The sequence below is a fragment of the Lactuca sativa genome, chromosome 4, assembly GCF_002870075.4.
Source record: "Lactuca sativa cultivar Salinas chromosome 4, Lsat_Salinas_v11, whole genome shotgun sequence".
Taxonomy (NCBI): domain Eukaryota; kingdom Viridiplantae; phylum Streptophyta; class Magnoliopsida; order Asterales; family Asteraceae; genus Lactuca; species Lactuca sativa.
Genome location: NC_056626.2, coordinates 264,695,898 through 264,767,986, shown reverse-complemented (window position 1 = coordinate 264,767,986; position 72,089 = coordinate 264,695,898). Strand labels below are relative to the sequence as shown.

At 39.3% G+C, this 72,089-nt stretch overlaps 4 protein-coding genes across 4 annotated transcripts; all 4 read left to right on the top strand.

Moving 5' to 3' along the window:
* Positions 1 to 40,884: 40,884 nt before the first annotated feature.
* Positions 40,885 to 46,293, top strand: LOC111893135 (calcium-transporting ATPase 1). Its single transcript, XM_023889202.3, has 7 exons — positions 40,885 to 41,362; positions 42,232 to 42,286; positions 42,368 to 44,298; positions 44,953 to 45,111; positions 45,186 to 45,357; positions 45,437 to 45,747; positions 45,826 to 46,293. The coding sequence occupies exons 1-7, from the start codon at positions 41,189 to 41,191 to the stop codon at positions 46,072 to 46,074; spliced, it is 3,051 nt and encodes a 1,016-aa protein (XP_023744970.1). The 5' UTR covers positions 40,885 to 41,188; the 3' UTR covers positions 46,075 to 46,293.
* Positions 46,294 to 64,868: 18,575 nt separating this feature from the next.
* Positions 64,869 to 65,375, top strand: LOC111893139 (uncharacterized). The gene has a single exon (XM_023889205.1). It carries the CDS (start codon positions 64,869 to 64,871, stop codon positions 65,373 to 65,375), a length of 507 nt encoding a protein of 168 aa, XP_023744973.1.
* Positions 65,376 to 66,688: 1,313 nt separating this feature from the next.
* On the top strand, positions 66,689 to 67,810 carry LOC128133620 (uncharacterized). The gene has a single exon (XM_052771129.1). It carries the CDS (start codon positions 66,689 to 66,691, stop codon positions 67,808 to 67,810), a length of 1,122 nt encoding a protein of 373 aa, XP_052627089.1.
* Positions 67,811 to 69,151: 1,341 nt separating this feature from the next.
* Positions 69,152 to 69,517, top strand: LOC111893140 (uncharacterized). Its single transcript, XM_023889206.1, has one exon. The coding sequence runs from the start codon at positions 69,152 to 69,154 to the stop codon at positions 69,515 to 69,517; it is 366 nt and encodes a 121-aa protein (XP_023744974.1).
* Positions 69,518 to 72,089: the final 2,572 nt, after the last annotated feature.

The window sequence follows — 72,089 nt, the reverse complement described above, 5'->3', positions numbered from 1 at the left end:
GTATTTCAATGCCATGCAACCCAAATGGACCATGTCGGGTCAGGTCAAGTTCATACCAAATAAAGTTATGGAATTAGACACTATATCCAACAATAAGTTCTAAAAGGGTTTAAACACACACACACACACACACACAGACACACACACACACACACACACATATATATATATATATATATATATATATAGATATATATATATATATATATATATATATGCTATCTAATGAAGGTGTATAAGCTTGAGAAGTCTAGTTAGAGACTTATCGTAGCATCGTATATCAGAAACCTGTACTTTAGTAAGAAACTCAAGAGTATTGATTTCTAGAAGTCTAGTTAATTTCTGGGTAAATGTGACATCCCGATTCCCAAGTATAATACTTATATAATTTTCATGATTTTGAATGAGCAACTCGACGAGTTGGAGGCCCTAACTCGTCGAGTGGAGAGGGTTTTGGCCGCATGTGTTTTACGACCGACTCGACGATTATTGGCATTCTGAGAGGAAACCCTAATTTCCCGGTGTTGTGTCCTATTTAAAGGCCCTTAAGCCCTCATTTCCGCCTCCCATGTCACCTTACTCCCCTATGTGAAACCCTAATCATTTAGATCGATCTAAGAGAGAGAGAGAGAGAGAGAGAGAGAGAGAGAGAATGGCTACTTTGAGCATTCTAGTGCACTTTTGGAAGAGAAGAAAAAAGAATCAAGGCCTTGAACGAGAAGGCACTGTTGGATCCAATGTTTATCCATCCTCAGCTTCTGTTTGAAGGTAAATGTCACCACCCTGCTCATTATTTTGATTAGATCTCGTGTTTAAGAGGTTTTAGGGCTTTTTCATCTTTCATTGAGAACTTTGAGCATTTTGAGCTTGCCAAGAGATTTAGACTTCAGATCTGGAGCTTATGAGGTCCCTTGAGCCCAAAGGTCCAACCTTTATCAAGCTAGAGTAGAGATTTTATGCTTAGGACCCTAAATAGAACTTGTTTTGGCATTTCAAGCCCTAAGTGCCATGCATGGACGTAAAGCTTGCAGCTTTACGTGGTATCTCCGCCTTGGGAGGCTAGATCTAGAGTTTAGGTTTGTAACTCTGCCTTAATATACACTTGCATATGCTATAATATACACTTGTTTTGATTCTTCCAAATGCCTTGGACATTGAGAGGGAAAAAGGACTAGAACTTTGTGCGACTAAAGTTCAGCAACTATCAAGAACATTCTAAGGTTATACCAAAGGAATTGGTTGCTTGTAGACAGTTGGAAATATAGTATTGGTTGGAAGGGCCATAATTGTTGGATTAGTGTCTAAGCCTGTAACCATATTTGGTAAGTACTTGACCCGGTTGTGCATGGTCCTTTTGGGTTGCCTTCACCAAAACAACTTGACTAGAGAAATAATAGAGAAAGAGGTTTTTATGGTTTATTAATATATTATAAGAATAATATATTAAAAGAGAAATCATATTTATTTAGTTAACATTGGTCAAGAATTAATTAAGAATTAATTTTGTGATTAAAAAAAGTTAACTAAACTAAGGGGCTAAACTGTAATTATGTGTTAGTTGCAAAGTAGGGCAAAGGATGCCCTACTGGATAGGGTGGACGAATTCAAGGGGATAATGCCTTAGAATTCATCCATGATAAGGTTCTAGGGTTATCCTTTGGACTGCTTGGTAGGCAAGTAATCAGATAAGGATAAGGACTGGAACCCTAATCCCTACACCTATATAAAGACCCCTTGGCTTAGGAAAATTGGTCACTTGATCCTAGAAGTTCCTAAGGCTGATTTTCTGCCTCTCCCCCCCCCCCCCCCCCCCCCTCTCTCTTGCCTCTCCACTTGCTCTTGGTGTTTGTGACACATTAGAGGTACTACACTTGTGGTACTTGCTTTCAAAGATAAGAAGATTCAAGATATACGTTGTTATTACAACATAACAACAAGAGGTATGTAATCCATTCTCCTTCATGAATTTCGAAATTACTAGGAGCATTCTAGGGTTCTTCATGTGTTCATAATGTTGTGTATCTAATAGTGAAAACACAGATTCGTATCTGGGGTTGCATGCACACATAGGATTGTTTGTTAAAAACCCATTAGTGGTATCAAAGCATTTGGTTTTTGTTTTCAATTAGCATTATACAAATGTATGAATTTGACACTTTAGGCCAATAAACCCTAGGAGGCATGTTTTTCAAAATTAGGGTTCTTGAACCCTGAATTTCGAAATTTGATAAAGGTTTCCCTAACCCTTTCCTTAACCCCCAAGATTTCGAATTCTAGGGTTTGCCAACCCTAAGGTATCGAATTTGGCCTCCTCCCCAAGATAAAATCCCTAAATTCTAGGGATTAGGATAATGCCATATCTTGGGATTATCTCTTTAATAGTTTAATTTGGTAATTAAATATTTTGAATTATTCCATCCCATATTTTTGAATTTTAGGGGATTTAAGGGATTAGGTTAAATTAATTGTTTAATTTAAAAGATAATCCTTCAAGATTTGATAATTAAAATTAATTGTTTAATTTTGGGATCATTATTAAATCAAGAGTTTTAATATTTAAAATTTTAAAATTAAAAGGTTTTAAATTTTGAAAAATTTTAAATTGAATTAAAACCCTAATATTTTGAAATGTTTAAAATACACCCTATACTATTATAATATTACAATATTAGTATATATATATATATATATATATATATATATATATATATATATATATATATATATATATATATATAACTTAAAATGCTAGTCTTACCGTTACTAGACCTCATTCACGAAGCCGATCTATAAGGAGGGTATAAGGCTATGGCCTATAAAATGGCCGTTTAATGGGTGGCCACTCTCACCCACCGCTTCCTTGATTGGTGGAGGGTCGTTAGCCGAACGGGTAGGATAGGGCAAACCCTTCCTCATTAAAAGTATAATGAATTATAAAAGTAACTAAATGTTTTACAACAATTCCCAATATAAGTTACTTTAGGAGAAATGAATTGGTGCAATTCCATGAAATTACACTTTGCACCCTTGCTAAGATGTTAGTGGAGCGTGCGTGGTTAACCGGCACACTAATTAGACTCTAAGCATAGGTGGAAAAGGGTGACTCGTTGTTTTTCATAGTTCAATGGAGCGTGTGTGGCTAACCGGAACATCAAATAGGTGACTGTAACAATGAGGGCACCATGTAAATTTGCATGGTTATTCACACCCGCTTTGTGAACCTCAGCATCCAAGTCACAAACTATAGGGGTACATCGAGATTTAAACATGCCATTGAAAAGTTCAATGAATCTCAAAGGAATCTAGGATATTTCAATACATTTAAAAATTAATCTCTTTTTCGTTTTTCATGGTGGAGAATTAGTGAATCGTCATTCACTTACCTTTAAATTATTTGCCTGTTAGATTACGGCATCCCTCTTCTAATTTGTAAATAATGTTGTTGGATCCTAGCCCTAATTTATCATTTGGGTGTTTAATTGGGGATTCATTTCTAATCAAACTTTTTCCTTTTCTATTTTAGATGTCGAACGTCAACAATGCTTCTGGCTCCAACTCCTCAGGCTCATTCTCACTTAAGAACTTATGTGGGAGAGTGATTTTCGACGGGTCCAATTTCAATGAATGGATCCGTAACATCCGAATGGTCACTCGCTACGAGGACAAAGAATATGTCCTCGATGAGAAGCTGAAGGAGATCAATGTTAACACAGCCTCTCCCGATGAGATCGCCATCTTTGAGGCCCACGAGCGTGATGCCACGAAAGTCCATTTCATCATGCTGGCGACCATGATTGTCGAACTTCAAAATCCCTATGGGGACATGTACCCATATGAAATGCATCAAGACTTGATGGACCGGTACCACCAAAGCGCTAGGCAAGAAAGGTATGAGATCATCACTACGAAGATCACTGCCAAAATGGGTAATGGAGAGTCCCTTACCGCCTATCTGCAAAAGATGCAAAGATATGTTGATCGCCTGATGAAGTTAAATGTTAACTTCGATGAAGAGCAGGCAATCGACATTATCTTCACTCCTTTCCTCCCTGCTACATCAGTTCCGCGTGACCTACCACATGAACAAGGAAGAGGTCACCTTGAGCAAGCTTCAAGGCTTAGTAAGGACTGCTGAGAGCAATCTCAAGGATAAGTCTATTGCACCGACTCCCACTCCCACTGTTGCGCATGTCATGGAAATAGGTCAAGGGAAGGGTAAGAAGAGGAACGCTCCCTCAAAGATCCACCACAAGGGAAAGTCCCAAGATGACACCTCTTCTAGTGGAACCAAAGTTGGTTCTGCTAAGCCCAACTCCAACCCTAAGGAGGCAGAGTGCCACCACTACCACAAGATAGGGCATTGGAAGAGAAGCTACCTAAAATATCTGCAAGCTATCAAGGAAGGCAAGATCAAGCCATATTTTGCAGGTATTTATCCTATTAAATCTAATGATTCATCACATGCTATTTCTTGGGTTCTTGATACAAGATGTGGTTTTCACATATGTTTTGATTTGCAGGGACTAAGAAGAAATAGGGATGTGGAGCAAGGAAGGATAAATCTAATCATGAGAAAGAGAAGATCGTCGCCTGTCACCAACATTGGAGTTTATTCCTTAGTGTTTAGTAATGGATTAGGTTTAGATTTACACAATTGTTGCTATTCGCCAGATATGGAAAGAAACATCATTTCATTTCATGTTTTATATATACAAGGTTTTAGATATTCATTTGATAATGAAAAAGGTTCAATTTATGCTTATCTTAATAATGTTTTATATTTTGAAGCATTGCCTTGTAATGGAATATATGAGACTGTGATGGTTGTAGATAACTTAGGAAATGATGTGTTGTGTGTCGATTCTTTCAATAGTATCGATAAATTATGCTTGTGGCATTGTCGTCTTGGACATGTCAACAAGAAATGCATAGCCCAACTCCAAAAGGATGGAGTGTTGGAGTCATTCGACCTTAGGGACGATGACGTGTGCGAGTCTTGTTTACTTGGAAAGATGACCAAGTCACCCTTCACTGGCACTTGTGAGAGGGGTGAGGGTTTATTGGATCTCATACACATAGATGTGTGTGGGCCCTTTAGATCCACCAAAAGGGATGCGAACCGCTTCTATGTGACTTTGACCAACGATTATAGAAGATATGGGTATATCTACTTAATCAAGCACATGTCATAAACCTTTGAAAAGTTCAAAGAGTTTAAACAAGAAGTGGAAAATCAGTTGGGTAGGAAAATCAAGATGCTTCGATCCGATCGAGGTGGAGATTACCTGAGTCTTGAATTCCACGACTACCTCAAGGAATGCGAAATAGTTTCGCAATTGACGCCACCTAGGACACCGCAGTTGAATGGTATGGCTGAGATGCGTAATCGAACCTTGTTGGACATGGTTCATTCCATGATGAGTCGTGGTTCACTACGTATCTCATTTTAGGGGTATGCCTTAGAGACTGCTGCCCATATCCTTAACTTAGTCCCTACAAAGAAGGTTGCCAAAACACCTCACGAGATGTGGACAGAGAAGGCTCCCTCGTTAGCACATATCAAGGTTTGGGGTTGCGAGGCTTTCGTAAGACGAGAGACTCATGAAAAGCTCGAACCTCATAGTGAGCGATGTATTTTCATCGGCTACCCGCAGAACTCCTTCAGATATCTCTTCTACAGACCGAGTAACAATGTTGTCTTCGTTGCGAGGAGAGGGGTTTTCCGAGAGAGAGAACTCATAAGCCAAGGGGACAGTGGGAGGAAAATCGATCTTGATAAGTTTTAAGAGTCGAGCGATGAAGGAACCTCTAAAGCTAGCGTTCAACCCGAGGAGGAAACTTCGGTTGAACCGATTGACGAATCATTACCTCTTAGACGTTCCAGTAGAGTTAGTGTTCCACCCGTATTGTATGGTTTTCATATAACTACCGAGGGTGATACATATATTAGTGATAGTACGCTAATAAATTTGGATGAACCTAACAGCTACAAGGAAGCCATGGCAGGCCCAGAGTCTGCAGACTGGAAAGAGGTGATGGACAGCGAGATTCAGTCCATTTATGACAACCAAGTTTGGAGCTTGGTTGATCATGTACCAGGTCGTAAGACGGTCGGGTGTAAATGGATCTTCAAGAAGAAGACCGACATGGATGGGAATGTGCACACTTATAAGGCGCGATTGGTTGCGAATGGCTTTACTCAAACTCCCGGAGTTGACTATGATGAGACCTTCTCACCAGTTGCGAAGATAAAGTCTATTAGGGTGATGCTGGCCATTGTTGCATTTCATGATTATGAAATATGGAAAATGGATGTCAAAATCGCTTTCCTTAATGGGAAGTTGGCTGAGGATGTTTATATGGCTCATCCAGAGGGTTTTGTCAATACGAAGCATCCCAATAGAGTGTGTAAGCTTGAGAAGTCCACTTATGGACTTAAGCAAGTGTCTCACAGATGGAATCGTTGTTTCGATGAGAAAGTCAAAGATTTTGGTTTTCTGCGAAGTGAGGATGAATCATGTGTATATGTCAAAGCCAGTGGGAGTATAGTAAGCTTTCTCGTATTGTATGTTGATGGCATACTACTTATAGGAAACGACGTCCCGACGCTGCAGGAAGTAAAATCCTTGCTTGGGAAGTGCTTCACTACGAAGGACCTTGGAGAAGCTGCCTATATTTTAGGAATAAGGATAGTGAGAAATAGGAATAAAATACTAATAGGACTTAGTCAGAATACTTACTTGGACAAGGTACTAAAACGTTTTAGTATGGAGAATTCCAAGAAAGGGGAGTTACCGTTCCAAAGTAATGCCAAGTTGAGCAAGACTCAAAGTCCGAGTACCGAAGTCGAGATAGCAGAGATGATTTGAGTACCTTACGCTTCTGCAGTTGACTTGATCATGTATGCTATGACTTGTACTCGCCCTGATGTGGCCTACACTTTGATCTTGGTCAGTGGATATCAAGGTAACCCTGGCAAAGCACATTGGACCGCAGTCAAGAATATCCTTAAGTATCTTCAGAGGACCAAGGAATGGTTTCTAGTCCTCAGTGGGAGTGATGACTTAAAGGTGAGAGGGTACAGTGATGCCAGTTTTCAGACCGACGGGGACAACTACCGTTCACAATCAGGCTGGGTCTTTACCCTTAATGAAGGAGCAATGACTTTGAAAAGTTCCAAGCAAGAGACCGTAGCTAATTCAACGTGCGAATCAAAATACATTACAGCGAGTGAAGCATCAAAAGAGGCAATATGGCTGAAGAATTTCATTGGAGACCTTGTAGTTGTGCCAGCCATACAGGAGCCCATGAAAATTTTTTGTGATAACGAAGGAGCAGTTGCCTTGACCAAGGAACTGAGGGATCATGGTAGATCTCGACATATCGATAGAAAATATCACTTTACTCGACATCGAGTGGAAGAAGGACTTCTCATAGTAAAGAGGGTATCGTCAGAGGATAACCCAGCAGATCCGCTTACGAAGGGACTGAGTAGGGTTAAGCACTTATAGCACGCTAGGTGCATTGGGCTGAAGGACGATATTATTTTAGATTAGATTGTTTAGAAAAGTGTAATAGATAAATGCAATTAACAATTGATGATTAAATAAATGAGTATTATTTCTGAGTAAAGTTATTGTCTTATGTTGATTGTCTACCTATTATTTCATTTTGCATGTTTTGACTTCCTAAATAATAAGATTATTCAAACGATCCACAGTCATTCATATGTTGGAAGTAGATATGAATGAAGACTGTCATGAATTGGTGTGTAGATTGTCTAAAGTGTATTAGACATAGCAAAGGTTTGCTACAACATTCATGAGTGCTTATGAACAAGTTTTGAGCATTGGAATAAACCCACGCTTGCTGGAATCACTTCATGGAATTTATCACAAGTGATCGCAAGACGATAATATCATATGGTCTTAAAACCTAGATATATGGTTTATTGTTTGTTGATTGGTTGTGCATTGATAATGCGAAAACGCATCAGTAACTTGATGTTATAAAACGCATTTTTGTGTATGATTTAATTAGTGAATATTAAATGCATATAAGTCGAAGTTTATCTGTTCCTTTTATCCTAAGAGGGTAAAAGCGATATCAGGGCCCCTCGATGATTTGGTTTGACTTATGTGTTGGGCCCGGTCATGACTAAATTGATGTGTTCAATTAATTTCTAGGTCAAATGAATATGAGATTGAGAAAAAAATTGTTGGACAATAAGTATGACTAAGCTCCATGTGATTGTCCACACGATATCTAGAACATAGGATCATATGATTCCTTATCTAAAGGACAGGTTACTGATAAGATCAGAGTTCGACAGCGTCTTTGAGAGCTACGACTGCTAATCAGACTGTACTTGCATTTATTGTTTTCAAATCATCGATTCATTACAACTTATTAAAATCATCAGAGTATGCCCAATCCTAACAGTGAAAGAGAGCCGTAGAGTGCACGCCGCTCCATCACTCCTTGCCCTTGCCCTTGGGCTCAGATGTACCTGAAACAAATCAACAACCTGTAAGCGAAATGCTTTGTGAGTTCCCCAGACCTTACCACACATACACATATCATGTTAGCTAATTAAAGCTACACATATATCACATAAGCCATGCCTACATAAAACCTGTAATAGTGTCATGGGCTACCCCACATGGTCTTTACTTAGGACTGCCATGGGCTCCCCCACATGGTCTTACATCCGATGCCATGGGCAACCCCACGTGGTCTTTACCTAGTACTGCCATGGGCTCCCCCACATGGTCTTACATCCAATGACATGGGCTACCCCACATGGTCTTTACCTAGGACTGCCATGGGCTACCCCACATGGTCTTATATCTAATACCATGGGCTCCCCCCAGGCTCTTCATGCCAAACACACAATCACATTGTAACGCCTGTTTCTGGGCTTGTCATTAATAGCAATGTAATAGTCTAAGTTAACCTTTGTAACCCATTTTGAAATAATAAGAATGTATTATTTGAATATTATGTGTTTTATGCTTAATTGCTTAATTATGTGGCTTAAATGAATTAAGAATAAAATAAGTGTCAAAATATAAGTGTGAGATAACCCTGATATCTTTACATAAAGTTGTAGTGGCTGAAGCAAGGATTCTGGAGATATAAAGAACGCCAAAATCCGAGTTATAATGAAGAAGTTATGACCTGTCGAAGATTCGCGACAGAACCGGCACGACGCTGAAAGACATAAAAATATAAATTTAAGATAGAATGATATCTAGCCTTAGTTATCTGAACGAAAGTCGTAGAGTTCGTTAAACCGAGAGCGTGCATAAAAAGAACGCCCAAATCTGACTTCGTATGAGGAAGTTATGATTTTTCCGAAGTTTTGACTTAGCAGTATGCAGCCCGAATCCTCGATTTGAGATTGAGTGATTTTTAGCCGAAACAATCTAAACGAGAATCGAATATCTCTTTAATATTAGTGAAACAATAAAAAGATAGGCGAAAACGGACGTCAGATGAAGAAGTTATGAATTTATAACGGAGTTTTTCTGTCCCGGCCTACTAAAAATAATATAAAATTAATATATTTATAATATATTAAAAATAAATTAAAAATTAGCCAACGGAGTCTAAATGAGAGTTGTAGAGCGTATTCTCACCTACGCGTCGATATAAACAACGACGAAAACGGAGTTCGTATGCGAAAGTTATGAATTTATGAAATTCGGGGCGCGAAACCCCAAAACTGTTAGCCACCACGACGTGGTAAAAGTGCCACGACGTGGCACGTGCTCTGGGGTCTGCCATACCCACTTGCAATGGCACATGCAGTGACGACCCAGCCACCACGACGTGGTAAACCGTACCACGACGTGGCAAAGGCAAATTTTGCCCTATAAATGGATTTGAAGGGCCAGCCGAGTTTGGTTGCTCAAATTCTCTCCTCTCACTCATATTACCTCGATTTACGTGCAAATAAGTACCCCCAAACCCCCGGTATCATCCCGAGACCCGAAGCTCGAAGATCCCAAGAAGTGCAATTCCCGAGCCAAAGCTCTGCCCGCGAGGAACCCGGTTTTTGTGAAGATCTTCCAGATCTACCGAAGAATACTACTTCTGCAAGTCGTAGTGCTGTCTGATCATCTTCTGATCAAGTGAGTGTATAGTCCCTTTCATAAACACGAGTATATTACAAGTATTTTTTTGAATATATTAAGTATATGATTGCGTGAGTGTGTAGTTACTTTCTTCTAACGCATAATTATGAAGTATTTGGTACAAAATACGTGTTATGTGTATATTTTGTTGATTATATGTGTGAATGTATATTTACTTTCTTCTAACTCATAGATTTGATTTATTCTCTATGAAATACGTGTTATTTGTGTGTGCCTCATCTGTTATGTGGAATATGTATTGAATGAACATGCTAAATAGGTTTTAAACTATGTATAGAAATACATATATATTTTTTTATCTACTAATATGTTGGGTAGAACATGGGTAGATAATTGATGTGTGATAAACAGATGAGAGGCCTCGATGTCATTGTGATCCAGTCATCTAGCGGAATTTAGATGACGACCACGGACTCTTTCTAGACAATCCCGTGGAACACTAGCAGACTCATAACCTGTAGGTGTTAATGAACTTGGGTGTTCATTCACTGTATTCCATCCCCCTCATGGTTGCCTTATTTGACTTATATTGCTGAGGAATCCCCGAAGCATGTGTTGTCGCCCCGAGGAAATATTCTTAGACTAGGTCTCTTGTGATAGTTGTTTTAGAGACGTAAAGTGAGAATAACGGGAATGGGTACTTGGGTTATTGTTGGTTGAGGAAATTAAATTAATTATTTATTGTGGGTTGAAAACCCTATATGCTCACCAGGCTCCCAAGCCTGATCCACTCAGTTTATTTGTATTACAGGAAGTGGCGCTAGGGCATAAGATGGATGAATCATCAAGTTGTTTTGTTTACAAGTCTGTATATGTTTGAATGACTTGTAATGTTATCGTTTATGCTTTATGGTTTGTATCGGAACATGACATCCCAAGTTTTGATTATATAATGAAAATACATTTCTTTATGAAATGCTTTGGTAAATATTATTTTATCACGTTTTGTTTTTGGGAACAAATTCCACAACTCTTTTAAATCAAAAGGATTTACTCTGAAATTATTTTAAAAGCATAAATGAAACCAGTCTTTTATGGCCGTGATTTTGGGGATGTCACAGTTGGTATCAGAGCATTAGTTTAAACGAACTAGGAATTTGTAGGATTTCTAGACTTAAACTTAGAAATCTAAGTCAAATTTTGAGATGTGTGTCTGTTATATTTTAGACACGAGCACTAGTTTAATTTAGGAAAATTGCCTAAAATGCTTTTATGTGCTAAATGTTATATGTTTGCCATATATGATATTATTTGTTCGGATCTATGGTCTGTTGTCGACCGGATTTGGAAACCTTATGTGTGTAGGAATCTAAGCGTACGACTACAATATTAGAACTAGCATGTAAACGTTTCGGAGTGATAAGGATGATTTGAATATCTATCGTGAATGAGGATCTAATTTCACCTTATTCGATGTATAGATCAAAAATGGTGAGAAAAAGAAGTGGAGTTGGAAATGCTGATGAAAACAGGAATCAACCACCAGTGATTGAGCAAATACTTGTCGTAGCAGCAGCACCTGAGCCGATAACAATGGCTGGTGTACAAATGATGATTCAAACAATGTTGGATCGTCAAATGGAAGAGACTAGGCGGTTGCTTCAACGGAATCGTGAAGAACTGCCAATTAAAGTGGAAGATCCTGAATTAAATGAAGGGCACTCGGAAGGTGGAAACTTCAGTGGATTTGTTGGTCAAGCCAACCCACCGATAGTTATGCAAAACAACCAAGATGGAAGGAATGATGGAATAGGGTGCAAGTACAAGGACTTTTTGACTTGCAAACCATCGACCTTCATTGGAAAGGAGGATCCGATCAGATTTATGGATTGGATATCGGAAATGGAGCTAGCCTTCATGACGTGTGGTTGTAGAGGCAAGTTGTAGACTACTTTCGCAATACGTCTGTTCAGGGGTAGAGTTGTTTGTTGGTGGAACACTTTGGGGAAGACCTTAATCCCTAATAAGCCACTACAGTTGACCTGGGCAAAGTTCTTGGTGCAGTTCCAACGCAAGTTCTGCTCAGCTCAAAATATGTTCGAGTTAGAGAACAAGTTTCTGACATTGACGAAAGGTAGCATGACAGTCGATGATTACACAAACGCCTTCACCGATAAGATGGATTTTGCCTTGCGCAAACCCTAAACCCTAAACCCTATCATCCCAGACGAGCTGACAAAGGTGGACCAGTATGCGAAGGGACTCCCATGGGAGTAGGATGTGCCAGTGCGTCAGGCACCTACTCTAGAGGCAACTATTTGGGATGCCAAGTCTGTTGAGGACATGATCAAGGGAAGAACCGCCAACAAGGTTGAAGTTGGCGAGAAGAGAAAGTTTGAAGGAACTTTAGGTTCCAATAAGAAAAGCAAATTTTCAAAGTCTGATTCGAAAAAGTTTGGAGGAAAAGGAGGCAAAGCAAAATGGTGCGGGAAGTGCAAGAAAAAGCACTTTGGGAAATGTAGTGAGGATGTAACCTGCTACAAGTGTGGAAAAATTGGGCATTTTGCCAATGAGTGTCCGTCCAACAAAAGGATGTGTTTTGGTTGTAACGAAGAGGGGCACATTTTGAAGGACCATCCGAAAAAAAAAAGAGGCAGCAAAACCCAACATTCCACCAAAGCCGAAGGCGAGAGCCTTCCAGATGACACTTGAGGATGCGAAAGATGAAGCTGATGTCGCTTCAGGTACCTTTCTCGTAAACGAATTACCTGCTCAAATTTTGTTTGATTCTGGAGCCAACTACTCCTTTATTTCGCATGAGTTTGGTAGAAAACTAGCTCTGCCTGTTGCTAGACTAGATAATGCTTTAGTAGTCGAAGTTGCTAGTGGCAAGTTTGTACCTGTTAGTCATCATATGAAAAACATCTTAATCGACTTTAATGGGAATAAGTTTCACGAGGAATTATTGTCTATCGAACTTAACAGTTTCGACATCGTGTTGGGAATGGATTGGCTTAGCGCCAATGATGCCGATATTTTATGCAAGATAAAAATAGTGAAAGTGAACCCGCCAGGGAAAGAGTCATTTATGGTGTATGGGAATAAACGCAGAGTGAATTTTGGAATCATTTCCCTAATGAAAGCCAGAAAGTGTTTGACCAAGGGGTGTACATCATATTTAGCATTCATGATCGATGCTAAGAAGGAAAAGAAGGTGATGCAGAATATTCCAGTGGTGTGTGATTATCCGAAAGTATTTCTAGAAGATCTTCTTGGATTACCACCTGATAGACAAGTGGAGTTCAGAATAGACTTGTTACGAGGAACCACGCCAATAGCAAAAGCACCTTATCGATTAGCACCGAAGGAGATGAAAGAGCTGATGATGCAACTTCAGGAGTTATTGGACAAAGGTTTCATAAGACCTAGTTCATCACCCTGGGGAGCTCCGGTGTTATTCTTGAAGAAGAAAGATGGAAGTATGAGAATGTGCATCGATTACAGAGAGCTGAACAAGGCAACAATAAAGAATAGATATTCATTGTTGAGGATTGATGACCTGTTCGATCAACTACAAGGTTCGAGTTATTTCTCGAAGATCGGTCTTAGGTCAGGATATCATCAGCTAAAAGTAAGAGAGAAGGATATAGAGAAGACTGCATTCAGAACACGATATGGACACTACGAGTTTTTGGTTATGTCATTTGGACTAACCAATGCTCCAGCAGCATTCATGGATTTAATGAACAGGGTTTGTAATCCGTTCCTTGATAAATCTGTGATAGTGTTCATAGATGACATTCTGATTTATTCAAAAAGCCAAGAGGAGCACGGCAGACACTTGCTAGAAGTGCTAGAAGTCTTGAAGAAGGAGAAGTTGTATGCTAAGTTCTCCAAATTTGATTTTTGGATTCGAGAAGTCCAATTCTTGGGTCACGTGGTTAACCAGGAAGGGATAATAGTTGATCCAGCAAAGATTGAAGTTGTGATGAAGTGGGAACAACCGAAAAGTCCCACGGAGATCCGAAGCTTTTTGGGATTAGCCGGATATTAACGAAGGTTTGTCCAAGGCTTTTCTTCGATCGCTACTCCATTGACAGCTTTGACCCACAAAGGAGCTACTTATGCTTGGAGTGATAAGCATCAAGAAGCATTCGAGGAGCTAAAGAAGAAACTATGTGAGGCATCGATACTTTCTCTACCCGATGGAGTTGAAGACTTCGCTGTTTATAGCGATGCGTCTGGGGTTGGATTGGGTTGTGTTTTGACCCAAAGAGATAAGGTGATCGCGTATGCATCTCGACAGCAGAAAGAGCATGAAAAGAACTACCCGACTCATGATTTGGAGTTGGCAGCGGTAGCTTTTGCTCTAAAAATATGGAGGCATTACCTCTATGGCACGATGTAACATCCAAAGTTTGAAGGCCAAGAATGGAAAGAAAACCCTAACTTTTAGGGGAGACTCGGCGGGTCCAAGGAGGAACTCGGCGGGTCCGAGCGGGATCCGGGTCGAGGAGTAAGTGACCGACTCGGCGAGTCGGCCAAGGGGTCTCGATGAGTCTGGTCTGTGCGAGGAAAACCCTAATTTCAGGACTTGGAGACTATTTAAATGTCTCATTCTCTCCCTTAGGGTTCCTTTACTGCCTCTTTCACCCAGAACATCGAACCCTAGCCACCATATTCATTGTTGAGCCAATTATTGCCTTGAAAAGTGCACTAAAGCTTGGAGAAGGAAGAAGGATCTTGAGGGTGCAAGAAAGAGGGTTGTAGCTCTGGGATTGGGAAGATATTTCTATACATTTTAAGGTATTAAGTCATTTCTCTCCCACTAGATCTATTTTGGTTGTGAGTTTTGGGGCTTTTTAGCCATGATTAAGTTGTCCATTTGAGTTAGAAGTCGGATCTGGAGTTGCTACTTCAGATCTAAGCATATTTTGGTCTTGGAAAGCATAAAGTATCAGCCCTTGAGTTGATTATGGAGCCTCTTTGCCTTAAACCCTAGTTCATGGTGTATTTAGCCTAGATCTCCTTCTCTACATGTAAAGTTTGCAACTTTATGTGAGGAATAGGCTTGGGGAGGGTAGATCTACTGTTTGGAGCCCATGCATGACTCAAAAGTCCTCTGCATGTATGTAAATCTGAATGAACTCGATGAGTCCTTTGAGTGGACTCGATGAGTAGCATGAAGATTTGGAGGAACTCGACGAGTGGGATGAACAGCTCGTTGAGTCGGATGAAGTTGGGCAGGAAATCGGCGAGTTGGAAGAACAACTCGGCGGGTCTGTTGAAGATTGCCTTGGAATCGGCAAGTCTGTTTTTGGACTCGACGAGTCAGGTCGCGAAACCCCAAACCCTTCGACTCGAGACTCGAATCAGTGCGTCGAGTGGAGACTCGGTGAGTTGGACAGGCCAGGACTCGGAAATCGGTAGACTCAGCGAGTCATGGACTGACTTGGCGAGTCGAGTCGCAAAGAGAAGGACTCTGAACATATGAACTCGGCGAGTCACTAGGGTGACTCGGCGAGTAGGGTTGACCTGGAAGGTTGACTTTGACCAGGACTTTGACTTTGACCAGAGTTGACTTGGTTGTCTTTCGGGGGTCAGTTAGACTCAGTGTTGCATTGATATTGGTAGCTCGGGGAGCGAGTGGAGCAGGAGTTCAGAGAGTTGCCGGGCAGCAGCTAGTGGGTTCATCAGCCAGTTCAGCCAGTGCAGGTGAGTTTCCCTTTGTATGAATAGGTCTATGGCCACAACGTCGGCCCATGTAGTTATGAGTAGAAGACTCGGGGTTAGCCCTAGGCACAGTATGCTAGTATGATATCCGAGCGGGGCTCGAAGCCAGGCGGGGCCTGGAGTGGCGGCGCCATTGTAGCGAGCGAGGCCCAGGTTTGCGGGCGTGGCCCAATATGTGTAGTATGTGGTTATGCATGGTATGTGGTAGGGTGGGGAACTCACTAAGCTTCGTGCTTACGGTTTTCAGTTTTGGTTTCAGGTACTTCCGGTAGCGGAGGGAAGAGCTCGGGGTGATCGCATGGCACACACCATAGATTAGTCAGCCTGAGAATGTTTTACTCTGATAACGAACATGTGTTTTGGAAACTACTACTCTGATTATGTTTTGATTCAATGATTTTGCTTTAATTGATGTTTATTTAAAAGAAATTTTTAGTCTTGAATTTTGGGATGTTACAAGTTGGTATCAGAGCCTTGGTTTGAGGGATATAGACATGCTCTCGGGCGTGTCTGAACTCAAACTGAGGAATTGGTATGGAAGATTTCAAAATGAAAAGACAGTTTTGTAAAAAGAGAGTTTTGACAAGGAAAACAGTTTTAGAAAAGCGAAAATAATTCAGAAAGAAGAGAACATTGAAAAGAGAAAAGGGGTGTGGTGCATGCAATCAACCGAGCTCAAGTAAGTACCCCAAAATACCCATACAAGTTTATGTTATGATTATCAGTTGATAGAACAGCATGCTAGATTAGGACTAAGGATCTAGGGATGATGCCTTATGTGCCTATTATATGTGTTTTGAGCTGCATGATAGTGTTGATTAGACAGTAGCAGGATAGCCTGTTTAGGTTATGCCTGAGTTTATGAGTTTGTGTGGGTCTATGAGTTTGTGTTGCATGCTAGTTCAGTTTCTTGCTATGTGGATATGATTGCTTGAGTATGTTGTGGTTAGATTTTTCCCTTGTCTGAATGCTGCTTGCTTTGTGCATTGTGGGATTCTGAGTGATGGAAGTTAGCCATTAGGTGGATACAACACGTCACATGTGATCAGGGTTGAATAATCTCAAAGTGCTGGACTTGGTCCTATTGCGCAGCTCTTGTTTGAGTCCAACCGTTGTAGGGACAAGTCTTTTACTTGAAGGATTATCTAAGCCTCGTCACATGTGATGGTATCCAGGTGATGGCTAATTGGCATCACAAGGAGACCTACAGCAGCTGAGCACTGGTTTGAGTTGAGTCAAAGGTTTCCCTAGGGTAAGCCTAGGATGAGATAGTGCTGGGAGCAGTAGTAGTGGATAAGGGACCTGGCGGAGTCAAAGTAATTCCTGAGGAAAGTACGGATAGATGTGGAAGGTAGTATGGGCCCGTACTACTGAAAGCAGAGGATCTGTACTCGATTCGGGAAAGGCCGAGACAAGACCAAGAACCTAGTAGGGAGTGTGTTTGGTCTCGCAGCAGTGATGAGTATTCTGATAGTGGATGTATTATATTTTCAGTATGGTGACATTGCGAGAGAGACCAGCAGGCGGATCAGGCGCAGGAGAGGGATCAGGCTCGGGTTCAGGAGCCGAGCAGCTTGAGGAGTGAATGAGGGAGTTGATATCAACTGAGGTTACGCGCAATATTCTAGATCAGACTCCTGTGATCTTTGGCATGGTCAAGGAGGGTATATTGGAGATTTTGGATGAGAGGCTGGGAGCCTTCCGTACTGAGATGATGGCGTTGATGGGAGCGCGTACCTTGACATTTTGAGTGTTCAGGGCTTGCGGGGCACCAGACTATCATGGGGCTAGGGACCCCATCGCTAGCAGCAGATGGTTGGCTGATGTTGCCAACGCATTCCGTACGAGCCGATGTCCTGAGGGGGACAAGGTCAGACTCGCTTCCTGTCTTCTGAAGGAAAGAGTGAGGGATTGGTGGGAGGAGATTGGTCATGCTTTAGGGGATGATGCCGTGTTGGACGCGATGACTTGGAGCGATTTCTCGGCTAGGTTCAGGGCGGAGTCTTCTCCGATTATCGAGGTGCAGCAGTTGGCACGGGAGTTTCAGGATTTGACACAGACCACTGAGACTGTGGCGGAGATCACCGCCAAGTTCAAGGAGAGGCCTCTTCTTGTACAGCAGTATGTCGCGGATGAGGAGATGAAGAAGGCCCGATACCATGAGATGTTGAGGGATGACATCAGGGAGTTCGTGAGCAGATCCAGCTGTAAGACGTTGGAAGATATGATTGCTCGGGCTAGAGAAAGGGAAATTGATTTGGAGCAGATCCGAAAGAGGAAGTCGGATGAGGTTCAGGTAGCTGCAGGTTCAGGCAAAAGGCCCAAGGGATCGGATTCGAGATCGAGGGATTATCAGGACCGCAGTCGGTGCGGGAAGTGTGGCAGGGCGCACGGGGGCCCGTGCAGGAGTGGTAGCGGTGGTGAGTCTGGCTGTTGCAAGTGTGGTCGGACTGGTCATTTCAGCAGGGATTGTACTGTTACCACTTCACAGGGATCAGACCTGTTATGTTTTCGCTGCAACCAGTGGGGCCACAAGAAGGCCCAGTGCCCCAGTTTGTTTTCAGCAGGATGGGTGATGGCACCTACCCCTACAACTTTGAGGATCACAGACGGCCGTCAGGGCCATGCAGAGGCGCCTGCGGTAGGAGGCAGAGCTCTTCAGATGACTACCTTAGAGGCGCGATCAGCACCGGACGTTGTAGGTATGTGATTTCTGTTTTCAGTTCTTTTATTTGTGCATGATTATATTGTTATGGTTCTGCATCACTATCGGTATGAGTATTTTATTTTTGAGCGGTTGATTGTGATCGAGTTATATGCCATCTGCATACCTTGGATATTCGAATAGTAGTGAGGGGATGTGTCCTATTGAAGAAGGTTACATAGGATGCAGTAACTGTAGCATGCTTAGGAGGGACTTGGTATGTCTCGCTAGATTGGATTTGTATAGTGTTAGAGATGGATTGGTTAGATCCCTAGCTATGGTAAGCTTGGGTTCCTCAACAGATTGATTATGGAATGGTAGCAAGGATTGGGATATCTTTTTGAGTATTGAGCAACAAGGCGTAAGCAAGATCGAAGTGGGGGAGAATCCTCCGGGTGTGCAAAGGTAGGAGCACGCAGACCCAGAATGAGTGCGCGACCTCCGAGAAGGAAAAGAAGTGGTTCAGCGTTTGATGGATTGGGGATTTTAGGGTTGGGAGTTTGAGAAACTCCCCATCAACTAGTGCGTGTGATGGTAATGGTTAGTACGTGGTTGGGAATTCAGGCTGTGGATCGCCCGTAGGACTCGAGTGAGTCGGAATGAGGATCTTGAGAGCTAATGGCACATGGGTGCCTTCGTACTAGCAGTCAGTGGTAGGAAGTGATGTAAGACTACAGGGCAGCCGTAGCATTCACTGGCAGTCAGTGGTAGAAAGTGATGTAAGACTACGGGGCAGTCGTAGCATTCACTAGCAGTCAGTGGTAGAAAGTGATGTAAGACTACGGGGCAGTCGTAGCATTCACTAGAGGTTAGTGGTGGAAGCGTTGTAAGACTACGGGTAAGCCGTAGCATTCCTTAGTAGCTTCGTTAGCGAAGTTGGGGCGAGGCCCTTATCTCCTAGTGATCAGATAGGGATCAGGAATGGGTAGTGGATAAGAATGATAGGGAGTTTACCTATATAGCCCTAGAGAGGTGAGACCTTGGGAGAGGCCGCTCCAGGATATAGTTGGGTGAGACCCATGGGCGAGGCCCATATGAGATTAGCAGTGTAGATGAGACCTGAGAGCAGGGTTGCTCAGTAGTATGGTTGGGTGAGACCCGTGGTCGAGGACCGATCGAGAGTGATTAGACTAGTGGGACTAGAAGGATAGAGGCAGGTGGGACCCGTGGGCGAGGCCCGTGAGTTTTAGCAGCGCAGGTGGGACCCGGTAGGGACCTTAGTGTCAAGTTGGGGGATCGGGGATCCCAGGTTTGTAGTGCCTAAATGGCAGAATAGATTGAGCAGTTATAGGTGGTCGAAGTTTCTTCGGAAGTCGCTGGGAGCGACTAGTGGTGGTGTCGGGACTAGCTACCGGTGGGAGCCGGTAATCCAGACATTGATAGGTTGGTAGGGACCAGGGTGGCCTCAGTTCATCCGGAAGGCAGACGAGGAATAGCAAAATTTCAGTCAGTAGTACTGCGGGTAGGCAGTGTATGGTGGAATTCAGTTAGTTGAATCGAGGGGTGCTCGGCACCAAGTTTTGACAGAGAGGAGTGTCAGTGGTTACTGACGATGATGACCCGTACTGGAAATAGCGGGGGTGATGGAGTTGGTGAAGGAGAGGACCTTCACAGTGACAAGGGAAATAGTTGATTATGGAGCTTTGCCTTGGGAAGGCAAGGAATTTGCGCAAGGAAAGAAGGGGTGAACCCCTATAGGTTTAGTGCAGTACTCGGTGTGTACCAGAAGGACTGTTGGTGAGTAAGTTGTGTTTCCAGGATGTTCAGGGTCAGGGTGACCCGAGTCTATTATCCGCAAGGATTATTGTTAGTAAGAATGACCGAGCGGAAGGCCAGCGAAGGTAGGCAGCTGGTGTTGGAATAATTGGTGGGATATTGGAGGCAGATCGCAGGCGGTGGGCCATAGCAAACTTCGAGGACGAAGTTTAGTTTAAGTGGGGGAGAGTTGTAACACCCAAAGTTTTGAAGGCCAAGAATGGAAAGAAAACCCTAAACTTTAAAGGAGACTTGGCGAGTCCAAGGAGGAACTCGGCGAGTCCGAGCGGGGTCTGGGTCGAGGAGTAAGTGACCGACTCGGCGAGTCAGCCAAGGGGACTCGGCGAGTCTGGTCTGTGCGAGGAAAAAACCCTAATTTCGGGACTTCGAGCCTATTTAAACGTCTCATTCTCTCCCCTAGGGTTCCTTTACTGCCTCTTTCACCCAGAACATCGAACCCTAGCTGCCATATCCATTGTTGAGCCAATTATTGCCTTGAAAAGTGCAAGCTTGGAGAAGGAAGAAGGATCTTGAGGGTGCAAGAAAGGGGGCTATAGATCTGGGATTGGGAAGATATTTTTGTACATTTGAAGGTATTAAGTCATTTCTCTCCTTATACATCTATTTTGGTTGTGAGTTTTGGGGCTTTTTAGCCATGATTAAGTTGTCCATTTGAGTTAGAAGCCGGATCTGGAGTTGCTACTTCAGATCTAAGCATATTTTGGTCTTGGAAAGCATAAAGTATCATCTCTTGAGTTGATTATGGAGCCTCTTTGCCTTAAACCCTAGTTCATGGTGTATTTAGCCTAGATCTCCTTCTCTACACGTAAAGTTTGCAACTTTACGTGAGGAATAGTCTTGGGGAGGGTAGATCTATTGTTTGGAGCCCATGCATGACTCAAAAGTCCTCTGCATGTATGTAGATCTGAATGAACTCGGTGAGTCCTTTGAGTGGACTCGGAGAGTAGCATGAAGATTTGGAGGAACTTGACGAGTGGGATAAATAGCTCGTCGAGTCGGATGAAGTTGGGCAGGAACTCGACGAGTTGGAAGAACAACTCGGCCGGTCTGTTGAAGATTGCCTTGGACTCGACGAGTCTGTTCTTGGACTCGGCGAGTCAGGTCGCGAAATCCCAAACCCTTCGAGTTGAGACTCGAATCAGTGAGTCGAGTGGAGACTCGGTGAGTTGGACAGGCCAGGACTCGGAAATCGGCAGACTCGGCGAGTCATGGACTGACTCGGCGAGTCGAGTCGCAAAGAGAAGGACTCTAAACATGTGAACTCGGCGAGTCACTAGGGTGACTCGGCGAGTAGGGTTGACCTGGAAGGTTGACTTTGACCAGGACTTTGACTTTGACCAGAGTTGACTTGGTTGTCTTTTGGGGGTCAGTTAGACTCAGTGTTGCATTGAAATTGGTAGCTCGGGGAGCGAGTGGAGCAGGAGTTCAGAGAGTTGCCGGGCAGCAGCTAGTGGGTTCATCAGCCAGTTCAGCCAGTGCAGGTGAGTTTCCCTTTGTATGAATGGGTCTACGGCCACAACGCCGGCCCATGTAGTTATGAGTAGAAGACCCGGGTGTTAGCCCTAGGCACAGTATGCTAGTATGATATTCGGGACGAGGTCCAATAATAGAGGGTAGGTGCCTAAGGAATGGTTTATGTGATAGTTTATACTTGTTGTATGTGTGATACTCGTATGTGTCTGGTAGGGAGGTGAGTGTGCGCAAGGTCCCGTATCTCACCAGTAGCAGAGTGTGGATGGTGTTCCACAACTCAGTAGCAGCAGATCAGGGGCGAGGCCCAAGTTAGGGAAGAAGTGAGGGTGGGCTGAGCCCGTACCTCACTATCAGCAGGAGTATGGACGGGGTTCCATGACTCATCAGTAGCAGGACAAGGGCGGGGCCCAGAGATAGGCGAGACCTTAGGACAAGATCCGTTGGTATGTGGTTAGTTGATGTGATGTGATGCGATATGTTATGTGCTATTATATGTTAGTGGGCGGGGCCCTGTGACAGGCAAGGCCTGAGTGAAATAGATCTGTATCCGAGCGGGGCTCGAAGCCAGGCGGGGCCTGGAGCGGCGGGGCCATTGTAGCGGGCGAGGCCCGAGGTAGGGGGCGAGGCCCAGGTTAGCGGGTGTGGCCCAATATGTGCAGTATGTGGTTATGCATGGTATGTGGTAGGGTGGGGAACTCACTAAGCTTCGTGCTTACGGTTTTCAGTTTTGGTTTCAGGTACTTCCGGTAGCGGAGGGAAGAGCTCAGGGTGATCGCATGGCACACACCATAGATTAGTCAGCCTGGGAATGTTTTACTCTGATAACGAAGATGTGTTTTGGAAACTACTACTCTGATTATGTTTTGAGTCGATGATTTTGCTTTAATTGATGTTTATTTAAAAGAAATTTTTAGTCTTGAATTTTGGGATGTTACACACGAAGTGAAAACTTTTCATTGATCATAAGAGTCTCCAATATCTCTTTAATCAGAAAGAATTGAATATGAGGCAACGACGCTGGCTAGAATTACTTAAAGACTACGACTGTAAGATACTTTACCACCCCGGTAAAGCAAATGTTGTTGCTGATGCTCTTAGTCGGAAAGTCAATCTTGAAAGGAAGAGGCTAAGAGCGTTGAGAATTGAAGTTGTCTCGACAATAGTGGAAAGTATAAAGAAAGCTCAAGAGGAAGCTTCTGAGAAGAATGACCGAAAGGATGAACGTTTGGGCAAAACGTTGGTGTTCGGTATAAACAATCATGGACTGAAGGTGTTCCAAGATCAAATTTTGATACCTAAGACAGGAGGATTCAGAGAAATTCTGATGGAAGAAGCTCACAAAACCATGTACTCGATTCATCCCGGTAGCACTAAAATGTATAGGGACCTAAAACCCTATTACTGGTGGCCGACGATGAAGCTTGATGTTGCAAAGTATGTGGCCGAGTGTGTGACTTGTGCTAGAGTCAAGACACAACATCACAAACCATACGAGAGTTTAGAACCTTTTCCTGTGCCTATGGGTAAGTGGGAAGACATTGCTATGGATTTTGTCACTAAACTGCCCAGAACAAAAAGTGGTCACGACATGATTTGGGTGGTCGTTGATCGATTCACTAAGAGTACGCATTTCATAGCAGCCAATGAGAAATGGTCTATGGAAAAGCTTACGAATTCTTACGTGAAGGAAATTCTAAGGCTTCATGGTGTTCCGTTAACGATTGTATCGGATCGTGACAGTCGTTTCACCTCGAGGTTTTGGAAAAGTCTACAAGAAGAAATGGGTACAAAGTTGTGTTTAAGTACAGCTTACAATCCGCAGACTGATGGTCAGAGCGAAAGAACAATACAAACACTTGAAGATATGCTGAGAGCATGTACCCTGGAATTCCAAGGTAACTGGGATGAACATTTACCTTTGGTAGAATTTTCCTACAATAATAGTTTCCACTCGAGCATAAAGATGGCACCTTATCAAGCTTTGTACGAACAAAAGTGTCGCACGCCGTCTTGTTGGCTTGAGGCTGGGGAAAAGCAGTTTATGGGACCTGAGATGGTTCATCAAACCGCTAAAAAGTTGAAAATAATTAGGGAAAGAATGTTAGCCATTCAGGATCGTCAAAAGAGCTATGCTGACAAAAAGCGAAGACCGATGACTTTTGAAGTTGGAGATTCGGTTTTGCTTAAAGTCTCACCGTGGAAGGGACTTATAAGATTTGGAAAAAGGGGAAAATCAAGTCCAAGGTTTATTGGACCATTTAAAGTTCTTCAGAAGATTGGGAACCAAGCTTACAAGCTCGAACTACCAGAAGAACTGAATGGAATTCATAACACTTTCCATGTGTGTTATTTGAAGAAGTCCACGGGAGAAGTTCCCGACATGATTCCACTTTCGGAGTTGAGAATCGATGAGAACAAAAGGTTGATTCCAGAACCAGAGGCAATCGTTGACCGAAAGACTAAGAAGTTGCGACGCAAGATGGTCGAGTTAGTGCTTGTCTGATGGAAACACACGAATTGGCCAAATTCACCTGGGAGACGGAGAGGGACATGATGAGTCGCTACCCGCATTTGTTTGGTGATGTGTGATTCCGAGGATGGAATCATTCTAAGGTGGAGAGAATTGTAACGCCTGTGTTTCTGGGCTTGTCATTAATAGCAATGTAATAGTCTAAGTTAACCTTTGTAACCTATTTTGAAATAATAAGAATGTATTATTTGAATATTATGTGTTTTATGCTTAATTGCTTAATTGTTTGGCTTAAATGAATTAAGAATAAAATAAGCATCAAAATTTAATTGTGAGATAAGCCCGATATCTTTACATAAAGTTGTAGTGGTTGAAGCAAGGATTCTGGAGATATAAAGAACGTCAAAATCCGAGTTATAACGAAGAAGTTATGACCTGTCGAAGATTCGCGACAGAACCAGCACGACGCTGAAAGACGTAAAAATATGAATTTAAGATAGAACGATATCTAGCCTTAGTTATCTAAACGAAAGTTGTAGAGTTTGTTAAACCGAGAGCATGCATAAAAAAATGCCCAAATCTGACTTCGTATGAGTAAGTTATGATTTTTCCGAAGTTTGGACTTAGCAGTATCCAGCCCGAATCCTCGATTTGAGATCGAGTGATTTTTATCCGAAACAATCTAAACAAGAAATCGAAGATCTCGTTAATAGCAGTGAAACGATAAAAAGATAGGCGAAAACGGACGTCGGATGAAGAAGTTATGAATTTATAACAGAGTTTTCTTGTCCCGACCTACTAAAAATAATATAAAAGTAATACATTAAAAATAAAGTCAAAATTAGCCAACGAAGTCTAAACGAGAGTTGTAGAGCGTGTTCTCACCTACGCGTTGATATCAAGAATGTCGAAAATGGAGTTCAGATGCGAAAGTTATGAATTTCTGAAGTTCGGGGCACGAAACCCCAAAACTGTCAGCCACCACGACATGGTAAAAGTGCCACGATGTGGCACATGCTCTGGGGTCTACCAAACCCACTTGCAATGATGCATGCAGTGACAACCCAGCCACCACGACATGGTAAACTGTACCACGACGTGGCAAAGGCAAATTTTGCCCTATAAATGGATTTGAAGGGCCAGCCGAGTTTGGTTGCTCAAATTCTCTCCTCTCACTCATATTACCTCGATTTACGTGCAAAGAAGTACCCTCGAAGCCCTAGTATCATCCCGAGACCCGAAGCGAGTCCCGAAGCTCGAAAATCCCGAGAAGTGCAATTCCCGAGCCGAAGCTCTGCCCACGAGGAGCCCGGTTTTTGTGAAGATCTTCCAGATCTACCGAAGAATACTACTTCTGCAAGTCGTAGTGCTGTCCGATCATCTTCTGATCAAGTGAGTGTATAGTCCCTTTCATAAACACGAGTATAATACAAGTATTGTTTGAATATATTAAGTATATGATTGGGTGAGTGTGTAGTTACTTTCTTCTAACGCATAATTATGAAGTATTTGGTACGAAATACGTGTTATGTGTATATTTTGTTGATTATATGTGTGAATATATATTTACTTTCTTCTAACTCATAGATTTGATTTATTCTCTATGAAATACGTGTTATGTGTGTGTGCCTCATCTGTTATATGGAATATGTATTGAATGAACATGCTAAACAGGTTTTAAACTATGTATAGAAAAACATATATATTTTTTTATCTACTAATATGTTGGGTAGAACATGGGTAGCTAATTGATGTGTGATAAACAGATGAGAGGCCTCGATGTCATTGTGATCCAGTCATCTAGCGGAATTTAGATGACGACCACGGACTCTTTCTAGACAGTCCCGTGGAACACTAGCAGACTCATAACCTGTAGGTGTTAATGAACTTGGGTGTTCATTCACTGTATTCCATCCCCCTCATGTTTGCCTTATTTGACTTATATTGTTGAGGAATCCCCGAAGCATGTGTTGTCGCCCCGATGAAATATTCTTAGACTAGGTCTCTTGTGATAGTTGTTTTAGGGAAGTAAAGTGAGAATAACGGGAATGGGTAATTGGGTTATTGTTGGTTGAGGAAATTAAATTAATTATTTATTGTGGGTTGAAAACCCTATATGCTCACCAGGCTCCCAAGCCTGATCCACTCAGTTTATTTGTATTACAGGAAGTGGCGCAAGGGCATAAGATGGATGAATCATCAAGTTGTTTTGCATACAAGTCTATATATGTATATATTTGTTGAATGACTTGTAATGTTATCGTTTATGCTTTATGGTCTGTATCGGAACATGACATCCCGAGTTTTGATTATATAATGAAAATACATTTCTTTATGAAATGCTTTGGTAAATATTATTTTATCACGTTTTGTTTTTGGGAACAAATTCTGCAACTCTTTTAAATCAAAAGGATTTACTCTGAAATTATTTTAAAAGCATAAATGAAACCGGTCTTTTATGGCCGTGATTTTGGGGATGTCACACACATATCATATAAAATCACAGAATGACTAACACATATATCATAATCACATAACGGGCCGGCCTTGGTGCCTTAGACCCATAGGTATGGTGAGAATACTCACCGCTGTCTGCTGAATACAATAGCTACCCTCTTAACAGTCTGAAACCTCCCAAACTGAATGATAATATTAATCAATGTTAGAACTTTGATTAACCAAGGGAACCCAACTCCCTAACCCTTCCATAAGGCCCAATTATCCATCCTTTGCTAATGGGCCCAAAGTCCAAGTCCAAAATCCTTAATGGGCTTCTTAGCCCAATAAAGACCCAATAATAATTCCATGGCCCGCAACAATTTATATGACTCATAATTCCCATATTACACCAGGCCCAATAATCAAATGAGGCCCAAATAACCTAAGGGCTCAAAACAGATTCGGCCCATCTGCATTGCGTTTGCTCGGTGTACCAGCCTGGTATGCACAGCGTACTGGGACATGGGACTATGCCCCTCGTACACTGGGTTACGCCCAGCGTGCCCCCAGTTTGAGCACGTTCCCCATTAAGCTTCCATTTTTATGGTACTAAAGGACCAAAGGACCTCAGATCTGTCTATCCCATCTCTTGGAGTTGCTTAACTCTCAAAGGAGGTCCAAAATCATCCAAAAAGGGACCAAACTAGAAACCCTAACTAGATCTACAGATTTATATGGAAAGGTGCAAGCTTTATACCCCCAGAAGCTTTGCAAGATGGCTATTAGGCAGGATCTCGAAGCACCAATTCGTTCCAAGCTTGAACAACCACTTCTCCTTCTTGAAAGAACTCTAAAATGCCCACCAAAAACCCTCTCCTTAAGCTCAAAACTCTCACACATAATATCACAGCTAAAATTAGACAAAAAGAGGCTGATAGGGTTTGGTCCAAGAGGCTAAAGGATGATTAAATAGGGGGACAAGTCTGGGATTTAGGGTTTTGACCCTCTGATGCGTACGCCCGACGTACCCTCACGTACGCCCATCATACATGAGGCTCTTCCGCGATGATTCATGCAAAGTATGCTAAGCGTACTCATAGGTACGCCCAACGTACTCAAGGGACCCATTATGCTAAAATGTAAATTCTTGAGGGTTTTCAAGACGTACCAGGTTTTGGGTGTTACAATATTATAGTTTACTTATTCATTTAAATATGTTGTCGTGTGAGCAATTGTGATTTTAAAGTCCCAACTTTTGTATAATTTATGATTTATGCAAAATAGTTAAATTACTAATTTTAATATAATGTTAAACGATTAACTTTAAACAAAATTTCAGTTAAACTTGAAAAAATCGAGAGACTATTTTATAAATAGTTAAAAGTTATAAATTATAGTGTTAAACCTGAATTTTAATCCTAAATTAACAAAAACAAAACCATGAAACTATTTTTTATAATTATTAAGAATTTTCAAATAAGTAGCTTAAAAATAAATTACAATAAGAATAGTTAAAAGTAATATTATATAAAAAAATTTATAATATTATATTTAAAAACAAAAAAAAAAAAGGTTTGTTGTTTTAAATAATTAAAATCAAAGAAACTTATAATATTCATCAAATAAAATTTAAAAAAGTTAAATTCCTGAAACCAAATTAAAATAATTAAGAATTTTCAAATACGTTATTTTAAATAACTTATAACAACAATAGTTAAAAGTAACATTATATACATAAATTATATTGTTACCTTTAAAAACAAAAACAATGTTTGATATTTTAAATAATTACAATGATAGAAATTAAAATCTTAAGCACATAAACTTTTTAAAATTAATTAATCATAATAACAACTATAAATATCATTAAACCATATATTATGTTTAATTTAATTTATGCGTAACCTGCAGGTAGAGGCCATTGAGACAATTGAGATTATAGAATTTTAAAAGATGTCTACATCATAATATAATTCAAAACAAACAATGTTTATATCATTTTATTATAAGATTTATTATATAAGAGCTAACAACGTCATTGATATATTTAAAAAACATATATTTCTAAAGATTTCAAATATATTGTTGTATTTTACGCAACACGTAGGTATTCACCTAGTTTATAAATATTGTAAGTATTAATTAATGAATAAAAAAAAGTTATTTAGGTTTCGAATCACTATGATTTGAGAAAACAAATTATCTTCAATCACATGAGTTTAAATGACCTTCTTTATAAGATATAGATAGATACACGATTTTTTTTATTAAAAGTAAAATAAAACTACAAATCATGTTAATATGACATCACTTCTATCCATTCATTATGATAATTGGGTAGAAGTAAACTACATAGGTGGCCTGGGAATTCTTCTAAGATTTGACTGTCCGGAATCGACAAATGAATTCCTGTTGAATGAGGCGAGATGGAAAGAAATGTTTAACCAACTCTCTATGGGGGATCTACTGAATGAAATCATCAAAAGAACAAAATGGATTAAGATTGTTCGATTGCCACTCAAATTTTGGTGTGAATCAAATTTAGAAAAGATCATTAACAGGTATGGAAAAATTATCGCTCCCTTTGACGATTACAAGCACATGGTTGATATCTCCTATGTTAAGCTAGGTATCCTTACTAACCGTAAGACAAACATTAATGAGGAAGGCCCAATAGGAATTGGCGGCAAGTTTGTAATGGTTGGTATTGTTGAAACCGAACAATCTTTCTCATTTAATGATGACAAATACTCATACCTCTCTAACAATGAGACAATGAATGACACCTAGAAAGAGCCCAAAAGAAAAGAAACATGTGGTGAAAAAGGAACCTTGGAGGAAGGGGAATTCCTTCCTGTCGAGGTCGGAACGACTGATCTTATACCCTCTTCATCAGACACCCAAAGAATGTCGACAGGAGAATCCCCAGAGCTTGAGCTAACTATTGATAACAATTTAAGACCCCAACATGTGGAAACTAATTTGGGCTTCCACAACGAAACCATAATCAACAAATCGGATAAAATTCCAATGGGATCGTTTGGTCCGTTTCCATCCAACGACTCATCACATGCCCCCACCTGCAAGTAATTGTGATATTGATCTGCTTCAATCACTTGGTAAAACCTCCCGCAAAAGGAGAATAACAAGGTCTCCAGAAGTTACTGATGATCCTGTGAATACAACAAGCATCTCCCCATAGGTTACACCAATTCCAATTCCAATACCTACCCTCATCGACTTGAACAACAAACCTTCCCTTGCAACTTCAAGTCTAGATGGATTGGAATCCTCCAATCTAGAAGGTTTTAATGAAATTGAGAAAACAATTGAGATTGGAAATGAACTTAAGTTTGAGATCACAATGGGAGACCCTATCGTGACATATATTTTGGGTGAAGGTAGTGACAAGAAGTTTGACCAATGAATCTCATAACACTAAATATTCGTGGTATTGGAGAAGATAACAAAGTCTCATGGGTTCGTCGATTGGTGAGACAACATAAACTCTCGTTCATTGCTATACAGGAAACCTAATTGGTTGATGCAGATAATATAAAAGTGGCGAGTTGTTGGGGATTTGATCAATGTGATGCGTATAGGGCCCACACAATGGGTAGATCAGGAGGCCTAATTAACATATGGGATCCTCTCGCAATTACCTCCTTTGAGGTTATCAAATCTTGTTATTGCCTAATTAACATTAGTAATTAGATGGGAATTGATAAACCGGTTGTTTTATCCAACATTTATGGCCCTCAATCCATATCTGATAAGGAGAAATTATGGGCGGACCTTCTCAATCTAATATAGAGAAGATGTGGGATTTGGATAGTAATGGGAGATTTTAATGCTGTTCGGAGAGCTGAAAAGACATTCCACTCGAATTTTTGTGCACAAACTGGTATGTGATTTAATAGATTCATTCAAGAAGGAGGTTTGATTGATATCAAAATGGGTGGTCATAGGTTCACCTATTTATGTCATGACGACTTGAAATTAAGAAAATTAGACAGATTCATAGTATGTTCTAAAATATGCTCTTTTCATCCAAATGTCACTGTGACTGCACTCCCTAGGGAGACTTCAGATCATTGCCCTGTCCTTCTTTCAACTTCATCATTCGACTTTGGACCCATACCTTTTAGATTTTTTAACCCCTGGATGGATATGGATGGTTTTTCGAGTATTGTGGCCAATGCATGTCTTCACTTTAAAGGTTTTAGCACTACTGACTGCTTGCTTGTTGCCAAACTCAAGCATCTGAAAAAGAAGATCAAAGAATGGAGAGTGGCGACTTACCCCAAAAAAGTTGAAGGTATAAAGTTGTTAAAAAATAAGGTGGACTCGTCGGATCACATCGCTGAAACAAGGGTGCAGACTGGTTTCGAGAAAGTCGAAAGGCGTGATATCTTCAAAAAAATTATTGAACTCGAAAAACTGATCAGTCTTGATCTTAAAAAAAAATCAAGAATTCATTGGGCGATAGATGGTGATGAAAATACCAACTTATTTCATGGATGGGTAAGCAATAAGACCAGGAAAAATAACATCTATGGGATCATGATAATTGGTATATGGAACACAAATCCGACTGAAATTAAAGTGGAAGCACATCGGTTCTTTCAAAACAAATTCAACGAGAAATGGCCATCTATACCCAAGTTTCATAATCCCTTGTTCTTGCGAATCTCTTCATCTGATAGAAGCTTTCTAGAAGGCCCCATCTCATTAGATGAAATTAAAGAGGATGCGTGGGGTTATGAAGGTGATAAATGACATCCCTAAATTTCTCGGCCAAAAAAGACCGATTTAATTTATGCTTTTTAAAAATCAAATCAAAGAAATCTTTATAAAAGATGTTGCGGAGTTGGTCCCCAAAACAAAATATGATAAAATTTTGTCAAAACCTTTCTTTAAGAAATATATCATTTCTTTTTATATCAAAACCGCGGGATGTCATGTTCCAATACAGATCAAAAGCATAAACAAGACATTATAAGCCTTACGACAATTATTTGTAACTACTGGCCTATAATCCAAAATTCACTCATCATCATCATCAGACTATGCTCGGGGTCCTCTACCTGTAATATAAACAGCTGAGTGGGTCAGGCTTGGAAGCCTGGTGAGCATATAGGGTTTTCAACCCACAATACATAAATTTATTATGTTTATACATCAATCAATCAACCTAACTACCCCAAACCCCATTATTTTATTTATTTCTTAAGGGTTTACCCTAAGAATCAACTATCACTCCTTCCTAAGGATTCATCCTAAGGAATAGACACAAAGTCACCTCGTGACCGGGGTTTATACAACAGGCACTAATTCCATAGCTGCCAAAGTTTATTCAACATGTGCTAAGTCCATAGCTCTCATTTATCGACAGTATTATTTATAGGTGTTCTCTCCTGCAATACATGTCAATGGGTTTTAGAGTACAACAAATGAACATATAGTTCATTACACCTACAGGTTGCGGGCCTGCTAGTGTTCCATAGACTGTCTAGAATAGTCCATGGTTGTCATCCATACTCTGCTGAATGACGGGGGCCAACAATTTAGGTAAGTGATTCTCTCAAATTTTCACCACTCACCCTCAACTCATGATCAATATTATTGATCATCTCCTTTATCCAACTCACCTTTCATCATACCCACTATTTCATCTACCCATGTTCTACCCAACATATTTTGTAGATAAAAAGCATATACAGTTTAAAACTTATATAAAACATCAATTCAACAGTCACCTCAGTCAAACAATTAATATATTTACACATAACACGTATTTCAAGGTAAATACTTCATATCTATGTGTAAATTGAAAGTAACTACACACTCACTTATTTTGGTGAAAATCGGGTAGCGATAATATCCAGCTAATCCTAAAAAGCTTCAGATCTCCATAGGACGTTCAATTGTAACCTTCGAGTTACAAAATAAATCCTTATTGAGGACTCCTCCTTCTTCTTGGAATAAGTATTTATTGTAACAGACCGATGGGTCATGTTCTAATGATCTCTCATTGTATACTGCACTACTTAGACTCAGATCTCCTAGGGACAATTTCAGAACAAATTATACCTTCCTTCATGTTCTAATGCGATACAATCACCGTTCAAAATGTATCATTTCTAACTACCAACTTCTTTAACAATGAGTGCGATACTTCTATTGATCGCTTTGATCATCTTTCATTTCAATCTTCTGGCTTAAGTCAAATGTTACATCGAACTTGGTTCTCTGAACCACATAATAAACTCATCGTAGTCGGACTCAATTTGATATGACCTCTAAGGTCGGAATAACAATCATCTTCTTAGTCATTACCGAAACGATGGTAACGACAGACTAGAACAAGACGGAATCAAATAATAGCTTCTTGGTAACCTTGTGACTTTCCCTGATCCAAGTGCGAGTCCTGTGCTTCCAGTAGTATAGATCTCTACTACTATTCACACCTACTCATGCTTGTCCCAAGTACTGTCTCGCAGTCCCCAAGTCCTAAAATCACAAAACAATTTAACACATACAAATGTGTCCAATTAATCATAAAATTTTCCTAGACTCTACTAGGACTTCTTTCACGCGTATCTTTAATGATCAACTCTACTTCAACTTGGTTGGTGATGGAAATTTCAGATGATTGGGACAACTTCAAAAATTACACCAGCCATTCTATTCATCAGACGACAAAACCAGGGTTTATTTTATTTCCTTGAAACGATTACACAAAGGTTCAAGTTTACCCTATACTATGCCTCTCATAGGCTAAACTACTTGTTACTATTCACATTACTACTTCGTAACTTGATCTTCAGGTATCAAGTCTTGACTTGTACTTCCTAGTGTTATTAATCGCTTCTTCAAGGATATCCTGAAATTCCTTTGGCATTGATGGTGCACTTGGCCTTGTTACTTCATTGTTCTTCTGACAATTCTTAGAAATATGGCCTTCTTCTTTACATCCGTAGCACACCTCCTTGGGAATCGTACACTTATTGGCATAATGCCCTATTTCTCCACATTTAAAGCACTTCACCTTCCCGTCACAATTCCCAGAGTGTTTATTTTTGCACCTCCCGCACCATTTTCCTTTATCTCTTCTTTTGCCAAACTTTGAGGATATGTTGCTCTTGTTGGGCCTTGAAGACCCCTCAAATTTCCTCTTCTTGCCAACTTCAACTTTGTTGGCGGTTGTGTCATTGATCATTTCCTCAATAGACTTAGCAGCCCTAATAGTTGCCTCAAGAACAGATGTCTGACCTTTTGGCATAATAAGTTCATCCTTACTTTGTTGAAGTAAACGTTTTGTTTCTTCCATCTGTTCACCTAACATCGTACGTACCATTGCCTACACTCCAGTCATCGTGATTGGCTCAGGCTGTGGATTATCACTTCCGAACCCACTTTGAGTACTCGGCATTTCGATCTATACACCAATTGTAGGTGAATTTAGATCTTCATTTTTTTTGTTAGATGTTAAGTCTTCGAAACGTTTATATGTTAGTTCTAATATCGTAGTCATATGTTTAGAATCCTACACACATAAGGTTTCCAGATCCGGTCGGCAATAGACCATAGATCCGAACAAATAATAGCATCATTATAGCTATAACACAAAACATTTAGCACATAAGGAAATTTTAGGCATCTTCCCTAAAATAAACTAGTGCTCGTGTCTAAAATATGGTAGACACTCATCTCACAATCATCACTTAGCATTCTAAGTTCAAGTCTAGAAATTCTACAATTTCTTAGTTCGCTTAAACTAATGCTCTGATACCAACTGTGACATCCCCAAATTTCTCGGCCAGAAAAGACCGATTTAATTTATGCTTTTTAAAAAATCAAATCAGAGAAATCTTTATAAAAGATGTTGCGGAGTTGGTCCCCAAAACAAAATATGATAAAAGTTTGTCAAAACCTTTCTTTAAGAAATATATCATTTCTTTTTATATCAAAACATCAGGATGTCATGTTCTAATACAGATCAAAAGCATAAACAAGACATTATAAGCCTTACGACAATTATTTGTAACTACTGGCCTATAATCCAAAATTCACTCATCATCATCATCCGACTATGCTCGGGGTCCTCTACCTGTAATATAAACAGCTGAGTGAGTCAGGCTTGGAAGCCTGGTGAGCATATATGGTTTTCAACCCACAATACATAAATTTATTATGTTTATACATCAATCAATCAACCTAACTACCCCAAACCCCATTATTTTATTTATTTCTTAAGGGTTTACCCTAAGAATCAACTATCACTCCTTCCTAAGGATTCATCCTAAGGAATAGACACAAAGTCACCTCGTGACCGGGGTTTATACAACAGGCACTAATTCCATAGCTGCCAAAGTTTATTCAACATGTGCTAAGTCCATAGCTCTCATTTATCGACAGTATTATTTATAGGTGTTCTCTCCTGCAATACATGTCAATGGGTTTTAGAGTACAACAAATGAACATATAGTTCATTACACCTACAGGTTACGGGCCTGCTAGTGTTCCATAGACTGTCTAGAATAGTCCATGGTTGTCATCCATACTCTGCTGAATGACGGGGGCCAACAATTTGGGTAAGTGATTCTCTCAAATTTTCACCACTCACCCTCAACTCATGATCAATATTATTGATCATCTCTTTTATCCAACTCACCTTTCATCATACCCACTATTTCATCTACCCATGTTCTACCCAACATATTTTGTAGATAAAAAGCATATACAATTTAAAACTTGTATAAAACATCAATTCAACAGTCACCTCAGTCAAACAATTAATATATTTACACATAACACGTATTTCAAGGTAAATACTTCATATCTATGTGTAAATTGAAAGTAACTACACACTCACTTATTTTGGTGAAAATCGGGCAGCAATTCGTTTCCTAAAACGATCGTTTCTAATAAAACCGGGAGTTTTATTGAGAAACCGGGCTCTGCGAAAGATCGGGCTTTGAAACCGAAAATATAAATTTTCCGGGCTTCTCGGGCACTTCGTGGGGTATTCCGGGCTTTACAATCGATACCGGGGCTTTGCGGGATGTTAAGATGAAGAAAATATGGAGAAAGGGGCTAAAAGTGGCAAAATTCCAAAAGTAACCGGAAACCCTCGCAGGTACCCTTCTATTTATAGGGTCCGAAGTTTGATCCAACGGCTGAGAAGATGGCACGCTTCGGAGATCCGACGGCTTGCAGGGGGTGGCTTCGCACATGCCTTGCATGGCTCGCACCTGGCTCGCACATGCGAGGGCTCGCTGGCGGCTTCTAAGTGGACCGCGGCTTGCTGGCGCACCTGCGAGGCTCGGAGCTAGGCTATGCGAGGCTCGGACATACGCGGCAGCTGGGCGAAGCTTTGGCTGGGGAGCTGGCTGCTTCGGATTGGGCCTCCTCCTCGGTCGAATCAGAAGAGGACACGTGGCTCGCATGACTCAGCAGCCTCGGTGACTCAACAGCCTAATGACTCAGCAGCCAAGTGACTCAGCAGGACACGTGTCACTTTCTAAGCGAGGGTGACGTGGCAATCGTGACTATGCGAAATTTCTCGGTTTTCGCGCCAAAACTTCTAAAATCCATAACTTTCGCATACGAGCTCCATTTTTGACGTTCTTTATATGCACGCGTAGCTAAAATTACGATCTACAACTTTCGTTTAGACTTTGTTGTCTAATTTTGACTTTAAATTTTATATTATTATTTTTAACAGACCGGGACAGGAAATCCGTTAAAAATTCATAACTTCTTCATCCGACGTCCGTTTTCGTCAGACTTTTTACCGTTGTGCTCCTAATGACGAGACCTTCAATTCTCGTTTAGGTTGTGTCGGCTAAAAATCGCTCGATCTAAAATTCGAGTTTTTAGCTGTCTACTGCTACGCTGAAACTTCGAAAAATCATAACTTCCTCATACGAAGTCAGATTTGGGCGTTCTTTTTATCGAACTTCTCGGTTTAACGAATACTACGACTTTCGTTTAGATTACTAAGGCTAAAAAGTAGTTTATCAAAAACTCACTTTTTTTACGACATTCAGCACCGTGCCGGTTTTGTCGTGAAACTTCAATAGGTCATAACTTCTTCGTTATAACTCGGATTTTGGTATTCTTTATATTCCCGAAATCCTTGTTTCGACCACTACAACTTTATGTAAAGATATCGGGCTTATCTCACACTTTAATTTTGACGCTTATTTTTATTTTTAATTAATTAAACCCTAATAATTAAGCATAAAACACATAATTCACATAAAATTCACATAATTCCTTTTCATTTCTTCTAAATGAGTTACAAAGGTTAACCTAGACCGTTATGTCAATATTAATGCCTAGCCTAGAAACACGGGCATTACATAAGGCCCCTGGCCCCGATGGTTTCACGTTCAAGTTCATCGAGGCGTACTGAGATATTTTTTTGGGTGACGTAGCTCTTTTTGTCAAGTACTTTGAGCGAGTTGGATGAATTGATCCAACATGTAGTTCCTTTTTCATTTCCCTCATCCCCAAGATCAAGGATCCTTTATGGTTTAGAATTTTGTCCAATCAGCTTGATTGGTTGTTTGTATAAGATAATCTCCAAAATTCTCGCTTCTCATCTCAAAAAGGTTATTGGTCATTGCATTGATGAAGTGCAATCTGCATATATTGAAGGTAGATACATCCTTGATGGACCCTTAATTGTGAATGAAGTGTGCATATGGGCGGAAAAAGAAAAGAAAAAGATATTATTGTTTAAATTCGACTTTAACAAAGCCTTTAACTCAGTAAATTGGGAGTATTTGGACTCAATCCTTGTCCAAAAAGGATTTGGAAATAAATGGAGATGGTGGATAAAAGGGTGTTTGGAATCAATTAAGGCATTTGTGTTACTAAATGGTGCCCCAACAAAATAGTTTTCAATGAAGAAAGTGGTTAGGCAAGGTGATCCCCTTTCAACCTTTCTTTTTGTTATTGCTATGGAAGGACTTAATGTGACTTTGAAGACTGCTTGCAACAAAGGTACTTTCAAAGGAGTGCAACTTCCAAATAATGGGCCAGCTATTTCACACCTACTGTATGCATATAACGCCCTCTTCTTAGATGAATGGTTAGAAAGCAACGTCAAAACCTTGCCAAAATATTAAGGTGTTTTCACATCTCATCCGAACTGAAAAAGTGAACTTTAATAAGTCCAAAGTTTTTGGAATTGGGTTCACTCTACTTAAGACCATTCATTAGGTCGAACCACTTAGTTGTGAAGTTGCTTGCCTTCCTTTTACTTATGTTGTGTTACCTGTGGGAGCAAATATGAACCTAAAGAAAAACTAGAAACCAATTATTGACAGGTTCATGATAAAACTTACGACATGGAAATCGAAAACACCGTCATTTAGAAGAAGGCTGACTTTAATCTTATCCGTACTAGGTAACCTTCCGACCTATTACTTGTTGTTATTTCCTGCACCAAATGGAGTATTAGAACAACTCAAAAAATTAGGAGAGCTTTTCTATGGGGTAGGTTTAATGACACATCAAAAATCTATTGGGTATCATGGGAAAATATCACAACATGCAAAAAAGATAGGGGCCTCGGTGTGGGATCGATCAAAGCTCTTAATATTGCTTTAACTGTAAAATGGTGGTGACACCTAAGATCGAATCCATCCCTACTTTGGTGTAGAGTTATTTCATGTATTCACGGGCTTCATTCTAAACCAGATGAGTATTATGCAAACAAATATATAACAGGTCCACGGAAAAATATTTCAGGGGTAAAAAAGGAATTAATTAAACTTGTCATTCCTATATCCAGAATTCTTTAAAAAACAATCAATGGGGATAACATAGAATGGAGATGAAACTTAGCCTCAGATGCGAAATACCCGGTTAAGTTATTACGGCGAAAAGTTGACCAAAATACCCCTATAGACTCACCTAAGATAAATTGGTTAAAGGAGGTTCCTAATATATAACATCCCCCTCCGGCACGTATCACAATATTGTCCGCTTTGGGCAACTCGACACTAGGACTTCCCAGGGGGTCACCCATCCCGGTACTACTCCCGCCCGAGCACTCTTAACTATAGAGTTCTTATGGGATCCGCTACCCTCACAACTTTAAAACACGTTGTAACAAGGAAGGTATCCACACTCTTTATAAGGAAATGTTTCATTCTTCTTCCAAGCCAATGTGGGATCATGTGCGACTAACATGCCCACCTTCAACCCCCCCCCCCATTATATGGTTCGACGTCCCCGTCAAACACATCGACCCGTGCCTTGGCTTTACTACCATTTTTAACATCCCCTCTGGCATGTATCACAATATTGTTCGCTTTGGGCTCCCGACGCGAAAACTTCCCAGGGGGTCACCCATCCCTAGATTGCTCCGGGCATGCTTAACTGCAGATTTCTTATGGGATTTGCTTCCCTCACGACTTTAAAATACGTTGTGTCAAAGAAGGTATCCACACCCATCATAAGGAATGCTTAGTTCTCCTTCCCACTCGCTGTGGGATCAGGTGTAACCCACCTAAAATTTTGGACCATTTCTCGATTTGTGCGTGTCATCCTTGCGCAGGGGTGTGTATACCTTCCCTAACACAATGTGTTTTAAAGCCGTGAGGGCAGCAAATCCAATAAGAACTCTACAATTAAGCATGCTCGAGCGAGAGCAATCCAGAGATGGGTGACCCCCTGGGAAGTTTTCGTGCCGGGAGCCCAAATCGGACAATATTGTGATACGTGCCAGAGAGGGATGTTATAAATGGTATCAAAGTTGGGGCACGGGTCGATGTGTTCGACATAGACGTTGAATCCTATAATGTGGGGGTGAAGGTGGGTTGCACCTGATCCCACATCGGCTGGGAAAGAGAACTAAGCATTCCTTATGAGGGGTGTGGATACCTTCCTTGACACAACGCGTTTTAAAGCCTTGAGGGCAGCAAATCCCATAAGAACTCTGCAGCTAAGCGTGCCCGGATGAGAGCAATCCAGGGATGGGTGACCCCCTGGGAAGTTTTCTCGCCGGGAGCCCAAAGTGGACAATATTGTGATACGTGCCAGAAGGGGGATGTTACACAATAAAGTTTCATGCTTCATTTGGAGGGCCATTTTAGGTAGATTTCCATCAACTATGGCTTTGCAACGAAGGGATGTGTATCTTGATTCCACAACTTGCAAATATTGTTGCCATGAGGAGGAATGTGGAAATCACATTCTGGTTCAATGTCTGTTTGCTAGACTAGTGGTGGAGTGGGTATTTAAGTGGTGTGGTTTACAAGCTATTCATTTTAGTACAATAGCGAAAGTTATTGATTTTGCTGCAGCCGTGGGGGAATTGCCCAAAGAAGAGACGTATACTTCATGCCATTGTCTAAGGGATGTGGAGTATTTGGAAGGAAAAAACCAATAAAATATTTAACAACCGACGAATATCACCCACTAAACTGGCAAACATGATACAGTCCTTAGTATTCACTTAGATCAAATTTCGAGGAACAACCGTGGAAAAATGAACTGGATATTTGGTGTCTGATCATTTTCTTGTATTTAAGTCGTCTTTGCACTGTACTTCTCCCTCTCTAGCAAATTGCTAGAGTTGGGTTTCTTTTATTTTATACTAGATATACGGGTTGAGTAAAAAAAATAAAATATTAAAATGTAAATAATAACTATTTTTTAAAATAAAATTTTGAAATAAGAAGTGAAAATTTGAAATAAAAAACATATTAATTGCAATTTAGTATAATATTTATTACATTTAATAGTTTACATAAATAAGTATAATTATTATGTGGTTTTTCAATTTTAAAAATTGAAAAAAACTATAAATTAATATGTGAATATTATTTATTTAAAAAATATCACAAAATAACAAGTGTCAAAACTTATTAAAGATTGATACATGGTAAAATTATATTTATTTATTATAGTAGATTTATTATTTACTGGCCGGTTAAAAAAAAAAAAAACAAATCATGTTAACAACATGTCCTTTGTTTTTGTCAAAATAGTTCTAGAGTTTTAATAACATGTGTTTTGTTTTGGTCAAAATTGTTCTCCAAGTTTAATTGGACCGTCATCCCAATCAACCGGGAAGAAGACGCGGGTGTTCTGAAATCTGACCCTGACCCACCGCCCACGCACCATTTCTGGATAATCGGAGTTAAAAGTTAAAACCACACAACGGAGTTAGTGGAGTTGTGCGTGTATTTCTTGTAACCTAAAACTAAAGAAAAGGTCAACTCCCTCTCTCTCATTTTCAAAATATCCAATCACTTCAACTGTAATTTTATATTTTCATTCCATTTCGCTTACAAAATCCTCAAGGATCTACCTAATCGACGATCTAACACAAATCAATTTTTAATAAAGCCAGATCCGTAGTCTAGCACAGTACAAGCGAAGTGGCAAAAGATCTTCAGTTGTGTTTTGCTTTTCTGAATCTGATGCCATTTTGAAAAACCAAGCACCGGTTTCGTTGAAGCAGTAGCGATGGAGAGCTATTTGAATGATAATTTCGAGGTCAAGCCGAAGAACTCATCGGAGGAAGCGTTACAGAGATGGAGGAAGTTGTGTTGGGTGGTGAAGAATCGGAAACGACGTTTTCGTTTCACTGCTAATCTGTCCAAGCGTTTCGAAGCTCGTGCTATTCAACGATCCAATCTGGTTCATACTCTCTCTCTTTCACATCTGTTTTATTTTCGTTACCTATGTTCTGCGTTTGCTATTTAGCTTCTTGTGTTGAGCTTAAAGTGAATCTAGCCGACTGTTGATTTGTGGTTGGTTGGTTAATCGAGTTAACTGGAAGGTTTTGACCATTAGGAGACGCATCAGGGTTTTTGGGTTTCTATCAGTGATACAAACCAAGGCTTTTTCTACTACGGCAACGAAATAAATTCATGACTTATGTTAACTAAATTGTGAAGGTTGGATACAGCTCTCTGATATGATAATCAAACGGGAAAATACACTGCTGTTTACCTTCTTTTGAGCCATTTCATACTAGTAATTACTACATACAAGCAGCATTTTCTTAAATAAATTTCCTGTTCGAGGCTTATGTTGATTTGAGTGCATCTAGAGCAAGATCGAACTTATGGAATTACCTTAAAAACATGGTACCTTTAGGTTGTTTGGCTATATCCTATATGATCACCAGACCTATTTGTTTCCGAAAATATTGATAACATATGCATCTATCTTATTAAGCTTGAGATCTGAGGAGCTCAATCATCTTGTGGCTTCCATGTTATATAGTTCTGTTTGATGTAATTCATGCCTTTTTGCTGTGGAGATGTGTTTAAAAAGTTTCCTACTTAACCACATAACCGGTTAAATCCGATAATATGTGATTATTTATGATGGGAAATACATCAAAGTGTGTTTAGTTAATAGTTACTACTAAGAAAAGTATAACTTAGGTCCCATTATATATCAAAATTGCACATAGGTAGCTTTCCTTTAGACTTTTTCATTTCGTTTCTTTTTTAATGTGCAATTCAAGCTGTAACCCTGACATGAGGCTCTATCTGTAGGAGAGTCTACGAACCTTGATGCTGGTTTCACATGCAGCAATTCAATTTCTCAATGGTATGCATCTCCACATTGAAACTCCCACCTTCCATATTCCATTATCATAGAATTTCACATGTTGACAATAAATGCTTGCAGGTATAACTTACAGTGTACCTGAGGAAGTGAAAGCTGCAGGCTTCCAAATTGGTCCAGACGAATTAGGATCAATAGTTGAAGGCCGAAGCTTGGAGAAGTTAAAAGCTCATGATGGAGTTGAAGGAATTGTGAAAAAGATTTCCACATCAACCACCACTGGAATATCTACTTCTGAGGAAGTACTTAACAAAAGAAAAGACATTTATGGAATTAATCAATTCACAGAAAGCCCATCAAAGGGCTTCTTGGTTTACATATGGGAAGCTCTACAAGATACAACCCTCATGATACTCGGTTTATGTGCCTTTGTTTCCTTAATTGTAGGCATTACAATGGAAGGGTGGCCAAAGGGTGCTCATGATGGTCTTGGGATTGTAGCAAGTATACTATTGGTAGTATTTGTCACTGCTACAAGTGACTATAGGCAATCTTTACAGTTCAAAGATTTAGATAAAGAGAAAAAGAAGATTACAATTCAAGTTACAAGAAACGAATGCAGACAAAAGATCTCAATATACGATCTTCTTGTTGGTGATATTGTGCACCTTGCTGTAGGTGATCAAGTCCCAGCTGATGGACTTTTTGTTTCTGGATTTTCACTACTGATAGATGAATCAAGTTTAACAGGTGAAAGTGATCCAAGAACTGTAACAGTTGAAAACCCGTTTCTTTTATCTGGAACTAAAGTTCAAAACGGATCATGTAAAATGGTTGTTACCACTGTTGGAATGAGAACCCAATGGGGGAAACTAATGGCAACATTAAGTGAAGGTGGAGATGATGAGACTCCATTACAGGTTAAACTTAATGGAGTAGCCACAATTATAGGGAAGATTGGACTCTTTTTTGCTGTTATTACTTTTGCAGTTTTGGTTCAAGGATTGTTTGTAAGAAAGATGGAGGAAGGATCCCATTGGACTTGGAATGGCGAAAATGCCCTTGAGATGTTGGAGTATTTTGCTATAGCAGTCACCATTGTGGTTGTTGCAGTTCCCGAAGGACTACCCTTAGCTGTGACATTAAGTCTTGCATTTGCCATGAAAAAGATGATGAATGATCGTGCCCTTGTTCGTCATTTGGCAGCTTGTGAAACCATGGGATCTGCTACTAATATCTGCAGTGATAAAACTGGAACCTTGACTACAAACCACATGACACTTGTGAAAGCTTGGATTTGTGGAGAAATAAGAGAAGTGAACCATGGGGTGTCAACTTTTTGTTCCACAATTTCCGATTCTGCCCTCGGGTTACTAGTCGAGTCGATTTTCAACAATACAGGAGGGGAAGTGGTGAAGACTGAAAACAACAAGACTGAAATTCTCGGAACACCTACCGAAACTGCCCTTTTGGAATTCGGCCTCATGCTTAAAGAAAAACAAGTGGAGCTTGAAAAGTCAAAGCTGGTCAAAGTGGAACCGTTTAACTCTGAAAAGAAGCGTATGGCTGTGGTTTTGGAACTCCCTAGAGGGTATTTTCGGGCACATTGTAAAGGTGCTTCTGAAATAATCTTGAGAGCATGTGATAAGGTTTTGAATGGGAATGGTGAAGTGGTTCCTCTTGATGAAGAATTAAACAATCATTTAAAGGAAACAATTGAAGTATTGGCGAATGAAGCTCTTAGAACTCTTTGCCTTTGTTATAAGGAATTGGGAAATGAATTCCATTCCAAAGATGAGATTCCATTTGAGGGGTATACTTTGATTGGGATTGTGGGAATTAAGGATCCTGTTCGTCCAGGTGTGAAGGAATCTGTTGCAATCTGTCGATCCGCAGGGATTACTGTGCGTATGGTTACAGGTGATAATATCAACACAGCAAAGGCAATTGCTAGAGAATGTGGGATATTGACTGATGATGGATTAGCCATTGAAGGTCCAGATTTCCGTGAAATGGGTGAAGAGGAGTTGCTTAAAATTATTCCTAAAATTCAGGTATTTGCTTCTTTACCCAATACTAGCAAAGCCATCCAAATACAAAGCAATTTTCACTGATATAATTTCGTATTGTAATTTCCTACTAAGAAAGTAGATACTGTAAATAAAGTACAATGTGTTTATATAGAAAAGAATTTAGAGTAAATTACACGAATGGTCCCTATGGTTTCGGGAAATTTGCGTGTTTGGTCCCTAACTTATTTTCTTAACTCGGAAGGTCCATACTATTTGTTTTTGTTACGCGTTTGGTCTCTATTGTTTGTTTTTGTTACACGATTGGTCCCTATTATTTAAATAAGAAAAAATGGTGGGGTAGGTAAGGTAAGGTGAGGGGGTGGGATTGGGGGTGTGTTTATTTAAAGAAATAAAAAAATCAAGGGCAAAATAGTATTTTTAGGTAAGACAGGGACCAAGCGCGTAACAAAAACAAACAATAGGGACCTTCCAAGTTAAAAAAATAAGTTAGGGACCAAACATGCAAATTACCCTAAATCATAGGGACTATTCGTGTAATTTACTGAAGAATTTAAAGTAGAATATTGTAATAGAAAGAAATGGAAGTATGATGTTATAAATAAAACACAAATAAATGAAAGTATAAGTATATTGTTTAAAATAATGATGTATGTATGTTTGAAATTTGAATACAAGGTGATGGCTAGATCTTCACCAATGGATAAGCATACACTTGTGAAGCACTTAAGAACCACATTTCAAGAAGTGGTTGCTGTCACAGGAGATGGCACAAACGATGCTCCAGCTCTTCATGAAGCAGATATTGGTCTTGCTATGGGAATCGCAGGGACAGAGGTACAAAAAAAATAATTAATAACACCAAATTTAAATTTAATATTATTTATTGGATTTTAAAAAAAAATATTCAGGTGGCGAAAGAGAGTGCTGATGTCATCATTTTGGATGATAATTTCTCTACAATTGTGACTGTCGCGAAATGGGGTCGCTCTGTTTATGTCAACATTCAGAAGTTTGTTCAGTTTCAGCTGACTGTCAATGTTGTTGCCCTAATTGTCAACTTTTCTTCTGCCTGTCTCACAGGTAAATAACTAAATATCATTTACAGGATACAAAAATTAAGTTTTTGTGAAAAAGTCTATTAAAAAAATAATCTTTTCAGGAAGTGCACCTCTGACAGCTGTCCAGCTACTATGGGTGAACATGATAATGGACACATTAGGAGCACTTGCATTAGCCACAGAACCACCAAACGATGAGTTAATGAAACGATCACCAGTTGGAAGAAAAGGCAATTTTATAACAAACGTCATGTGGAGAAACATCATGGGACAATCCTTGTACCAATTCATCGTAATTTGGTTCCTTCAATCACAAGGAAAAACTGCCTTCAACCTCAACGACTCTGACTCCGACTCCAACTCCGATTTACTTCTCAACACGCTCATCTTCAACACCTTCGTCTTCTGTCAGGTTACATAATCACCCCCTTAATCTTTCAAACTTCAACGCATCTCACCCTTGTTAATTTGTTTATTGTTTTTCGCACAGGTGTTTAATGAGATAAGCTCTAGAGAGATGGAGAAGATAGACGTGTTGAAAGGGATACTGAAAAACTATGTTTTTCTGGCTGTTTTGACTGCGACTGTTGTATTTCAAATCATTATTATCGAGTTTTTGGGTACTTTTGCAAACACGACTCCTCTTAGTCTTCATCAGTGGTTTGCAAGTGTTGCTATTGGTTTTCTGGGTATGCCGATTGCTGCTGTCGTCAAGATGATACCTGTTGGATCAAGATAGGAAAATGACTGTTTTGCCCCTTGTGGTGTGTAGGATATTCTCATACGACTCAAAAATTGAAGGGCTATTAAGAATACAAATTTTGTAAGAATTGTTGTCGTTTTATGGACTATGTTTGGTAACTAAAAGTAGAAGAATGTTCATTGAATTTATCACTTTTTTCTTTTGTAATTTGACATGTCGGATATTATTATAATTCAGTGTTTTTCAATGCTTTTATTTTATCTTGTTTTGATGAATTTTTTCTTTAGTGAACTTAAGTGGAACAAAGTTTATTTTGGTTAGATATATGTATTATGTATGGATTTTGTTTTTTAAATGGGAAAAATGAGACATAGGAGGCTTGTATTTACAACAATTATAACATTTAATCCAAAATTTTAAATTAATAACGTTTATCAAATTATAGTTATCTGTTTATGACTGAATTTGTATAATTGTTTCTTACAAATGTATTTTTCTTAAAGTATTCCATTTTTTTATTTTATTTTTGTATTTCGTAATTTATAAATACAGTTCACAAACTGATAGTCATTTTTTGTTAATTCAGAAAAAAAAGAAAGATAAAATGGTTCTTTATGATTTATTCACCCCGAAGATAGAATTTGTTCGTACAACATATTTTTGAAAAAAAAAATATCATTGCTTTAAAAAATACCTCATTAAAAGAAAACAAATATTTTACCCGTTATTAAGATCTTATTAACAATTACAGAGTATATATTAATTCGTATAAAGCTGGTTGGTGTGGCATTCGGTTACTTCGGCGAACACCGGGCCGAGCCCTCGACATGCCGAGCTCAGCTCGGCAACTCGGTGAGGACGAACAGATGTGAGAGTTTTTTTTTTTTTTTTTTTTTTTTTTTTTTTTTAACCCATTTATTATTTAAACATTTTTTTCAAAAATTACCCTTTTTCCAATAAATTATATCAAAAATATAACCATTTTATTTTCCAAAATTTCAGATTTTAAACCCTTAATCTTCAACTATAAATACCCTCATCCTTATTCACTCTTCACTCTATTCAAATCTCTTTAATTATATTTTCTTAACTTTTTTATTTTTCCATTCTTTTCTACACCTCATCCCAAAAAATGGTTATTGTTTGGTCGACCGAAGAAGAGATCTTACTCATTCATTCATGGATTGATGTAGCAGAAGATCCACACCACAGTGACTACCCTTCAACTACTTTTTCGAGTAGAGTCGCCGAAATATATAACCGCCAAGCCCTTCAACCACGAAGAAAAGATTTACTCTACGCCAAATGGAAAAACGCACATACACTCGCAACTCGGTTTACTATTGTGTTTCGTAGGGTGATGCATGATGCCGGAAATGGTGAAAACGAAAATATTTTGCTACAAAATGCTCTTGAGGCTTACCGTGCTGAAACTGATAAAGATTTCAAGCTTGTTGAGTTTTGGCAAATTGTGAGTCAGAGCCCCAAATAGCGTGATGTTTGAATTTATAGTGTGATGTTTCTGAATTTCTAGTATTCTTGTGATATTTTTAACGTTTTTTTTTTCTATTATTATTTTATTTTTTATTTCTAGTGTGATTTTTTTTAATTTCTATGTTTGTTTTAGTGGAATTTAAGTTTTAAAAAAAATATGTTTGCAATATTTATTTTCTAAATTAATTATAGATAGTACTACATATTTAGCATGACAAGTATGACAATCCATGCCTAACAAATGGTAAGTTTTGGTAAAAATGACATAACATCTACGTGGACTGTGGCAAATGTAACACCACACCCACCAGCCTAATCAAATGACTGCTATAAAATGTCCTTAATATTTTATCCAATTCAACCAGAATTTATGGATTACATATACAATGAAGTAAGTTTGACCAATTTGACTTCGAAAAGCTACACCATACACGCGACTTCTTCTAAATCAGACCAAGCACAATTTGGGTAGAATGACTTTATAATAATACATTAGCCCAAGAAATATAAATGAAAAGTCTTAATCCAATTAGGCCTCGCTTTTGACATGTTCGAGAACTAGCCAACATGACACCAAAATGTTGAAAAGTAAAGTTTGGTGATATTTGACCCTTTGAATCAACCAAGCAAATTTATTCACTCATGATAGTAGTTATCCCTTTTTAGTAATGATATACTAATTCTGTCCCAAAATTATAATTCATCTTTTCTTTTTGATTTGTCCTAAAATAATAATTTATTTTTAAAAATAAATAACATTTTTACTAAAATACCATTTCATTATTACTTAGCCAACTAAGCATTTAATGGAACATTAAATACAAATTAAGGACAAAACTGTCATTTTATTATATAAAGTTAGTGATAATTAATGCTTTTCTTAATTTGTGTGTTTTTTGTCTGTGGACAATAATATTGAGACGGAGGGAATAGCACATTAGTTTTGCGTATATATGATTATTCTTGGGGTTTAGAATCGAAAGAAACAAATGAAGCATGCAATCACAACAAAACAAAGGAAGTTTCGGGTTTGTATAAGGAAGATTGTTTTTTATTTTTTATTTTTTTTATTATTTTTTTTAAAAGAATCTCTTTATCTTTCTATACTAAAATAATTTATTTAAAATAATCGATTAATAATTATGATTTTTAATATGAAAGTTTAATTAATCTTATAACCATGTTTTTACGGGTTATAAACTAATATCTAAATAAAGACCTCAAATTATTAAATAGATACTTTTTATTAAAAAAACACCTCAAAAAATTTGTTAACTTTTTAAGATATAATACTTTAAGTAATGATTAATATCACTTTTTACATTTTTTTTTAATTTTTACAATTTTTTTCGAACTTTTTTTAATAAAATTTTATACTTCTTTTATGCAATTTTTTACACTTATTTTACAATGTCTTTTTACAACATATTTAAATTTTTTTACAACTTATGAAGATTGAAAAAAAACATAAAAAATATTAGAAAAGTTCGAAACGTAAGTAAAATTGTTTAAAAATAATGATTTCTTTTTAGATGTTTTAAAAAAAAGTTTATGAAGTTTTAAAAAATGTTTTTACAACTTATGTTTTTTAAACCTGTTTACTTAAATTTTTTTTACAACTTTAATACTTTTTACAAATTCTTTTAATTTTTTACACCTTTTTTTTAAAAAAAAATTGAACTTCTTTATTATTACTTTTATAAACTTATTTTACAATGTCTTTTTACAACATCTCTTTAAGTGATGTGTTTTTTGTTTAAAAAATAATTTAATGAAAGTCACTAACAAATATCACATATTAAAATATTTTATTATTATTATAAAATAAAAAGAACCTATAAAACATAATTTATTTACTGATATATTATAATACTTGTTAAAAATTTATTTATTTATATTTTATAATATTTATTATATAAAACAACATACATATATAAACTATGATGTACCGGGTATATATAATGAGTGCATTGTTAAAAGTTTAACAAAAGTTATTAACAAATATCATGAGAAATCTTCAGAAAAGTCTCAATATTTACGGAAAAGTTACACTTTAGTCCCAAATATATTTTTTTTAATGAAAAAGTCCCGAAAACCGGCAAAAGTTTGCAGTTTGACCCTTTTTGACCGGTTGAGACCGGTACCAAATTAATTTGGGACTATTTCGTAAACTAATCCAAAATATTGGGACTTTTCTGTAAACAAAAAATATTAGGACTTTTCTGTAAACAAAAATATTAGGACTTTTCTACAAACAAAATCCTTATTATTATTGTTATTATTATTATTATTATTATTATTATTATTATTATTATTATTATTATTATTATTATTAAAAATATAAATAAGAATACTATTTTTTGAACTTGTTATTATTAATATTGTTACTAATACATATAAATGCATTAAATGAAAAAAGAATATTAATGACATTGTTTAAAGGTGGAGGTGGAGGAGATGTTGATGCTTTTAGCATTGAAATCATGAATGTTTGTTTGTATATTTTTATTTTGTATATGATCATTTGACATTTGTTGTTATTGTTTTCAATTCAAAATAATAATACTTAACAATTTAAAAGAAATTGCATATTTGTAAAATTGTTTATAAATAGTTTAAGCTAGAATGATTTCTCACTTTGTATATAAAAATGTTTAAGCTGGAAGGATTATTTTCCAAATCCAACAGATTCACTACAAACATCTACATAGGTAGCTCATATCAAAATTCAAAAATATTAATTACAATATTTTTTTTAATAAAAAGCAATAGGACATGTTTTTTAGATTAATACTTTTGAATTTTGATTAATACTTTTGAATTATTCTTATTAATTTTTATTAAACAAAATATTGTAATTAATACTTTTGAATTTTGATATGAGTTACCTATGCAAATGTTTGTAGTGAATTTGTTGGATTTGGAAAGTAACTCTTCTACCTTAAACAATTTTATATACAAAGTGAGAAACCATACTACCTTAAACTATTAATATGCAACTTCTTTCAAATTGTTAAGTATTAATATTTTGAATTGAAAACAATAATAACAAATATGAAATGACCATATACAAAGTAAAACTATTCAAGCAGACATTCACGATTTCAATGCTAAAAGCATCACCATCTCCTCCACCTCCACCCTTAAACAATCTCATTAATATTATTTTTTTCATTTAATGCATTTATATGTATTATTAACAATATTAATAATAACAAGTTGAAAAAATAGTATTCTTATTTATATTTTTAATAATAATAATAATAATAATAATAATAATGATAATAATAATAATAATAATAAGGGTTCTGTTTGTAGAAAAGACCTAATATTTTTGTTTATAGAAAAATCATAATATTTTTTGTTTACAGAAAAGTCTCAATATTTTAGATTAGTTTACGAAGTAGTCCCAAGTTAATTTGGTACCTGTTTCAATCGGTAAAAATGGTCAAATTGCAAAATTTTGCTGGTTTTCAGGACTTTTTGGTTCAAAAAAAAAAATTTCTTTGGACTAAAGTGTAACTTTTCTGTAAATATTAGGATTTTTGTTATGTAAAAAGAAAGATATAAAACAATTGATATTTTAAAGATACCTTCAAAAGAGAAAGAAGATTCTTATCATTTAAATTAACATCGTTAAAGAACTTATTCAATATAAAATCAATCAAGAACAAAAAACAATAAAAAAATCTAAAAGAATAATAAACAAATAAATTGAAAAAAGAAAAACTTAAAAAAATAAAGGTTAGAAATAGGGATGAGTTATAGAACCGGAAAACCGGATCGAAACCGGAATCGGTATAACCGGAAAATGCTTAAACGGTCCGGATATTCGGTTTAAAAATTAGTCTTATCCAGAACCAGTATTTCGGGTTTTAAAACCGAATTTGTAAAAAAAAAAAAAAAACGAAACCAGATTTAATGAACAGGAACCAGATTTATAAAAAAAATGGAACCGGTTTATTGGGCCCTAAACCAGGATTTGAAGTGTTACCGGTCGATTATGCCTACTAATGAATTAAGAATAGACATATCATAATTTTTTTTTGCATCAATTTCCCTTATTATAGTATATCATAGCTTTTTTTAAGAAAAAATATGAAGAGCAAAGACAATATCGTTGACTGTTCAGTACATGGATTCCTTTGGATTCATAAAATGCATGCCAAATCTAGTTTCCAAGACTATATCCTCTACGTGTTGGTTTTTTGTTTTGTGTTTAATTTGTGAAGGAAAATTTTAGATCTTGAGATAAGCCACTCACTTTACCAATCAACAATGTCTAAACCATGAATGAAGGGACATTTGTTCTTCTAAATGTTAAAAGATTATGATCCGTTATGACAAAATTGCAGAGAAAAATACAAAGACGACAATTACATCAGCTCATGCTCAATAAAATATTTTAATAATACATTTAGGCTTGTTAGGGGTGGTATTTTTAGGTCTATGTTAGTGTTACTAAATACTAGTTGAGATTAATAATGGATGGAAGCAATGTCTTAAAACCCGGGTTTTTATTTGATCCGGTGTGATGACCGGTTCACGGGTCAATCGGTTCAACCGGACCATCAGGTTAATCCGATTTATGGTCTTTTTATATTTTTATATATTTTTACTTTCCTGCATGATGCATAAACATATAAAACCAATAATATGATGTCCACAAAGTTTAAACATTGAAGAAACCGCAAACAGCTCGTTGTTTTGGCGTTCGCTACTTGGATCCAACTATCCAAGCCCTATTAAAACGGGTCAATCCGGATTTAACTGTTCAACATAAGCGGTCGAACCGCGGTTTAGGGGAAACCCGGCTGGTTCGATCCGGTCCGTATTTTTACAAAAAACCGTTCTCAATTGACCCGCTTTCTACCCCGGGTCACGGTCCAACTGGTTGAACCTGCCGGGTCAACCCGGGTTTTAAAACATTGGATGGAAGAATTGGTGTGGGTGTTTTTTAGTGAGATCATTTGATCGACAACTTTTTGACGGTTTGCATATAAGTGGTTTAAGAAACGAAGAAACAACAAATAAAGTCACATATAAGTGGATCAAAAGAGTTAACATTTATTTTACAAAATGATACTTTTTAGTATTTATCTTTCGATTACAACAAATTTTCTTTTTGTTCCAAAATTGCGGGTTGCCAGTTATTTCCGGGTCTAATACACGAATCCGGTTCTAAATGCCAATTTCCGGTTTCAACTGGTTCCATACCCACTTTACCCAGTTTGATACCGAAATCGAACCGGAACTGGTTCCCGCATACCGATCCGGTTCTCGGTTCTTATAAATCGTCAATTCCGGTTTCCGGGTTTTCCGGGTCTACATAAACCGGTCCGGGTTTATAACCACTTTCATCCCTAGTTAGAAGTGTTTCCAAAGGCAAGAGTGGACCGAGCCAAATGATATTGAATTTACTCAGCTAGAGTAACGACTAATAAGTAATCCAATTTCTTTTGATTTATTTTTAAAGGAAATATTATATTATGGTATAAAAATTATACTTTTAGATGTTTTTTATAATTTTATAATAGTTATTAATCAGAAACTCGTGTATTATACACTCAGAATAAAAGAAATAATAATGAAATAAAAAGAGGTAGTCATAATTCATAAGTTTCTAAAGATTTTTTGTATACAACATTTGATGTTCTATTGGTAAGTTTATCATCTTCATCTAAAACTAATAGTTTAGCCATTCTTTACTTTTAATTTCGGATAATATGTTGTTTTGTGGTGAAACTATAATATACGCTGTTTATTGGCGTAAAAAGCCATAACACATCGTTTCTTTGGATAAAAAATAAAAATATGTTATTATTTCTAACTATAAATAAAATTATATTTCAATTTATTGCATTTCAAAAGTTAGTTCAGTCAAAGATTACCTTTTGCCCGTTAGTAAACAAAAATTGTTAGAAGCAACTTACTTATATTCCTTGAAAGATAATAGCAATGTACTTTCTTTGCCATATCCATTAACCTTATATTTCACTTTTATTACTAAAATAAGTTTCAGTCCTATGACAAAATGGTAATGCACCTTGCCTTTTATTCACAAAGCATTGTATCATTATTATATTCCTTGAAAGATAATAGCAATATACTTTTTATGTCATATTTATTAACCTTATATTTCACTTATATTTGTAACATCTTAAAAATTATGACAAAATTTTTCATTTTTAAAACCATATCAAAATCCATAAAGCATTCAAAACACAGTTTCCAAAAGTCATAATCATAATTAGAGTATCCCAAAATCATAAATCAAGTAAATATTAAGAATGATGTGTACAATCACGCATTCGCCTTGCCCCTATTCTCAAATGTACATGAAACCATAAAATCAAACTATAAGTCAAAGATTAGCGAGTTCCCCCAAAATACCACCACACAAACATATAACATCATGCATACCACGTCCACAGCCATCGGCCTGCATTACCCCCGAGCCCACAACATAAGTCTAGATTTCCCTCTTGGCCCACAGTTTATGTCTGGATTGCCCCAGAGCCCACAACATAAGTCTGGTTTGCCTTCCCGATCCTCAGCTTATGTATAGATTGCTCCCATGTTTTTAGCTTCTGCACAGAACATTATTGCCTCAACCCAACCGTATTGTGTCGACATATGCAACAGATAAACATATAACCAGCAAATAGATAATCATGCAGATTTACCAGTCTAACAGAACATTACAATATGAAAGCATCTTCTATATCAGAATACATCATACAACCTAGTGGGCCGGCATTGGTGCCTTCGACTTACAAATATAATGAGGAAAAACTCACCTCAATCAATTGTCAGAGAAAACATGAACTAGAGCTGTTGTCACCCGAACTCCTCACACTATTAATTCAAAAAGCTTTAAATCAAAACCGAGGTAAAAATCTTAAACCCACAAGTACTTAGACTAAGAATAACTCTTTTAAGGGAAAAATACCATTTTACCCTTCCCGAGACCTACCCTCACAATTGACCGAAAGTCAAACGGGTCACAAAGTCAAAGGTCAAACTCCTGTTGACCCATGCAATGTGTACTCTAGCTCTACGCATGACGTAGAGCCTTATCCATAAGATGAGGCTCCACTAGGCTATGCGGGGCGTAGCCTAGATTGCACACTGCATACGCCTCAGACCCTAAAACTTCACATTAAGGACTTATTTCCTTAAGACCTTCCACCATTCAGATCTAACCCTAATGAGCATTCCAAATCATAGTCTCCAACTTTATGCCTTTGCATGGCTAAAGAGAGTTCAAATCCAAAACCCTAGCTTATTACACAACCCTAAGATCCATAACTCATGGATGGATGGAAAGAAAGGACCAAGATTGCATTTTTATGACTCCATGCATACAAAAATTTCTGAAAATGATACTCATAAGATCTGGAGTAGCTCATACCCAATTAGACAAAGAATATGGGACAAAAGGGACAAAAACCTAAAAACTAACAAGATCTAACAAGACATTCATCATGTTTTGAACTTTTTACCTCCTGGAGAATACTTATGAGATGCAAGTCCTAGATCCACAAGACTTGAAGCTTCTAAAGTGCCCTTTAATGGAAAACTTCCTTCAAAGATGAACACAAAACACTCAAAAGAGCTCAAAACTCACAAATGAAGATCAGGGTTTCGAGACGGCTACTCAAAGGGAATGGAGGTTGATAATAGAAGCCCTCAAGGGGGTTAGAGCCTTTAAATATGGATCAAAACCCCGAAATTGGGGTTTGTGCTCTGGGGCGCTATGCGCTGCATAGCTTGAACTACATAGGACATAGTTCATTAAATCCTCGAATCCAATATTCCTCCTATGCGTTGCATGGGAGGTTACATCACACCCTGCATACTGGCCAAAATCCCAAAGTTTATATTTTAAACAAAGATGAAAGTTTATGTGAAGGACTTGGTGTTACAATTCTCCCCTACTTGAATCAAACTTCATCCTCAAATTCCGATGTTGCAAATAGCTCCAGGTAATGCTCACGCATCTTCGCCTCGGGCTCCCAAACCCACTAGGAACCCTTTCGATGCTGCTACTAGACCTTGATCAAATGTAACACATTGTTGCGCAAGGCCTTTATCTTCCTGTCTTGAATCGATACTGGCCTCTCCAAATATTTCAGACGCTCATCAACCTGAATGTCATCCAAAGGGATCACCGATGAATCGTCGACCACACATTTCCAGAGATGGGAAACATGAAAGGTGTTGTGAATCTGGCTAATCTCCTTAGACAGGTCCAATCGATAGGCTACATTGCCTACTTTGGCCATTACTTGGAATGGTCCAATAAAATGGGAACCCAACTTGACCCTCTTCCTAAAGTGTATAACACCCTTCCAGAATGATACCTTTAACAAAACCATATCCTCGACCGGGAACTCTAACTCAGATCGCCTTCTGTCGGTGTAACTGTTGATACATGAAAGTGAACCTCTAACAATCCAAAGTTAAACCTGAACTGAAGTCCAAGTGTATTCTGAGATGTGAAGGGTTCCAAAGTCAAGCTTCTTCTGAGATGAAGACTTATCCGAGACATTCCTAGTTTTCAATGTTATTAAGTCTATAAAAGATTTTAATGTTCCTTTTCATTTAGTACTTGTTTGATTTTACAGTTCATGGGACAAAATCGAGTAAATCCTGTGTGTCAGCTTTTCTGACTTATCAGATTTACATTCTCCATGTAAGTCCTGTATTTTGTCTTATTATCTCCCCTCTCCTATTTAAGGAGATCAGTCGTCCATGCATTGTAACCGTTTTGAAGCAATATTCTCTTTCACATTAAATACTAAATATCTTGCAAGTCAAATTTCTTTCCCTATCATTCTCTTCGTTCTTAAGTTATCTTTACTTTGTTCCTACTCATTTTATCTTACTTAAAGATTTTGTTGAATACTTTGTTGATCTTCATACTTCAAGACAAGACTAGTTTACCAGACTTGACTGGACCATAATATTATCAACATACATTGATCTTAAGTTAATTTAAGGTTTGAGTTTTCAAACCTTGTCCGCACACTAAGTATTGCCTTTTAATTGGTATCAGAGCCTAAGTGGTTGTCCTTTGAATCCATAAGATCAAACTACAATTGATCTGGGATTACGTTGGTATCTCAATCATTTATGTGTTCAAGATAAAAGTTCTTCTATATATCGCTTATGCTCTAATAGTTAACTTCAATGATCGTTCCTAATCAAACTCAACAAATGTATTCAATACAAATAGCAAATAACATGGGTTACTCAATGCGTGCTATATTGATAGATGTTGAAGAGTATGATCACTGGAAAGTTAGAATGGAGAGATTTTTACTTGGTAAGGAAAATGTGAAGAGATATGGAGATCTGTGAAAGAAGGTCCTCATGTTCCTATAACACAATTGGTCAGAGATACTGCTGCTACCCTCATGGGTCAAGAAGAACAACATCGAACACCTCTTACTGAATCATACATCGAAAAGATTTATTCATACCATATTGCATTCTTAGAGATGGTGTTTGGTGTTCCTCCATCTCTCTTTGAGCACATTAAGTTGTGCAAATCTGCCAAAAAGATTTGGGACACTTTTCAAGACTTGTTCAAAGGGTCTGAGAACATGAAGGATAAGCACTTGACTTCTGTCATAAACAACTTTGATACACTCACCATAAATCTCGGTGAATTAATAGCCTCTACTTTGAATCGTTACAAAATCGTTGTGAACAACATGGTATAGTCAGAACTCCTCTCGAGTACAACCTGAAGTTCATCAACAACCTCAGAAAAGGATAGGAATGTCAAGTCATGTCTTCAGAGCAGTGTTGCAGAAATCGGCCTAATCGGCCGATTAATCGGCGATTAATCGTTAATCGGACCTCCACCGATGAGATTTATTGTTAATCGGTCACTATAATCGGGTTTGGTCAATACAGGTCGAAGTCAGAATTAATCGGACTTAATCGGGCCTAATCGGACCTAATCGGATTTGGTCAACACAGGTCAAAGTCGGACCTAATCGCCGATTAATCACTTTTTTTGTAGGATTAAAATTAGATTTATAAATTGTTGAATAATTTTCTTAATAATTAATGGTCCCCGATTAATCTCCGGATTAATCCCTGTCTAGCCGATTATTCCCTAATCGTTAGTCCACCGATTAGAGGCCGATTAGCGATTTCTGCAACCATGCTTCAGAGTAACGGATATCTGAAGAATCTGAAGCTTTATTGTGACAACCGTCAAATTCAAGTCAAGGTCAACAAGTCAAAACCGGTCAACTTAATTTGTACTTGAATGTTAAAACTTATTCTATGTATAAAATGTGCATTTGTATGTCACGGATTCAAGTGTCTCGAAGAATCTATGTGTTATCAATGTAAAAACCCTAAAATGGGAGTTAAACGCATCAAAATACGACTAAGGACCCTTTCGGGGACTTAAAACAATCATAAACGAAGCATAATGGGGTTCACGAACCTTGCATTATGAGATTATACGATAATACTGGCTAAGATAAAATCTCTCCCAAGTCTCTCCAAGTATGTGAAATCTCTCCCAAATCTCTCCAAGTATGTGAAATCTCTCCCGAATCTCTCCAAGTATGTGAAATCTCTCCCAAATCTCTCCAAGTATGTGAAATCTCTCCCGAATCTCTCCAAGTATGTGAAATCTCTCCCAAATCTCTCCAAGTATGTGAAATCTCTCCCAAATCTCTCCAAGAATGTGAAATCTCTCCAAGTATGTGAAATCTCTCCCAAATCTCTCCAAGAATGTGAAATCTCTCCAAGTATGTGAAATCTCTCCCAAATCTCTCCAAGTATGTGAAGTCTCTCCCAAATCTCTCTCAAAATCTCTCTCAACTTTTTATAGTCATCCCGACCCTTAACTTGGCCAAAAACCGCTCGAAACAGTGAGTTATATCGAAAAACAGCTAAATAGAACCGAAACCCCTCTTAGGAACTGTAACACCGTAAATTTCAAAACAATTTTTCTTTTGAAAAATTATAATTCTCAATACATATTTCACAAAACATCATTATTAAATCACAAAAACATAGCTCCATGTTTAATAAAATGATAATCCAGGATCCTCTTAACTCTTTCTCTTGTGTGTACAATCAAGTCGGTGCCGTCCTGCGATCCAAATAAGAAAACCTAAAACACATAACACATAACACGGTAAGCATGAAGCTTAGTGAGTTCCTCAAAATACCACATACAACACATATTAGCCACTCGAGACTATAACTCTATTTGACCCTCTGGTCAATGTGTCTCAGTGGGACCCTCCAGTCCCATAACTCTGTGGACCCTCTGGTCCTAACTCTGTGGACCTTCCGGTCATAACTCTGTAAACTCTGTAACATACATAGCATAAATCACATAGAAATAATGCAGTTTATCACATCATATAAATGGCATACAAAATACTCTGTCACATAACTCTAATTACCACTCTAGGTAAAGTATAGTGAGAATACTCACCTCAGATGAAGAACAGCTCCTATAATCACTGCTGCTACATACCGGACTCTAACTCTGTGCCAAACCCACAATAAATCTCAATTAGGAGCTAAGTCCAACCTCCCACTCATTGGGTCTAAAGATAGACCACCTAACAGCCCATTAATACCCTAAGCCCTTTGGGCCCACCAAAGCCCAATAATAAATGGGTCCTTACACGACCCAATTCCCAACCAAAAAGGCAAGCCAAACCAAGGGCCCCAAAGCACATATATACACTCCGCCGGCCCAAGACTCTATGCATGAAGCCCAAACTCCAAGCCCAACACTCAAGGCCCAAAACATCACTTAGCCCAAAAGCCCACAGAGGGGTTACGCGGGGCGTACCTCCTTTGGTACGCTCAACGTACTCAAGCATGCACAATTCTGATCGGGGACCCCAGCCCAGTACGCGGGGCGTACTAGGATTACGCTGGGCGTACTCTCAGTTTTGCTTAAATCAATTTCTGGGTCTTAACCCGTTAATACATTAACTCATCTCTTGGATCTGGACTTCCTAACATCTCCTACTCCTTAAAGTTATCGACTTCAAGCCTTTGCATGGCTGATAAGGTCACACACATAAAAACTCTTACTTTCTTAACCCAAAATGCTCATAACTCATGCATGGGTAGATTCACACGATCAAGACCTTATTTTTACGGTTCTCCACCACTAGAAACACTTAAAAGGACAGGTTATTAAGCTCTGGAGTGCATCAACTCATAAATCCTCAAGCTTGGGACCAAAAACCCTAAAATGGACCCTAACATGCACAAAACAAAAGAGAGGGAAAGCTTGGAGCTTTATACCTTCAAATGGTGCTCTAGCCCCAAGAAAGCTTAGATCCACAACCTGCTCTTCAACTTCACTCCCTTCCATGCTCCTTCTTAACTCTTAAAAGTCCACAAGAACACAAACAAGCTCATGATGGACACCACAAGCTTCAAGAACGAATATTAGGGTTTGAGAGGGTTTAATAACTGAGGAAGGTGGCCAGCAATGAGACCATCTCTTTCTTTTTATAGGGACACTTCACTTAATTAGGGTTTCCTTCTGTGCCTAGTACGCCCAGCGTACTAGGTGGCTCTTGCTTAAGAAACACGTGCATCTGTACGCTAAGCGTACGCATACATACGACCAGCGTACTTCGCTGCCACACTTCTCCACTTTAGAGGCTCATCTTGCCAAATCTTCACACTTCCATAGCTTCTTTGATAAATTCCGATTCCAAAGATCCTCATACCTACGGAAAGGTGATGAGATGCTTTACGATTCCAGAAACTCGCCACAACCCGAGACTTCCTCATGCCCGACTCGTGGCCCACGAACCCTAATCATGGACCATCCGAATTAGGATGTTACAAGAACCGAACCTCTTAGGAATTGAACCTCTTAGGAACCGAAACCCCTCTTAGGAACCGAACCTCTTAGGAGCCGAACTTGTCAGAAGCAAACCTCCCATTCTCGGACCGAACATGCATTAGAACCGAAACCCTCTTAGCCGAAATGGACTGAGGGTTCGGTCTATTTCGGTTCCCCAGATACTTCGAACCGAGACCTAACCTTCGGCCCCCCCCTCGCACATTTGGTTATTCTCCTTCCCTTTCGGTTCCTTCTTCCCTTCTCTCGGTTCTCATCCTCTTAGAGTAGAGCCTCGCAGGTTCGGTCCTTATTGTCCGGTTTTCGACCAAATTCGCTTCCTAAGCTCGTTTTTGACGTTTTTGAAGGGATTTTTTTCACCAAATTCATATTTTTACCATTTTAAGCCCCCATAACTCATATTTTATTTATTTTTCAAAGATTATTAATTAAAAATCATTATTTTATAATAATAGGAGTATTCTAGCCAACAAGTGGGTCAAGTGTGCCCACTTGCCTTCCATGTGTCACCCTCTCATCTTCCACCTTATCCACATCACACAAGCCAATGCACACATCACTTCAAACTCTCAAGTTGCTCTAGCAACCTTCTATATAAAGAAATCCCTGGAGGATTTCTTGATTTACTTGCTCTAAGTACCACATAAAAGTCCTTTAGTTATAATCAGAATCTCCTGGGGGGAGAACGTGATAGTTGTGTATAGATCTATACTGGGTCCGACAAACCCGCACCTGAGCTGCTTGCAACAACTAGACTGGCAGGTCTGTGATGACAAGTGTCATAACTTTCCGATGCTTGAAGAACATCACATTCAAGGCCATCTAGTCTTTAGTATGATTATGTAACGCCCCGTTCTAAAAGTAATTATTTATGGATTCCCGAGATCAAGAGTAAGGGTGTTTCGGTCATTTATGGGCAAAGGATTTCATTCAAGAAGGTTTCGGACCGGGGTGACTTGCTAGAAGCGTAGGGCTTCTCGCCACCTTTTCTTGGATATACGGTTCGTCGGAAACGGACTTAGAATAAAGGAGTTATGACACTTTGAAGATATTGACATTTATGGCATTTAATGGAAAAATTTGACAAGAAAAGGGGCATGCATGCTTTTGGACACCCGTGGCTACGCCCATCGTAGTGAGTCTTTGGATCGCGGAGGTGTGAGGCGTACGCCCAGCGTACGCAAAAGTTCATTAAACCCTAATTTGGGTTGAGCCACTATAAATAGAACATAATGGCTTCAACCCTAGCCCCCATATCAGCCTCCCTAACCTCAAAAGAAACCCTAAAGCGTTCCAACCTCCATTTTTAGAGATCTTGGCCTTGAAAAGCTCATCTTGGTGGTTTTAGCTTGGAAGAGAAAGGAAGAAGATTGGGAAAGAGGAACCTTGGAAGCTAGAGCTTATAGATCTGGGACAGGTGTTTCATTTCGGACCTCTTCAACGTAAAAAGATTTGATCTTGATGAATAATCTCTTAGATCTCTCTTGGTACAGTTTTATGGACTTTTTGGTCCCAAGAATGCATCTTTATGACTCCAGCACGTTTCTAAGTCCAGGGTTGCCACCCTTAGTATCATATGAGTCCTCTATGCAGTAAATTTTCAACCTTTAGGGCTCATTTGTGATCACGCATGAGATCTAGCCACCTTTATGGAAGTATGATGTTATATTTCAAGTTTGGGTTCATTTGGTGGGTTGCAAGCCACCAAGTAGCGGACTTTATAGCTTAAGACATCTTAATGGACTTGGATCTGTGATTTTACCACCTGGTTTAGAGTGTTAAGCACTTAATGAGGAAATGACTTAGTAGAGCACTACGCTGAGCGTACGTGCAGGTACGCCCAACGTACCATCATCGAGCCTGTATGCTAAGCGTACATTGATGTACACCCCGCGTAACCCTGTTTGTTGGGTCATGTGTTTTGGGCCGTGGTTTGGGGCATGTTTGGGTATTTGGGTCTTAGTGGGCCCACATAAATCATATTATATGGGCCAAGGAATATAATTTGGGCTTAGGGTGAGAACCATTAAGGGATTGGGCCCAATTTAGCAATTGGGCCATTAGTGGGTCACTAGTGGTCTTGAGAAGCTTTTCTAGTGTTGGGCTTTTCATGTTGTGATTTTGGACCTTAGTCATGGACCAGATTGGGTTAAGGGTAAAATGGTCAACTTAGCCTTAGAAGGATATTGTTTTGGGGCTAAGTGTTTTTGTGGCATTGATAGTTCGAGGCGCTAGAGGAGCAGCGGTGCGGGGATTGTCAGATAGCAGTCAGAAGGGTACCAATAGTGTTTCGGCAGTTCAAGGTGAGTTTTCCTCACTGTACTCAAGGGTCCAAGGCACCAAGGCCGGCCCTTTGAATTGTTGTTTAGAGCTTGCTATGTTATGTGATGATATGCTTGCTAGTATCCTGGTAGATAGGATAGTGATATGAGGATATGCCTTGTTAGCTTAGTATCCTAGAGAAATGGGTAGTTGTGTGATGGATAGTTTTGTTGGATCAGCGCCCTTGTAGTTGGGTAATGGTTATTTATAGACCTGTATTTGGTCTTGCTTTTGTACGCTGGTTGGAGGTTACCTACGGGTTATGTATGTTGAGCAATAACAGAGGGTATTCCATCCCGACAGGATGATAGGTCCCTAGTATGTTGTTTCTGTAGAGTGTTATGTGGTTGCCTGTTATGTGTGCATGTTGACTAGTGTAGATTGGCATTCCAACCCGATGGTTGTGGGCCAGGAGTATTCCATCCAGGTAGGATGATTGGACTCATAGTAGTTTGGCATTCCAACCCGAAGGTTGAGGGGCCTGGGGTATTCCATCCAGGTAGAATGATTGGACCCATAGTAGTAGTAGTTACTGTATGTATAGGAAGTGGGGCATTCCAACCCGATGGTTGTGGGCCAGGAGTATTCCATCCCGGTAGGATGATTGGACTCATAGTATGTTGGCATTCCAACCCGATGGTTGAGGGGCCTGGGGTATTCCATCCTAAGGGATGATTGGACCCACAGTAGCTATTGTTGTACGTATAGGTGTTTGGGCATTCCAACCCGATGGTTGTGGGCCAAGAGTATTCCATCCCGGTAGGATGATTGGGCTCGTGATATGTAGGCATGCCAACCCGATGGTTGAGGGCCGCGGGTATTCCAATCGGAAGGTTGATTGGACTCGTAGTATGTTGTTCTTTGCTGTATGCGTATGTTTATGTGTGTATGGGTACTTTGGGGGAACTCACTAAACTTTCGGGCTTACAGTTGTGGCTTATTGTTTCAGGTGCTTCAGGAGATCGTGGCAAGGCGAAGGCGTGATCGTACCGCTCCTCACATTTTATGATATGGTTCTGGGGAAATACTTTGATGTTTAAACTATTTTGAAAACAAGATGTATGAACGTAATGGTTTTTGAATGAAATAAAATGTTTTAAATTGGTTGAAATTTTTGGTCGTTACAGATTATAACATCTCGCATGGAATATTAACACATCATACAGTTCACGGAAATTCTAAGGCTTTATACAAAGGAGTTTTATTTAAATATAAAACACACATATAAGTATGACGATTTACTTACACATACTAAGCCTTGTTTCATTTCAGTTTACCACAAATCTTTTAGAAAATATTGGATTTTTTGGAAACAAACTTGTAACAAACGTTAAGGAAACAACATTCATTTTTATAAAATACTTATGAACTCACCAACTTTATGCTGATGCTCTCTTTACAGAACAACTTGTATTCTCAGGTAATCAATAATACAGGTAATCGCAAGATTTCTGATGCCAAGATGCTAAGGCGTAGATTCTTTTGCTACATTTTATCATCATATGTAATTTAATTGGAAACATGTATTTTGGAAACAGTGTAAACTTTTTAAATTATATCTATGATGGTTATGTTTTGCTTTCTTCACTATGGTTATGATACTGAGCATGACGTCATCTGCCCCCGAATGTTTCCGCCGTTTTGGTTTGGGGGTGTGACAGATTGGTACCAAAGCTTTGTTTATAGTGAACTAAGTATATCGAACCGCATAAGATATACAAACTATAAACACAACGGGACAAATTCTCTGACATAGCTTTTCAAAAGTACTTTTAAAAATAAAATTTTGTATTTTTATAAAAAGTACACATACAACCGCACTCATCAATTCAGTATCATAAAAGTATCAAGACAAGTTGGACACCATGGTCCAGCTTCGGGGTATGTAGTCAGATCTTGGATGAATCTAGCCTGACCAACTATATTTAGCCAAGGTAGGACCAATGTATGCCGAAGAAGGATCATGGTGAGCAACAAGTCTGCAACTTACCAAAGATTTCAAGAATCAAACTTAAAATACTATAGGAGTATTTTAACACAAAAAGCCGTAATAATCACAACTATGATAACTAACTTCTTATTCCCAAAAGTTTCTCGCGACATTCCTCCTTATCCCTATTCTCGCACAGGTACGATGGCAAGATTTCATTTGCCGGGGGATCCATATTTCCCCAACCAAGGGAATGCTGATTGGATCGTGGAGGACCCAGAGGAAGATCCCAAAGAAGAACCCATGGAAGAGGAAGAATCAGTAGACGGTGAAGAAGAAGAAGAAGAAGAAGACTCAGATGGAACCGATTCAGAACCCGAAGTTTACAATCCACACCCTGCCCCTATTCCTCCACAACACTACCAGGGCCCGACGCCCCAATGGGCCAAAACTATACATCGATGGAGCCGAGAGCAAGGTCAACGAGCTCCCTATGGCATGCAACGGGGTTTCTACGATCTCGGTAGAGGAGGGTCAGCCGAGCGAGCCCTCCCTGTCATTGTTCACCGTGTCACACGCCACGAAGAGCAAACAAGAGTTAACACCCGACACGTCATGGAAGTTGGTGCCACCAGCCAAGTCAATTCCGTTCGCATTCGCCGTTTGGATGATGAACACGATCAGACTCTAGACCGCATCGAGCTTCTTTGATGGGAAATGCTTGCGACCGGAGCTGAAGTGCAAGAACTCCGAGAACATCGAGCCACTTTTGAAGGACGCCTGGCCAAAGCAGAGCGCCAAGCAGCAGAATCCCGAGCTAAAATGAGGAACTTCGTGTCTACACTTTGTGATCAGAAGAGCTTCAACCACCGCAAGTAGTATTGCACTGCTCGCTCCAGTTTAATCTAGTTTGCAGATAAATATTACTATTATTTTCTAGTATTCTATGTCCGATCCCGCGATTTAAGTGTTTACACTTCTGGGGTCTGTTAGGCGGTCAAAATCTTTCCATACATTGATGTAGCCTAGACCCTTATAGGGTCAAATTTTTTCAAGTATTGTATACTAAGTTATATCAATGATATTGACGCGCTAATTGGGAACACTACATCAAATTCATAACATGAATTGTTTTCAGATAAAAATTTATTGCTGACCAACCTATGATCGCCCGAGGTATAAATCAATGTTATATGTAATCGAGACCATGTTGACTTAGAAATGGTGGTTCCACCTTGGATCCTGTTCCTTGTTTGGTTATGGGCCCAGGGCAGACCCATTAGATTCGAAAATTTATTTAATCTTAATTACATGTAAATATTATACATCAAGTGATTGTTGGATGGACCTGGTATGGATACTATCACAGACATTTCATGAGAATCAATACTATCAAAATTCATAAAGTCTATATTTCATTGTTTATAGACTTCTAGTATGAATGAATTCTTACAACATTTTTACAAGTCGGAATCATGATGCATATAAAGAACTAATAATGTTTAGTTTAACACTCGACTTGTATCAAAGACTTATTGTCTTTTCATTCTTGATTATGGAAGAAAATGCCACCTCGTAGAAATCCTAGATGCGACGACGCAGCTGAGACTGCAACACCCCCACCACCACCTCCTCAGTTCGACCCAACCATGTTCCAGGCTGCGGTGGCGGCCGCAGTGGCAATCGTGGTAGCCCAAATCAACCCTAGTAATTCAGGAGGTGCAGACAGTGGTGCCTCGAATTCTAATAACGGGGACGACCAGGGACGCTCGAGAGAGTGTACCTACAAAGACTTTACTAACGCCAAGCCCAAAACCTTCAACGGAAGCGGAGGTGTCATAGCGTTGCTACAATGGTTCGAGAAAACTGAGACCATTTTTGAAATATGCGCATGCCCTGAAGCAAGCAAGGTCAAATTTGCTTCATGTATATTCTCCGAAAGAGCCCCCACCTAGTGGAAGGGTCACGTTAAGGCACTAACGCTCCTGGTGGCTAATGCGATAACATGGGAAGATCTGAAAACCATGTTAATGAAGGAGTACTGCCGTAGGGGTGAGATACAAAAGCTGGAAGAAGAATATTGGGGTCTTAAAATGACAGGATCTGACATCCTGTCGTACACCTCAAGGTTCAGCGATCTAGCCATGCTGTGTCCCGGGATGGTTCCTACCGAAAGCAAGAAGGTGGAAAGATACGTATGGGGATTATCTCAACAACTCCAAGGACACATATTGGCCTCAAAGCTAACTGCCTTCGACAGTGCCAAGGAACTGGCACATCAACTCATCAACCATAACGCCAACCATGACACTGTAACGACCACCTCCGAGCAAGCAAAAAGGGGAAACAACAAAAGAAAATTTTGGAATAAGAAAAAGGGCCATCCTACTCAAGACCCTGCCAAGAAACAACAAGTGGTTGTAGTGCACGCCGCCACAACCACTGCCAACCCCACAACGATAAGGCAATACGCCGGGAACCTGCCCAAGTGCAACAAATGCAGCTACCACCACAACGGTGCATGCCGTGAAATGCATTGCACCAATTGTAACAAAAGGGGGCACATCGCCCGATTCTGTAGAACTCCAGCCCAACCGAACGCACAAGCTGCCAACGTCGGAGCAAGCCGAACCTGCTATGGATGTGGAAAAGCAGGACACCTCAAACGTAACTGCTTGAAGGCAAGAAACCCCAACCCCGGCGAAGTTGGCAGAGTTCTGGCGATAGGTCATGAGGAAGCCATCGCAGATCCAACGGTGGTTACTGGTACGTTTCCCCTCAACAATACCTACGCATGCATTCTTTTTGATAGTGGCGTGGAGAAAAGCTTCGTGAGCCACCAATTTAAACGCTTGCTTAATCAAACACCACAAACACTAAAAGACACATTCACCATAGAAATGGCTAACAGAAAAATAGAGAACACTAACGATATTTATACCGGGTGTACCCTCACCTTAAACAACCACTTTTTCCAAATCTATCTTATGCTGGTCACCATAAAAAGTTTTGATGTTATCATTGGCATGGATTGGTTATGCCCTCACCATGCTGAAATCCTATGTCACGAAAAGGCCGTTCGCCTTAATCTTCCAAGTGGCGAAGCTCTCGTCATTTATGGAGACAAACCTAGCTCAAACTTTTAGATCATCTCTTGTATCAAGGGTCAAAAGTATCTCCGCAAGGAGTACCACGCCTTCCTAGCCCACGTCGTAGATAATGGTCAAGGAATAAAAGACATTAAGGACATTCCGGAGGTCTGCAATTTCCCCGATGTATTCCCGGAAGACCTTCTAGGAGTGCCCCCTCCTCGACAAGTTGAATTGCGAATCGACTTAATTCCCGGAGCTACCCCCATAGCCAAATCGCCATACCGTCTAGCTCCATCCGAGATGCAGGAACTGTCCAGATAAATGAACAAACTACTGAGCAAAGGCTTCATTAGACCAAGCTTCTCGCCTTGGGGAGCACCGATTTTGTTCGTTAAGAAGAAGGACAGATCGTTCCGTATGTGCATTGACTACCGTGAAATAAGCAAACTGACCATCAAAAACCGATACCCTTTGCCTCGAATCGATGACCTCTTCGACCAACTACAAGGAGCGAGTTTCTTCTCGAAGATTGACCTTAGATCTGGATACCATCAACTACGATTTCAAGAGGAGGATATTCCCAAGACAGTGTTCAGAACGCGCTATGGTCACTACGAATTTGTAGTGATGCCTTTCGGCTTAACAATTGCACCCGCATCGTTTATGGACCTGATGAAGCGGGTGTGTCGACCTTACTTAGACAAGTTTGTAATTGTTTTCATCGATGATATACTAGTCTACTCCCGAAGTAAGGAAGAACATAGCCAACATTTACGCTGAGTCCTGGAGACGCTGAGGGTGGATAAATTTTACGCAAAATTCTCAAAGTGCGACTTCTAGATTCGAGAGGTGAATTTCCTCAGACATGTAGTCAGCAAGGAAGGAATCCATATGGACCCTTCAAAGATCAAGGCGATTGAAAGCTGGGCAGCACCAAGAACACTCATGGAGATCCGACAATTTTTGGGACTTGCCGGTTACTATCGAAGATTCATCCAAAACTTCTCCAAAATCGAAAAATCCCTCATCACCCTGACTAAAAAAAGAGTGACGTTCGCCTGGGGAGATAAGCAAGAGGCTGCATTCCAAACACTAAAACAAACTCTGTACAGTGCTCTGATCTTGTCCCTACCAGATGGAACCGAAGACTTTATGGTTTACTGCGATGCATCGAACCAAGGTCTAGGGTGTGTGTTAATGCAACGAGGAAAAGTCATTGCCTATGCCTCAAGACAACTGAAGACACACGAGGTAAACTACACGACGCACGACCTTGAATTGGGAGCAACAATTTTCGCCCTAAAAATCTGGAGGCATTACCTTTCCGGAACCAAGTGCACCGTCTTCACCGATCACAAAAGCCTCCATCATATCCTCAATCAGAAAGAACTCAACATGAGACAAAAACGATGGGTAGAATTGCTAAATGATTACGAATGTGAAATTCGTTATCACCCCGGGAAAGCCAACGTGGTTGCAGACGCTTTAAGCAGAAAGGAGTACTCGGGCCGCCGAGTAAAGGCATTAGCCATGACCATCCACTCACGCCTATCCGCAAAAATGAAGGAAGCTCAGGAAGAAGCCTTGAAGCCAAAGAACGTGACAGGTGAAGCATTGAGAGGAATGGACAAAAATCTTGAAGTCAGGGATGACGGAGTTCGTTGTCTCGTGAACCGGATCTGGACATCAAAATTTGGTGGATTTAGGGACGTTGTCATGGACGAAGCTCATAAAACTCGCTACTCCGTGCATCCCGGATGAGACAAGATGCACTTAGACCTCAAGAATATGTATTGGTAGCTGAACATGAAAGCTGAAATAGCTACCTTTGTGGGCAAGTGCCTGACTTGCGCCAAGGTTAAGGTAGAATATCAAAATCCCTCGGGACTACTTCAACAACCAGAGATTCTCGAGTGGAAGTGGGAGCGGATTACGATGGATTTCATTACCAAGTTACCTAAGACCACGGGTTGACTTGAAACCATCTGGGTAATCGTCGACAGATTAACCAAATCCGTACACTTCATACCAATAATAGACAGAAAAAATGGAGAAGCTGACAAGGATCTACATTAGAGAAATAGTACGCCTTCACGGAGTACCGACATCCATTATCACCAATAAAGATACTAGATTCACAACACGATTCTGGCAGTCACTACAAAAAGCGATGGGGACTAGGCTGGACATGAGCATAACCTACCACCCACAAACGGACGGACATAGTGAAAGAACCATTCAAACGTTAGAGGACATTCTAAGAGCTTGTGCGATAGGCTTTAGTAAATCTTGGGATACTCATTTACCTCTTATTGAGTTTTCCTACAATAATAGTTATCACACTAGCATCAATGTTGCTCCGTTCGAAGCCCTCTATGGTTGTAAGTGAAGATCACCCCTGTGTTGGGCTGAGGTGGGCGATACGCAACTAGCAGAAGGGCAAGTCCCTAATAGCACACTCACTGGTCCAGAGATCATAAGGGAAACAACCGAGAAGATCGTGCAAATTCGAGAGCGAATGAAGGTTTTGCAAGACCGACAAAAGAGCTACGCGGATAAGAGACGAAAACCTTTGGAGTTCCAAGTTGGGGATCGAGTACTTATAAAAGTATCACCTTGGAAGGGATTAATACGTTTTGGGAAACATGAGAAATTAAATCCAAGGTATATCGGGCCATTTGAAATCCTCTCCAGGATTGGTCCAGTGGCATACAAGCTACGATTACCACAGGAACTCAACCATGTCCATCCTACCTTTCATGTGTCAAACCTGAAGAAATGTTTGTCTGATGAGAACCTCGTCATTCCTTTGGAAGAAATTGAGATCAACGAGAACCTCCACTTTGTAGAGGAACCTGTTGAAATCATGGACCGAGAGGTCAAATCGACGAAACAAAGCCGCGTTCCCATAGTAAAGGTCCGGTGGAACGCCAAACGAGGACCCACATTTACTTGGGAATGTGAGGACCAAATGAAACAAAAGTACTCACATCTATTCCCCAACCCTTGAAGTCCCACTCAAAATGTAAATTTCGGGACGAAATTCCTTCTAACGGGGGAATAATGTGACAACCGTCAAATTCAAGTCAAGGTCAACAAGTCAAAACCGGTCAACTTAATTTGTACTTGAATGTTAAAACTTATTCTATGTATAAAAATGTGCATTTGTATGTCAAGGATTCAAGTGTCTTGAAGAATCTATGTGTTATCAATGTAAAAACCCTAAAATGGGAGTTAAACGCATCAAAATACGACTAAGGACCCTTTCGGGGACTTAAAACAATCATAAACGAAGCATAACGGGTTTCACGAACCTTGCATTACGAGATTATACGATAACAATGGCTAAGGTTAAATCTCTCCCAAATCTCTCCAAGTATGTGAAATCTCTCCCAAATCTCTCCAAGTATTTGAAATCTTTCCCAAATCTCTCCAAGTATGTGAAATCTCTCCCAAATCTCTCCAAGAATGTGAAATCTCTCCAAGTATGTGAAATCTTTCCCAAATCTCTCCAAGTATGTGAAATCTCTCCTAAATCTCTCTAAGAATATGAAATCTCTCCGAGTATGTGCAATCTCTTCAAGCATGTGAAATCTCTCCCAAATCTCTCCAAGTATGTGAAATCTCTCCCAAATCTCTCTCAAAATCTCTCTCAACTTTTTATAGTCATCCCGACCCTTAACTTGGCCAAAAACCGCTCAAAACAGTGAGTTATATCGAAAAACAGCTAAGTAGAACCGAAACCCCTTTTAGGAACCGAACCTCTTAGGAACTGAACCTTTTAGGAACCGAAACCCCTCTTTGGAACCGAACCTCTTAGGAGCCGAACTTATTAGAAGCGAACCTCCCATTCTCGGACCGAACATACATCAGAACCGAAACCCTCTCAGCCGAAATGGACCGAGGGTTCGGTCTATTTCGGTTCCCCAGCTATTTCGGACCGAGACCTGACCTTCGGCTCTCCTGTGACAACCCGAAACTTTGTCCGTTTCTGTTACGCGATTTCCGTTAATAAAATTTCGAATTCATTAACTATTCCGTCAAACTTCTTGGTTTAGACAATAACCTAGTTATATGTAATTAAATTATTTACGAGTCGGAACCAAAAATCGCGCGGAAACCCGAATATTTCGAAAAATTAATCAATTCCAGCCTAAGTGAGTTTACAACCGTAAACTCGTTTACGACCTTAAACCCGTTTACGACCGTAAACCTATTTACGGCCAGTAAAGAGTGGACCCCACCACCGACCTCAAAACCCCTATAAATACGAGGCTTCCACCTTCATTAGAACATTTTTGGCCAAAAAACTCTCTCCTTCTCTCTTTAAGAA

Excerpts from the sequence above, each read along its gene's own strand:
- LOC111893139 (XM_023889205.1), top strand. The coding sequence starts at position 64,869 with ATGGCAAGATTTCATTTGCCGGGGGATCCATATTTCCCCAACCAAGGG.
- LOC128133620 (XM_052771129.1), top strand. The coding sequence starts at position 66,689 with ATGTTAATGAAGGAGTACTGCCGTAGGGGTGAGATACAAAAGCTGGAA.
- LOC111893140 (XM_023889206.1), top strand. The coding sequence starts at position 69,152 with ATGAGACAAAAACGATGGGTAGAATTGCTAAATGATTACGAATGTGAA.
- LOC111893135 (XM_023889202.3), top strand. The coding sequence starts at position 41,189 with ATGGAGAGCTATTTGAATGATAATTTCGAGGTCAAGCCGAAGAACTCA. Across the intron at positions 44,299-44,952 it reads AAATTATTCCTAAAATTCAG|GTGATGGCTAGATCTTCACC; the intron begins GTATTTGCTTCT and ends TTTGAATACAAG. Across the intron at positions 45,358-45,436 it reads TTCTTCTGCCTGTCTCACAG|GAAGTGCACCTCTGACAGCT; the intron begins GTAAATAACTAA and ends TAATCTTTTCAG.